The following is a 64,497-nucleotide window of genomic DNA, read 5'->3' as shown; positions in this document are numbered from 1 at the left end:
AATTGGAGAAGAGCTTTGAAAAAAATGGCAAGTATTATTTAATCACCAGAAGTTCAATAATAATGATGATAACCATGGTACCAGATGACATTTATTGCTAGCTGACCATGTGGTAATTGTTTTACATATGTAGTCAGTTTTGTTATGACATTCTAGTTCCTAAAAATAACACTGCGTGAAATCATGCAACCACAGGACTAATGGGAAAAGTGGGGGTAGGTGCATAATACTCAAAAACTTTATCAGTGACACATAAACATAAAAGGTTATGTTTATACCATACTTAATAAAAATGGTAATAATTTTGTACATGTTGATGGTTAGGAAATACATAAATATTATAATACATAAGGCATTTGAACTTGAAAAAGGCCTGAAGTTTGCTTGTGGAGGTGGGTGTTAGAAGGGTTGTCACTTATGAATTATTATGAAGACGTAGAGGGGATTTTTTTCTGAAATTGGATGGGTGATGATAACACCAGATATGGATGGGTGTGGCTGTAGCACACACGGTATGTAGAGGTAGGTGATAGATGTTTGAGGTGCATGTATGTTTTGTGTGTGCCTGTAAAGTTCAGTTTAGCTGGGTCCAGTTTTCTACTTTCACATATTTCTCATGGATGAATTGTGAAATCAAAAGTACAATTTGCATTACACTCAAGTCATTCCCTATTATATCAATTGTGTTGGTGTATTTATTTATTTATTGTGGTACTGGAGATTAAACCCAAGGGCACTTTACCACTGAACCATGTCTCCAGCCCTTTGTATTTTGAGTCAGGGACTTATTAAGTTGACCAGGCTGGCCTTGAACTTGAGATCCTCCTGCCTCAGCCTCCTGAATAGTTGGGATTACAGGTGTGCATCATCACACTCAGGGAAACCCCTTCTTAAAACAAGTGTCATAACAGAACTGACTCTATTCTCATTTAGTTATCCAAACAACCCATGAACATGTGTTATTATTTCCATTTAACGTAAGGGTTCAGAAGCAATTCAGTTTGAAACCCAAATCTAGTAGGCTGATGTCAACATGAAGGTAAGTTCTAGACTGTTGGGGGTTCTGAATGCAAACAAATGCTCCAGATAGAGTGCATACCAGTTTTCTCTGGTTTCCCTGCCCAGTTGGCAGTCCCTGTCCTGGAACCCATGTCTGTACCCTTCTGGGCTGGGGCCATCCCACTCATGTTAAGCAGCACATCCTCTGAGCCTGTGGTGTAAGGCTTCTTATTTCTCAGCATTTTAGATTCCTGCTGTTCTGTCACCATGGCTGCAAGTGAAGCCTCATCTTTCACACAAACACCTCAGGTCTGTCTGTACCTCATGGTTTGGCTGCTTCCTGGGTTCAGCCTTTCTTTCCAGAAGCTGAGATGTCACTTATGGCTGAAGGCTTGTAGAGATTGAACACTTCTTGTCTGTGTGAAAAAGTGAGGTAGGGGCATGGATGCCATTCAGCTGGGCCAACGACTGTCCCTTCAAACTTTCAGACCCTGCTAGTGCTCTGAAAGCTCACCTGTTAGTCCAGGTATCTGTCTTTAGATGTTCTCTCACCAGGTGGGCACTCCTCCAGGTTGAGGGCTCAGTCTTAGGACTCTAAAAAATCTGTTCATTGACCTCAGGGTCCAACAGCTTACAGCAGTCATTGGTGTGTGTTGGGGGATTATTCTGCCTCCTGCACAGGGGAAGGCTTTGCTGAGGAGTATGGTCAGGCTGTGCTCAGGTTTCCCCCAAGTCTTATTTTTTGAGTGCCTATTGTGTCCTAAGATGCTACTGACCAGCTGTGAGCTGATCAGCCTTTCTCTGCCCTCTGGGCTTCTGAGTCCAATAATGACATCACAGTCTATTTCTGTAATGTTGCACTATCAGTTATTAAAACAATCCAATTTCATTCATGCCCAGTCTTGTTTGTTTTAAACATCACATTCAATTCAGAGCTGTCCCCACCAATCTTTGGGGTAGGCTGGCCTGGTAGGACCAGTCTTTTGCTTTGGGACTCCCTTGTTGACTGAAGTTTACTCAGGCTCCTGAGTCTCTTTTTGGCTCAGTCTTACCCTTAAGCCCAGTTTTAGCTAAGAGTCCTGCTAAACCAGTTTGAGAATTCCCTAGCCTAGATATCCAAACCAGGTAACTCACCCTTCACTCTTGATACCTAACCAAGTTCCTCTTGGTAATTTTATACTTTAGAAAGTCACCCTGAAAATTGGTTATAAATCCTCACTTGTCCCTGTTATGTTCAAGGTTGGGTTCAATCTCTCACCTCTATCTCAAAGGTTTGGAATAAAGTCTTCCTTGCCTGTTTAACTCTGGTGCAATTTTTCTTTGTTAAGTGGTTGGTCTGCCCTCCCATCAACATCCCCTGACTCTTCCACACTTCCACACTAGAGAGGAGGAGGGCAAAAGAGACCTCTCGTTTTGGGACTGTCCCTGGAAAGACACAAGGTAGTCTGCGGTACTCTGAGAAGCAGACACCAAGACCGGAGTGACACATTTCTCAAGACCCTTGAGAAAGTGAGGAAGGAGCTGGAGAAGGTGGAAAGCTGTCTCCTGGGTCTGACCTTGAGTGAAGGAGAAATAAAGGAATGGAAGGTTGGACTGAAGTGTCTGAGTTCTAAGATGAATTCAGCAAGGTCACTGGGGAGTCCTCTAGCCAGAGTTCTTCACCTGAGGATTCCTGAATGATTCTAGGAGGAGACTAAAATTACTACCCCTGCCACGCTCAGCCATTGGGTGGGAGCAGCAGGAAGCCTGGCTTTGGTGGAGTTCCAGTCCAAACCCAAGACCCCAGAACTGGCAGGCTGATGCTATAAGTCCTGGCTGAGTCTGAAGCCCTGAGAACCAGGAGTGCTGTTTGAGGGCAAGAGAAGATGGGTGTCTCTGCAGCTTGAGCAGAGACAGCAAACTGCCCTCCTCAAGCCACTTTATGTTCTTTTCAGACCCTCAACAGATTGCTGATGCCCACTTGTATTGGTGAAGGTGATTATTACTCAGTTTACTGATTCAAATGCCGCCTCTCCTGGAGCACCCTCATAGACACACTCAGAAATAATGCTTTCCCAGCTCTTTGGACACTCCTTAACCATCACACAAGTCAGACGCAGCTCCTCTTCATAGAGCCAGTCCTCCCTTTGTGTTGCCTGGGGAATGAGGGGGGAGTGTTGGTTTCATTGCTAGTCCTGATCCAGTGGTGCCTCTCTGCACATCTGCTGGGGCTCTGTGGCTGGTTCCAGAGACTCTGATGGTTCTCTGAATTTAGAATGTGAATTTGATGGGTCATTGTTATGGTTCTACATCTCACCTCAATAATTTAATGGTTCACCTTGACATACCCTGTTTATGGGAACCACAGTTAAGTTCCAGAGAGAAAATCCAAGACAGTGATAGAACCTAAGAGCAATGATCAGAGAAGGGGACTTTCAGTCTCCATTTCTCCAGGTAGAGATGATGCCTCCTGGGAGTCAGGGTCTGGAGAAATTTGTAGAAGTTGTCTTTAATTTTAGACCAGACCCATGGCTGAGTCATTCTCAGAACTGATACTGTACTTTGCATGAACATCATGTAGGGAAGCCTTCTTCTCTAGAAGTTCAGCTTCAGGGTACATAAAAATCACCCAGAAATTTTGTTAAAAATGCAGATTTCAGGGACTGCTCTAGAGTTACAATTCAACTGATCTGGATGGGGCTCAAGAATCTGTATTTTAAACAAGCACATGGGGGATTCTGCTGCAGTCTTTCACTGAAACCCAGGTCGCAGTCTCTATATAAGTATCTTCTATGACCATAGCATCAGGTCCAGTGAGAGAGGGGTGGGGCTCAGTGAGGGTGCTAGAGGTAGAGAGATGCCCATCCCCTCACCAAAGGGGATCACCATTATCACAACCATGGGAAAATATCTGTCCCAGAAAGACACAGGATCTTATAGGAAAATGAAAGGGAATCAGTAGAGGGGAGAGAATAGAGAAGTATACATAAAACATGAAGCTTGAAAGGAATAGTTTGAGATGAAAATGGATGATATGGGCATGAATAACAGGGGCATCCTATAATAAGGATGACATCCAGAGAAAAGATGAGCATCTCTCAGGAAACAGAAGGAATCTGGTGAGAAGGAAAACCAGACACTGAAAGAATCAAAAAATTAAATTAAAATTAAAATATAGCTAGAGCATATTTCTTCAAACCAAAGCAAATTATATGAGACTGCAGAAATCTACCACCAACCTAGGAAAAAAAAAGCTGTTGGAAGGAGCTGATGCTCACACCCATGGGTGAAGTGTTCCTTATCGCTAATGATGTTAAAGGCAGAATCAACTAGTAACTCCAGTAGAAAGACTAAAGACCGAGTTGAAAAATTGGCTCCCTCCAGTGGAATAATAACACCAAACCGCCCATTTGAAAAAAACTAATAAAAACAAACTGCTCTATAATCACCTCCACACGAACACATACAAATGAGTGATTAAACAGACACAAGTGAGCTCATCTTAGGAAAGGCACAGGTGCTTTATAAGAAAGATGGTCTAGAAAATTTGCTCCAATGATTGAACTGAGGGAATTTTTACTGAGTCCCCCTGCAAGACATTGCATTAGGAAAAAAAAATTAAGACTATCAAAGGAGTCTTTATGACTTTGTTCTAGAATACTGATTACTAGGTTTTATGAGAACTTATTGCTAATAAGGAATCTGAAGAAACATTCCAGGGAAAATGGACAGTGGGGGTCCAGGTGAAACCCACCTATGCCACTTGAAGTGTAACAGTGTAATATGATGGAAAATATTTTTAACTTTTTCAACTGTAGTATTTTACACTAAGGAAAAAGAGTTTATAAAACCTGGAAAGGTCAAAACTCTTGCAGATACAAACAGCAATAACCTATTACAAGGACTCAGCAATGAAACGATTATTATCTAAGATTTTTAACTCAAGAACTTTGTTATTGCCAGCCAGTACTGAGTGGGATGGTTTTGTTGCAGGGCTTGAAACCAGATCAAACTAGTTTAAGCCAAAAACGGGGTATTTATTAAAAAGATACAAGGGTGTCTTTTAGAGTCAAAGAACACGCAAAGAACAGCAAAAGCTCTCTTGTCCGTTTCTCTGTGTGTCTTTTTTGTTTATTTTTGGTAGTACTAGGGATTGAACCCAGGGTCTTGCACATACTAGGTAAGTGCTCTACCAAAAATACCACATCTCAGCCTTCCTTTCTTATCTCTTGCCTCTGCTTTCAATGTTTCTCTGTGCATCTCTCTTTCTTTTCTTTCTGTTGGGTTGCTGATCTTTTCTTTATAGAGTCGTGATGGCTTTTTGTTTAGCTTTATTCTCTTCCCTAAATTTTCCCATCACTGCCTAGAATGTGAAAATCTAGGCTCTTTAAATGTGTTCCCTTAGCCAGGCAGCAGGATGTTAAGCTTTGTCAGTAGATGGTGCAAGAGAAGCCCTGCAGGAGGGAAAGACTTGCTTCTCTTTTGTGCTTGCTTGGCAAGCTCTTTGTGTTCCCTTGGCAGGCTCCTGCAGTGCATGCTGCACCTCAAGGTCTGGCTCCTGCCTCTTGGGCACCTTCAGCACCAGGTTCTGACAGCACACTCAGCTCCTCCAGCATACAGTGCCTGCTGCTCTCAGAAGTTGGCAGCACCAAAGGGCCAGTGGTTTCTCTTGCCAACAGCCCTTTCTTGACCCCAACCTCTCAGTACCCAGGTGGCCTTACAGTGGAGTGCCTCCAGTGAGACATCTACCTGTGAATAGAGGATGGGTTTCCTGTAAGTTCCACTGATGTGGTGCCATAATGACTTTCCCATCCAGTGGACTGAGGCCCATCAGGGATGGATCTTAGTCCTGGGTCGGGCGCAGCTCTTCCGTGGTACTCTATCACAGCCCTAGGGTTAGTGGCTACTTCTTATTTCAGTCATTCCTCTATTCTTGAGCATTCTCTTCACTTATTAGTAGCCAATCCCTTGTGTTATGGTTTGGGTGTGAGTTGTTCCCTAAAAGCTCAAGTGTGAGACAATATAAGAAGGTTTAGAGAATAAATGGTTGGATTATTAGAGCCTTAGCCCAATCAGTGAATTAATCCCCTGATGGGGTTAACTGAATGGTAACTAACTGAAGGTGGGCAGAGTGTGGCTGGAGGAGGTGGGCATTGGGGACATGCCTTTGGGATACATATTTTGAATCTGGCGAGTGGAGTCTCTTTCTGCTTCTTGATCATCATGTGAGCAACTTCCCTCTATCACACTTTCCCCCTTTGATGACCTCCCTCACCTTGAGCCCTGAGGAATGGAGTTGCCTATAGACTGAGACCTCTGAAACCTTGAGCCCTCAAATAAACTGTTCCTCCCCTAAAATTGTTTTCCCCCTACTACAGAATACTGCTCCTTAAACATAAAAGCAGCATATGGGAAACTGATTTATGCTTATAACCTAAGTTTAATGAACATGGGCCATTAATGGTGCTAAAGTAATACTGATAGTATAGCCTCCTACTGATTACTGTTTTTCCAAATGACTTTCTTTGTCTATTCAGTACTGGAGATTGAGCCCAGGGACACTCTACCACTGAACTATATTCCCAGCCCCTCACCCTTTTATTTACATTTAAAAAAATTTGGAGACAAGGTCTCGCTAAGTTGCTCAGGCTAGTCTTGAACTTGTGATTCTCCTGTTTTGATGAAACAAAAATGTTGGTTCTTGAAAATAAATAAATATAATTGATAAAGCCTTAGCTTAGCTAATGAAGAAAAAGAGACAGAAAACTCAAATTACTAAAATTAATGATGAACAAAGAAATATTACCACAGACACAACTGAAGTACATTTGATAATCAGAAACTGTTTTGAAAATTTATACTCTAACAAAATAGAAAATCTTGAAGACATGGACATATTTTAAGAGACCTATGACCTTCCCAAATTGAATCAGGAGGATATAAAAAATGTGAACAAATCAATTTTCAGCAATTAAATTAAAGATGTCATTTAAAGCCTAATGACAAAGAAAAGTCCAAGAAAAGATGGATTCTCAGCTGAGTTCTACCAGACCTTCAAAGAAGAACTAACACTAATCCTCCTTAAATTATTCCATAAAATAGAAGAGGAGGGAACCTTTCCGAGCTCATTCTATGAAAACTAATATCAATCTGATACCAAAACCAGAAAAAGACACAGCAAGGAAAGAAGACTTCAGACCAATATCCTGATGAACATAGATGCAAAAATTCTTAATAAACACTGGCAAATCACATACAAAAACATATTAAAAAGAGTGCATCATGATCAAGTGAGGTTCATCCCAGGGATGCAAGGTTGGTTCAACATATGGAAGTCTATAAAATTAATTCATCACATCAATGGACTTAAAGACAAGAATCACATGAGTATCTCAACAGATGCAGAAAAAGCATTTGACATAATACAGCATCCATTCATATTTAAAACACTAGAATAGCTAGAGACAGTAGAAAGATACCTCAACACTATAAAAACTATTCATGTTAAACCCACTGCCAACATCATCCTAAACAGAGAACAATTGAAAGATTCCCTCTAAAAAGTGGAACACGACAAGGATACCCCCTTTCACCACTTCTATTAAACATAGTCCTTGAAACTTCAGCCAGAGCAATTAGAGAGAAGAAAGAAATTAAAGGAATATGGAAAGGAAAATTTTGCTGGTGACATGATTCTATATTTAAAAGACCCCAAAACCTCCACCTGAAAGCTTCTAAGTGAATTCAGCAAAGTAGCAGGATAGAAAATTCATACCCATAAATCAATTGCATTCTTGTACAATTGATAGTCATGAATCAATTAGGAAAACTATCTCATTTACAAAAACCTCAAAAAAGATTTAGGAATCAATCTAACAAAAGATCTGAAAGACCTCTACAATGAAAACTATAAAACACTAAAGAAATAAATTGAAGAAGACCTTAGAATATTGAAAGATTTCTCATGTTCTTGGATGGGCAGAATTAATATTGTCAAAATGGCTATATTACCAAAAGCACTATACAGATTTAATGTAATTCCTAATAAAATTCCAATGATATTCTTCACAGAAACAGGAAAGTAAGTCAATAAATTCATTTGGAAACAGAGAGGCACAGAATACCCAAGGGAGAAGAGTGAAGGAGGAGGCATCACAATAGCAGACTTTAAATTATACTGAAGCTATGGTAAACGAAAACAGCATAGTATTGGCACCAAAGAAACACAAAGACCAATGTAACAGAATAGAAGATAGGGAGACAAACCACCAAAAATACAGTTATCTCACACTAGACAAAGTCACCATAAATGTATACTGGAGAAAAGATAGCCTCTTCAACAAATAGTCCTGGGAAAACTGGAAGTCCATATGTAGCAAAATAAAATCAAACTTTTATTTCTCACCTTGTGCAAAACTCAACTCAAAGTGGATCTGGGATCTAGGCATTAGACTAGAGACTGTGCACCTTCTAGAAAAAAAAGTAGGCCCAACTCTCTATTGTGTTGACTTAGGAACCAAATTTTTCAACAAGACTCCTAAAGTGCAATATGTAAAATAAAAAATCAATGTATGAGATTTTATCAAACTAAAAACTTCTTCACTGCAAAGAAAATAGTCAAGAACATGAAGAGAGAGCCTACAGAATGGGAGAAAAATTTTGCCACCTACACCTTAGGTAGAGCATTAAATCTAGGATATATAAAGAACACAAAAACTTAACACATACACACACACATTCACACACACACACACACACACAAACAGCAACACCCAAATGCCCTGATCAATAAATGTGCAAAGGAACAGAACAGACACTTCACAGAAGAAGAAATATAATCAGACAACAAATACACAAAAGACTGTTCAACATCTCTAGTAAGTAGAGAAATTCAAATTAAAACTACACTGAGATTTCATCTTACTCCCATCAGCATAGCAATTATAAAGAATATAAATATCAATAAATATTGATGAGGATTTGGTGGAAAAGTTACACTCATACATTGGTGGTAGGACTGAAAATTCGTGCAACCACTCTGGAGAGCAATATGGAGATTCTCAGAAAATTTAGAATGGAACCACCATTTGACCCAGTTATCCCACTCCTTAGCATATATCCAGAGGAGTATACATCAATATTTATGGCAGCTCAATTCACAGTAGCTAAACATTGAACCAATCTGTGCCCTTCAACAGATGAATGGATAAAGAAAATGTGGTATATATACACCATGGAATATTATTCAGCCATAAAAAGAATGAAATTATGGCATTTTTCCATTGAATGAATGGAATTGGAGACTATCATGCTAAGTGAAATAAGCCAATCCCCAAAAAACAAATGCTAATATTCTCTCTGATATGTGGATGCTAACACAATAAGGAAGTGGAGGGAAGAATAGAAGTTCATTGGATTAGATAAAGGGAATGAAGGTAAGGGAGGGGGATGGGAATAGGAAAGACAGTAGCATGGATTGATAATTATTTTCCTGTGTTCACCCGACCAGCGTAACTCCACATCAGGTACAACCATGAGAATGGGAAGTTATACTCCACGTGTGTATAATATGTGAAAATACAATCTAGTGTCATGTATTTCTAAAAAGAACAAATAAAAAAATGAAAACACATCTCCAAACTGATGACTGCTCAGGATTCTGCCTAACCTTTGCAGCTACAAACAGTAGTTCTTATTTTTAATTTCCCCTTTGTTATGAGGGAGGGCCTGAATCTTCAAAACAAAGTAAGAATTGCATTAAATAGCACTGGATGGTCCTGCATGATTTTCCTCTGTTCTCCTACATCCATTCTTCCCTGCTCCCCATCAGGCTCTGCGCCCAGAGAAGTTGATCCATGTGGACTACACAATGGGCTGCCTTATGCTCTGGCTTCTGATTGGGTCAATGGAGAGCTACAGAAGAGATCCGATAAGGAAAGAGTGAGGTGAGTTTATTCCTCAACTGCTAATTCCAGATTGATTCCTCTTTTAGTAAACTTAGAGATCCTGTGGAGCATCTGGCTTGGCATATTACTCCCTCTGTCCCTGTCCATCTCTATTTTCCCTCCTCTGCCCTATGGGGCCTGGTGCGCAAAGACCTTCTTGCTGAGCCTCAGGGTTTTACACTATCACAGATGGTTTTCTTATATTTCTCTATGTTCTTCATTTATTATATGGCATCTTTATTTGGTCAGTGTACCTTCATTTCATGTTGTCATGAATTATGGCAGCAATTTATTATACCAGCACTATATTAATTAATTAAATGAGAATAATTATTATTTTAAGGTGTAGAGACCTTTTAGAAAAAACCCTTATGATCTTAAGAGACAGTCTGTTTGAATCAAATATGAAGGAAGCACAAAAGTATATTACCAGATTGCTGAAAGATTTTAAGGATGGATAAATCATGTTCAGTCCAGTTATCTCTAATCATTATCAGACTATGCATGAGAGACAATCTTATCATTCATCCGTTCCAAGTTTGCCCTTGTTTACTGGATGCACTTTAGGTGACCAAGATTGTGAAGATATAGTTACATGTGAACATAGCTCCTGCCCCAGGAGGCTTGCAAGCTTAGTAGGCAGGATTATACCTAGTCATATTATCAAGCACATTAATCAAATAAAAATTGACAGGCAAATGGTGATCTGAAGTCTTCAAAGCATGAGCTGAGGTGATCACACCCTGTGGCACAGGCAGGACTGATATTAGGATACCAATATGTATATATAAAAGCCGAGGCTCACACTTTTCCAACTTTACTCTGCTAGTCAGTTGTATAGGTGAAACATGAACCCCATAGCGGTGCTGCTGCTCTGCCAAAAGGAACATAAATGTGGTCAAAGTGATGATTTTCATAAATTGTTTTATCAAATGTCACAAGATTTCTGAAACTAGGAATTTAAGGCTGCAAAGTTCCAAGGCAGAACTTCTCTATAGAAGAAGATACTGGAGGTGGAATTCCAAGTTCCTCCCAGTGGTGAGCACTGTATGCAGTGTATGACCTCACATTGGTTATGAAGAGCTTCTTCTGTGAAAGAGTTTCTTCAGAGCAGCCTTCATGTCTTGGTTTCTCAGACTGTAGATGAAAGGATTTAACATCGGGGTCACTGTCATGTACATCACAGCAAGCACAGCATCCTTTAGGCTATAACTGGTCAGAGGTCGGAAATACATGCCCATGACTGTCCCATAGTACAAGGAAACAACTGTGAGGTGAGACCCACAGGTGGAGAAGGCTTTGCGTACACCCTTCGTAGATGGAACACGGAGGACCGTGGAAAAGACACGAACATAGGAGACAACGATGCACAGTAATGGCACAGAGAAAACAGCAACCCCTAGGTACATCATCTTCACGTTCAAGTGTATGTCAGAACAGGACAGCTTGAGCAAGGGGGAAATGTCACAGTAGAAGTTGGCCACTTCCTTGCTGCCACAGAAGGACAGACCAGCTGTGAGCAGAGTGTGAGGAAGGGCATTGGCGTTTCCAGTCACCCAGGATACAACCACCAGCAGGATGCAAGACCTTGGACTCATGATGGTTGTATAATGAAGAGGGCGGCTGATGGCCACAGCTCGATCATATGCCATGGCCGCCAGCATGTAGCTGTCTGTGTTGGCTAAAGCTATCATGAAATACATCTGTGTCAGGCATCCCCCAAAGGAGATGGCTTTGCTGCCCAGGAGATGATTGGCCAGCATCTTAGGGATGGTTACAGAGGAGAAGAAGGTGTCAACAAAGGAGAGGTTGGCCAGGAGGAAATACATGGGGTTGTGGAGGTGACTGTCAGAGAGAATAGCGAGGATGATGAGTAAGTTTCCCACGACTGTGATGGGGTAAATGAACAGGAAGAGGATGAAGAAGAAATCCTCCTGTTCCTGCTGACCTGTGACTCCCAAGAGGATGAACTCCATGGTAGAAGACTGGTTTTCTTCTTTCATGGTTCCTTCAACATGAAAGACAAGAAGAGTCCAGAATTATTAGTGCCATTACTGTGCATTATGATCTTCTGTATGCAGCACTTCTCACTCCAGTGATCTGCTTTCTCAATGCCTGCCTTCATAAAATCCAGAGATATTCAAACTTTGAAGAAACATTTCTGTTGGTCTCTGGGACTAATTGACATTCACCCCAGACACTCATGTCTGAGAAGTGAGCAACGTGTGAATCAGAAGTGCTCATCCTCCCCTATCAGCACACCCTAAACTCTCAAGACTCAATCATTTCATAATTAAATCTCATATTCCATGGTCTAGAGTCTATATTAGACCTTATGGAAAAATCAAAATATGTGCCAAATACAGTTCATTCATTCATTCATTCATTCAGTGGATAAGGCATAGTCCCTGCTCTCAAGGACCTGATAATTTAATGGAGAAGCCAGAATCACACACTGATTTTATTATATATGATAAGGAACAGACGGCCTTTGGACTTTTGGACTAATTTCTCCAGGCCATGGATCAGTTAGTAGATAGATGGGCCTGGAAATGTGGAATTGTTCTATGACCAAACAAAGAGTGATCCCAGACCCCATAAGGTAATGGGTCTGTATGGGGCATTGGGAGATTGTAAATCACAAGGATCACTGGGTTTAGATTCCACCAAAATAAACCAGTGAATTTTCTCCCTTGGTGTCTCATTTTGGAAATAGACTTTTGCTGTTGTTACAGAGTGTGTGAGAATTACAGACCACCATGCTTATTGAGCAACATTGAAAGGGAAAAAAATACTTTAGTGAGCAAGACAGGCAAGCGACTGGGAGCAGGCTAGTGCCTCAAAGAACTCCCAGCACTTGAATTGTGGAAGCACAGCATTTATAAAAAAAAAACCACCAAAACCACAAGGATGTAGGTGAGAAAAGACTTTGTTGAGACAGATATTTTGATTACATGAGAGAATTGTTTTGATTATACATTTCAGAGTCATTTTTGTTATATATGAGGGCTATAGTCAGGGCCGTGGGAAGGTCCTACTCTACTGTCAACATACATACAGCTGTCAGGAGGCTGAAAAGAAAACATTTTAAGCAAACATAAAATGGAGTCAGGTCAGAACAAAATGGTATTATTTTGATTCTTTTGTATTTCACCACTTCCTTTAAGATGTTTTATATCTGACAAGCCCTCAAATATACAGAATCACTATGCTTTTCTCTTCAGACTTCTTTCTGTTCTTAGTTATTTTGCATTGTGACTCATGCAACTCCACAGTACCTACAAAAACTGTTTAATAAGCTCACAAGTCTAGTTTGGCAGGCCTGGTCTCCTCTTCCCATATTTTCATGTCCAATCATCTGGACAACATGTCTCGCCACCCCACTTGATATATATTTAGTCTAAGAAGAATGCAAGATTTTGGAAAGTGGAATATCATATATTGTTTATTTTTAACTTCTCCAGAATGATAATGGATAAGTGTTGTTCATTGCAAATACCAATAAGCTTTCCCTCCATATTGCTTGAGTGAATACTGGTTTATTGTATTCCCTACATGTAGGATACTCACAAGAAAAATCTCCCAATTTAGCTCTTATCAGTGCCTTGGTTATTTTGATTCTTGTTTTACTATAATGTCTATGTCATTCTGCCTTTATACTTCATGTCTCAGTGCTTTGGCTCACACCATCTTACTCTTCTAACTGAAATATCATTAGTTCTCCCTTCACTGCTCCATTGCAGGTTCCTCTTTGTCCCACCTTGCATTTTAAGACTACTAACTATGACAGTTGGCAAGCTGCTTGTCCAAATCCATACTATTCTCTTCTCTTTGAACATTCAACTAGACTACATTTCCCAGATTCCCTTCTGTTGAGATTTGGTCATATGAGTGGGTTCTAGCCAATCCACTTATGTGAACCAGTGCTGGGCTTCCTCTACTCTCTGTTGTGCCAAATGTATTCAGATGTGGAGGATGCTGGATGGGATGATGAAGTCCCGTGAAGGGTGATGAGCCTGAATCCCTAGTTCTCCATGTCCAGGAGAGATACGCACCACCAAGAACACCCACATGGACGGTTACTTAGGAAAGATATAATCTCTTATTTTCTTAAAGCCACTTTACATTGTACAATCAATTAGTTGCAGTAATCTGGGTTTTCATAAATAATTCACCAATTTTTCTGAAGGGGCTTCCACTTAAAAATTAATTAAATCTGTAAATAATTTAATCAGCACTTCTCAGTGTTTCTTATAGTAATATGTGAATTATATGCTAGGCATGAGCAATGAAGGTCTATTTATCTCTGTCATATCTAGTCAGGATGTACATTATCATCTCTACATCTAAAGCACTTTGGGATTGTCTTTTAAGATATCTTTCCTTATCTTCATCTAGAATTCCTATGCTTCTGATTTCAAAGGGTTCTATAAACCTGGAGTCTCAGAGACTATATTTATCTTATATGATACAGCAATGTAAGATTTTAGAGGTTGGGCTCTAAGCAACATGGCACACAAAGCTGATATTAACAGGTTCCATTATTAATAAAATACATAGAAAGTTTAGAAAAATGTGAGCAAGAACCCCCCACCAAAAACATAGCCAAATGTAAAAGAAAGAGATGGGCATACCTGGTTGAGAGGCAAAAATAAAATTTAGAACAAGAAATGAAAGGCATAGTCAATGCTGTAGTGGCCCCTTGGGGTTTGTGATAAGGAATTAAGTGGGTCCTCAGGGCTGGGACTTGGGATGTTTGTACCATTTGGTTGAGTAGATGTGGCCACAGAGCCACATAAAACATGGAGATTAGTAGTCTGTATAAAATGCTTGAAGATTAGCCTATTTGTAAAAGGAACACTAGAAAGAATTTGCTGTCATGATTGTAAACAAAAGATATTATTCTAATTGGGGGGCAAGGGATAAATGGAGGAACTGTGATTGGGCAAAGGGGAGCAAAAATAGGGGAGGGGTCATGGGGGCAGGAAAGATGGTAGAATGAGATAGACATCGTTACCCTAGGTACATGTGTGACTGCACATATGGTGTGATGCTACATCATGTACAACTAGAGAAATGAAAAGTTGTGCTGCAGTTATGTACAATGAATCAAAATGCATTGTGCTGTCATATATACCTAATTAGAACAAATAAATTAATTTTAAAAAGATTATTCATAGAAAAATGTGATCATCTACAAATAAATCCATGGAATCTATGGATGAACAAAGAGATTTCAATAATTTTCTTAGTTATAAACCATTATGTAGAAAAATTGATGCTATATTTATGTAAATTAGAAAATATTATTTCAAAAAGATTCTACATTAAAAATAGTTGTAGAAAATTTTGAGGCCTCTAGAAATAATTCTAACGAACGAGGTCCAAAACAGTTTTTAATCTCAATAAATTTTCATAAACTTTAATGAAAGAAAAAAAAAAGAAATTTGGGGCTATAGAGAATGTTCATGGAAAGTCTCACTGTATAAACCTCAGTTCTTTTCCAGGTAATCTCTGAATTCAATGAAATCCCAGTGCAAATACCATAGGGTTTCCTTTACACGTAAAATTTAACAAACTGTTCCAAACTAAAACAATTTGTGGAAGGACTACAAGGAAGAAGGAATCAACAAACCATGAGCCCACATGTAGGAAAGATGAAATTCATACACCTTCCACCCAATAATTATATTTCTAACTAGCCCTAGAGAAACTCAAGCACATGGCCTCAAGAAGACATGCATGAGATGCGTCTTATCATATAGGAAAATTAGAAATGGCCCATTCAGTGAGGGATGGATAAGGAAATCGTGCTATGTTCTTATTAATGAATTCCTTTCAACTGTTTTTAAAAAACAAATTCACATAGATAAATCAGACACAAATAATGTAGTGAGAAAAAGCAAGTTGCTGGAACATATATGGCACATCAGAAAATACATGTACATGTTAATCTAAAGTAATATACCTAGAATGTAGCAGGAATATAAGTCCTGAATGGAAGTATCTTACCAATGGTAGAAGAGTGGTCATCTCTGGAGTGGGAATCAGAAAGAAGATTTTGGATGGGAATAAGAACATTTCAAGTGTACCTGTAATATTTATTTTAAAAAATTGGAGGAAATATGAAATGTTCTCTTTATTCTATACAAGTTTTTGTTATGTTATTCTCTGTGCTACTCTGGTATTTTAGCAATATCATAACTAATACATTCAATTCTAAATAGAGATTTCAAATGTTTGGTGATAATTTGGTTTAGAGTGTAGCCATGATGCTGCTAGTGGATCAAGTCCGTTTTTTTTCCTGTACTAGAGATTGAACCAACAAGGGGCATTCCACCACGGAGCTACATTCCCAGGCTTTTTAATATTTTAAAATTTTGAGATAGTATCTCATTAAGTTGCCAACTCCAGACTGAAACTTGCAATCTCCTGCCTCAATCTTCAGAGTCACTGGGATTGCAGGTGTACAGTATCATGCCTGGCTTAAGCACATGTTTCACTAAATGTAGGAGATGGAGAGAGGTTTCCTTTTGAATGAGCTAAGAACAAAAAAGGGGGTACATTGGGAAGGAGATCCAGGATTCATACATCAAGCTATGTAAGGGAGAAAAAAACAGCAGTATTTTCAGTATCTACATTACTACCAACTCTTTCATTAACTGGCAAACATATTTTAGCCTCTTCCGTCATTCAATGAATCATCCTCAGTCCTATAACTCTTTCTAACTCCCACTCCTTTTCTTATCTCTGTTCTTCCTTTATGAATTGGTCTTGCCTATAGAGATGTCTATCTGTTGGAATAAAAATATAATACACAAATATGTTTCTGTCCATTTCTTTAAAATCACTCATGTCTACGCATCAATACATAGATGAAGTCCAAACTCCTTATGGAGATAACCTCAAGTACCAAAAAATTCAGACAGTGGAGGAAAACTCCAGGAAAAAAAAAAATTGTTGTATATCTTTCTCAGAGCTGAGGGAACAGAAAAGGACAGGGATGGGGGAAGATATCAGCCTGGAAAACAAGTTGATTTTATTTTGTGGAGGATTTTCATCTCATGCAAGGTCTTTATGCTTTATTCATTAAGTACTAAGAATTAGAGGGTGTTTGTGGGTTTCACTAACCATTTTTGGTTTGTTCAGTGTAAACATGTGTTTGAATGAATATATTAATTTATCAGTGAAGTTGGAAACACTTTGACTGACAATCCAGTGTAAGGACAGCCTTAAAGTGTTAAGAAATATAAAAAGGTGGGGGGTGAGGTTAAGAATGTAAGAAAGAGAGGCACCAGATAGAAGAAGTGGTTGTAATAAGTGCAGGAGTAAAGAAACAGGGAAAGAAGATCTGAGCACAGGATGGTCTTCAGGATGGAAAGCCAAAGAGTATGATATTCGAGTGTGGTCACAGGGAGAGAGGATTTCTGTGGAAACCATGGAGAAAGAGATGTAATGACCCTTATGCTACCAGGGAGAGGAGCCAGAGGTGTATCCACATGAATGCTAGAGGCAGCCAGGGCTTTTGAGTTCAATGGAAGGAAGTCAAAGTCTCAAACACTGCTGACACTAATATCCACTTCCTGGGACATGTTTGTGCTCTGAGAAGTCAGTGACATGAGTGTAATAGTGCTGAGGACAATTGTTTAGGGACAAAGAGGCCAAGTGCTTCCCTTGTTTTGGGGGGCAACAGAGATGGTCAAGGAGGCATCCTTCATGTGCTTTAGATTCTCACCTGTGCTTTGACAAGGAGACACCACCACCTTGTGAAGGGCCCTTTCCGAGATGCTGCTGAGTGTGGGAGTGGATGGCGTCTCCTCTCTAAGGCCATGCAGGTGTGTGAGTATGCATGCACACAGCACAAGCCACACAGACTATGACTTCAGGAGACAGATAGGACCTAAGATCTAGATAACCTGTCTTGCCTACCTCATCCTGATCCTGTGTTTATGGACAGGAGCCCTGGAGAAGTGAGGTCAGTGGGGAGGATACCATCTCTGTTGTATATCACATCTTGGGAACTTTAGGATCTGGACTCAGGGTGAGGTTTGTACCCTGGTTTAACTACTGCAACTCAATGTGACTTTTGGCCATTTACTTCACCTGGTAAATAATATCTTATAAAATGGCATAATAATTCAACTTACCTTGTGGGGGCTTTTCAAGGGTCAAGGAAAGGAATGCTTGTGATGAAGATGCTGGCGATTACTGCTTAATGTTGGTGTTATAAACCATCTGTAATGTCCTCAGCCCTCACCTGTGGAGTCAGCTTGGATGTTGTCAAGAAATGTCCTTGCCAGATAGGACTGTCACTGCTTTTCCACAGTGGGAAGTTTGCAGGCATCTGGTAACCATCAGCTAGTCTTCCTTTTGGAGTTCAAGCTGGCCTGGGTCTCTGTGAGCGAGGTAGAGAAGACAGGTCCAGGATGGTTTGGAAAGAGGCACTCTTAGTTGACCTATGGAATAGATGGGATGGCAGGAACTGTTCATAATGGAGCATGAGAATGAGAGATCTAGTTTCCAATTCAAAAAAGCTGGGTAGGCCTTAGGAGAAAGGTGGTTAGGAATGAGCCATCAGGTTATAAGTCTCCTAAACCATGACTCTCTTGTGTCTTCATTCAGGTCAAAGAGTAATTGTTGGGACTCATTGACACTCCTCGAGTGGGTCCCTGAGGGGATATAGTGGCTCCCAACAGTAATCTTCCCCAGAAAGTAGGATGGGTAAAAAGACTTCTTGGAGACTGTGTCTCTAGGGTCTGAGCTGTGGGCTGACCTATTCCACCTTCTTTGTGATCTCTCCTCTGTTGTTTAGCTTACTCTTGAAACCCCCTCTTGGGAGTTGCAAGGACTATGGTTCAGTTGAGCTTCTGGTATTTCTTCCTTCCTATTCTGTTAAGTGTGACAAAGAAAAAGAATTGTACTTCATTTTTTTCCATTGGATTTGACTTGGAGAGTTTTAGGGTGCAAGGTATACTCTCTTTAATATAGCATGCAGAGAGTTGGTCTCCACATTATCTAGGTACTTAAGAGATGAAAAGGATCTAGATGTCATGTAGTCCACTTTATGCATATGTCATCTTTAGAATAGCTCTGAATAGTGGTTATTGTCCCATGATTTAGCACTTCCTATGGTAGTGAGCCACTATCTTCTGTAGAGGGTAATGGTGATTATAAGCCTTGAAAGCATGACTGTTGACTCTGCAATTTAGTAAATATAACTGACCTTAAGCCATTATTTATGGAAATAATAATGATAATGAGAACAACATTGTCATAATAATGATTGAATGCATTAGTAGCTGGAAAAATTCTTTTTTATTTCAAAAAATTTATATTTAGAATACAAAGTTATTCAATATATACAATATAGACACATTCTTCATACAAAGAAAATTATTCAAAAGCCTAAGACCAAAAATCTTGAAAACAAATGAGTCTTAGTTTTTGTTCTTAGAATGTTCTGGGTGCAAGATACCTTGTATAATTATCTAATCTACAACTTCACCTGTAAGCTAAAACTGCTTCTGTGAGAAAGAAGTTCCTTTTAAAAATCTGTTATTTTTAGATATACATGACACTAGAGTGTATTTTGACATATCATACATACATGGAGAATAACTTCTCATTCTTGTAGTTGTACACGACGTTAAGTTACACTGTTCATATATGAACATAGGAAAGTTATGTCTGGTTCATTCTACTGTCTTTTGTATTCCCATCCCACCTCCTTTACCTTCATTCCCCTTTGTCTAATCCAATGAACTTCTATTCTTCCCTCCCCTCTCCTTGTAACAGAGAGAGCATTCAGCTTTTGTTTTTTTTGGCATTGCCTTATTTTACTTAGCACGATAGTCTCCAGTTCCATCCATTCATCAGCAAATGCCATAATTTTATTCACTTTATGGACAAGTAATATTCCATTGGGTATATGTACCACATTTCCTTTATTCATTCCTATGTTGAGGGGTACGTAAGCTGGTTCCATAGTTTAGCTATTGTGAATTGTGTTGCTATAAACATTGATGTAGTAAGCTGTTTTTAAGTCCTTTGGGTATAGGCCAACAAGTGGGATAACTGTGCCAAATGGTGGTTCCATTCCAAATTTTCTGTGGAATCTGCTTTGCAGAGTGGTTTCACCAATTTCTAGTCCCACCAACAATGTATGAGTCTTTCACCTCTTTTTTCAGATTTATTCTAAAATATTTTATGTTACTTTTTTTGGCTATTGTAAATGGGATAGTTTTCTTAATTTCTCTTTCATATGATCTATCACTGATATACAGGCATGCAATTAATATATCAGGGTGAATTTTATATCCTGATACTTTGCTGAATTCATTTATGAGTTCTAGAAATTTTCTGGTGCAGTTTTTTTTGGGTCTTCTAAATGTAGAATCAAGTTGTCAGCAAATACGGATAGTTGGAGTTCTTCTTTTCCTATTTGTATCCCCTTAATTTCTTTCTTTTCTCTAATTGCTCTAGTTAGAGTTTCAAGGACTATGTTGAATAGAAGTGGTGAATGTGGGCATTCTTGTCTTGCTTCAGTTTTTAGAGGGAATGCTTTCTTCATTTAGGATGATGTTGGCTTTGGGTTTAACATATATGGCTTTTATAATGTTGAGGTGTGTTCATACTATCCTAAGTTTTTCTAGTGTTTTGAACATGAATGGATATTCTATTTTGTCCAATGCATTTTCTGTGTCTATTGAGATAATCATGTGATTCTTGTCTTTAAGTCTGTTGATGTGAAGAATTATATCTATTGATTTCTGTATGCTGAACCAACATTACATCCCTGGGATGAATCCCACTTGATCATGAGACTACACTATCTTTTTAAAATGTTTTGAATGCAATTTGCCAGTATTTTATTAAGAATTTTTGCATCTATGTTCATTGGGGATATTGGTCTGAAGTTTTAGTTTCTTGTTGTGTCTTTGTCTGGTTTTGGTATTAAGAATGAGTTTGGAAGGGTTCTTCCTTTTCTATTTCAAGGAATATTTTAAGGAGGGTTAGTATTAGTTCTTCTTTGAATGTCTGGTAACCATGGCTGAGAATCTGTCTTCTCTTGGTCTTTTATTTGTTAGTAGGTTTTTGATGGCATCTTTAATATCATTGCTTGAAATTGATCTTTTAAAATTTTACATATCCTCCTGCTTCAATTTGGGTAGGTTATGTATCTCTAGAAATTTGTTGATGTCTTAAAGATTTTCTCTTTTATTAGAGTGTAAAACTTCAAATTAGTTTCTGATTATCATTTGTATTTCAATAGTGCCCATTGTGACATTTCCTTTTAATTACAAATTTTAGTAATTTGAATTTTCTCTTTTTCTTCATTAGCTTGGCTAAGGGTTTATCAATTTTATTTTTTGTTTTGTTGATTTTTAAAATTTTATTTATTTCAATTTCATTGATTTCAGCTCTGATTTTAATTATTTCCTGTATTGTACTGCTTTTGGTGTTGATTTGTTCTTTGTCTAGGGCTTTGAGATATAATGTTAGGTTATTTATTTGGTGACTTACTATTCTTTTAATGAATGAGCTCAATGCGATGAACTCTCCCCTTAGAACTGCCTTTATAATGTCCTAGAGATTTTGATATGTTGTATTGCTATTCTCATTTACCTCTAAGTATTTTTTTTATTTCATCCCTGATTTCCTGTGCTATCCATTGATCATTCAATAGCATATCATGTAGTCTCTAGGTATTAGAGTAGCTTCTATTTTTTATTTTATTGTTTATTTCTAATTTCTTTCCATTATGATATGACAGAATGCAAGGTGTTATCTCTCCTTCTTCTTCTTTTTTTGCTAAGAGTTACCTAATATCATGGTCTATTTTAGAGAAGGATCTATGTGCTGCTGAGAAGAAAGTATATTCAGTCATTGATGGAAGAAATATTCATATATGTCTGTTAAGTCTAAATTATTAATTGTAGTTTTTTAGTTCTATAGCTTTTTAATTTAATTTTTATTTGGAGGATATATCCAGTGGTGAAAGAACTGTGTTAAAGTCACCCAGTATTATTGTATTGTGGTCTATTTGATTCTTGAAATTGAGAAGAATTTTTTTGATGTACATAAGTGCTCCATTGTTTGGGGCATAAATATTTATGATTGTTATGTCTTGCTGATGTATATTTCCTTAAACAGTATGAAATGTCCTTCTTTGTCCCTGCTGATTAACGTTGGCTTGAAGTCCATTTTATCTGATATGTGCATAGAAACTCCTGCTTGTTATGAGATCCATGTATATGACATGTTTTTTCCCCCCTATACTTTTATCTTCATTCTGTGGATGTCTTTGCCTATGAGGTAAATCTCGTTTGTTGGGTCTTGTTTTTTAATCCAATCTGCCAGTCTATGTCTATGTCCTTTGATTGATGAGTTTAGGCCATTTTCATTCAATGTTATTATTGAGAAATGATTTTTTTAAATATTTCTTTTTTTAGTTGTAGTTGGAAACAAAAATTATATTTTATTTATTTATATGTGGTGCTGAGGATTGAACCCAGAGCCTCGCATGTGCTAGGCGAGCACTCTACTGCTGAGCTACAACCCCAGCCTGAGAAATGATTTTTATTCCCTGTCATTTTGATTTATTTTTGGTTTTTAATTTGAAGTAGTTTCTCCTTTGGTTGACTATTCATCTAGTGTTGTTTTTTCTTTTGCTTTTTTTTCCCTTTTATTTTTCCTTTCTTTTCATGAAAATTTTTATTGAGTATATTTTATAGAACAGACTTTCTAGTTGAGAATTCTTTTAATTTTTGTTTATCATTCAGTTTTTATTTCATTATAATTCTGAAGCTTCATTATACAAAATACATGTATGAAGATGTGAATTTAGTGTCAACATACCTTATATATAATCAGAGATGATAAATTATGGTATAATGGTACATTAAGAATTGTAATACAAAAATTAATTAATTAATTAATTTAAAAATATGAAACATAAATGGGAAATTATGAGCTAATATTTGAAGATAGCTTTGATTTTGTGAAAATTCAACTTATTTATATAAGCTAACTAGACTTACATGCTTGAACAGTTAGTTTTCCTGTTGATAAGCTCATTGCTGAAAAACAAAATGGGACAAAGAATGATAATTTGATATTCTCTTGGTTGGTCTCAATGACCAGGAATTATTAGAGGATATTGACAATATATGGATTCTAGATAGGAGATTAGCTATCTGATTTAGCAATATATGTGTGCATTTTTGTTGAGTTTTATAGGCAACCTCTAACTAAGTACATAATATATCAAGGAGTGTGTAAGAAAAAAATGGTGGATGATTAAAATTCACAAATAGTTTCTATTAATACAGAACTGTGGCTTTCCAGTAGTGCAGAGTAAAGTTCTTTTGTACTACACTTCAGATGACATGAACAAGCAAGTAAGTAGATGGGTCCCAGGCCTCAAATCTTACCTCAAGCAGACCAGGTTGACTTTTGTCCCTATTACTTAAAATGTCACATAAGCCTTTCTTTTAGGTTAAGGGTTTAGGCTGAAAAAAACTTTGAAAATTCCTACATAAAAATTATATTTAAAATACTTCTAAAACAATTCTTAAATGATCAAAATGCTTTATTTTTTTAAAAAGAATAAACTATTGTGTATTCTTATCTAAAAAAATAATTTCTGAAGCTTAATTTTCCTGGGTATAGTATTCCTGGCTGGCATTTATTTTCTTTCAGAGCTTTTATATATTATTCCAAGACCTGATTGCTTTGGGGTTGTGGGTTGAGAAATCAGCTGAGATCTGGATTAGTTTTCCTCTAAGCATGACCTGTCATTTTTCTCTGGCAGCCTTTAACACTTTATCTTTATTTTGTATTTAGGTATTTTCATAATAATGTGCTTTGGTGTAGGTCTGTTATAGTTTTGCATATTTGGTGTCCTGTAAGCTTCCTATATTTGATGTTCTACTTCATTATTTAGGTTTGGGAAATTTTCTGATATTTTATTGAAAAGATTGTGCTTTGATTTCTATCTCTGAGCCTTTTTCTATTCCAATAAATTTTAAATTTGATCTTTTCATGTTATCCCATATTTCTGTTTATGATCTCTTAAAATCTTTTATGTCACCTTTATTTTCAGGATTGTAAATTTCATCTTCATTACCTGAAACTTTGTCTTCCAATTGGTCTAGTGTGATGGTAATGCTTTCCATTGAATTTTTATTTGGTTTATTGATTTCTTCATTTTGAAAATCTATGCTTGCTTGTTTTTCAGAATCTATTTATTGAAATGATCTTTTGCTTCCTGTATTTTTTCTCTGATTTCACTCCTTACATTGTCCTTTACTTCATGGATCAGTTTAAATATGTACATTCTTAACTCCTTATCTAACATTTCTTTCTCTGGGGTTTTGATGGATTCTATTGGTTTTTTGGGGGGATGATTTGTTCTCTTGGTTTTTCATGTTGTTTGTATATCTACTCATCTAACAGTATGGATCTGAAGCAATAGAGTTTCTATCTTATGGACTTATAGTGTCGCTGAGGTTTCCAGTAATTAACAGTTTGGGGTGAAACAAATAACAATCAATGCAAAAAATAAACAGCATTAAACCAAATAGTTTCTGCTTTGATGTTTACAATGTTAATTGCCATAATAAACAGGAACAATGTAATTAGTTATTGCACAATAAAACAATAAGTTTGCAAAAGAGTTTATAATTTCAAATGGTGGACTGGGAGAGAAGAGGCAAGTTATAGGATGTGATGATTATGTGGGAGGAGGAGAGAAGATAGAACTAAAAAATTAGAGGAGGATTGAAAAAGAGAACAATAGAGATTTGCTGTTAGCAGAGGAAAAGAGAGAAAGAGAATCAAGGCAAACAGATAAATGAGGGAAAAAAATATATATAAAGTGAAAATTTTAAAAATAAAAAACATGGAATGCTTCATGAATTTGCAAGACATCTTGGGCAGTGGCCATGCTAATCTTCTCTGTATCGTTCCAATTTTAGTGTATTTGCTGCCAAAGTGAGCACTGGAAGAAATTTTTGATATGGTATTTGGCACAGAGTTAACTGGCATTTTACCACCTCTAAACCAACACCATAACATTACCCTTATGGAGTATTCACTTCCTGTTTTACTATATGTATACATGTGTTTTACCACATCTTGTATCAGACTCTACATGGTAGATGTAAAATTCTTACATGCTCTAAGTCTTTTTGCTTGCTTCTAAAAAGCCAATACTTGGGGTATGTGAGTTGAAGTACAGGAAGTTGGGTTCATTCAAGGGCCATCCCTGTGAAGATGGAGGGGCTGTCATCCTCAAACATCCTCTTAGGGAACTCAGGTACTTGAAAGGGATTATGCCATATACCCTGTTTTGATCATTACAAAATAGGGAGGAAAGGAGGTGTGTGGGATGGTGCAGGAAGGCTACCTACTGAATGGGGTATTTGTCATCCAGGGGCTGTGTTTCTTTTATTTTCTTTCAGAATATCCCTGGGATAACAATTAACTTTCATCTCATAGGCCATCTCTAGAATTCTTTTGATAGACACATTAATCCTTGCATGTTAAACAGTATTCCATTTATAACTATAGAACAGAATTAGAAAGTCCTTGGCTCATACTTTGATATTATCTGAAGACCATCAACTGTCCCAGACTCTGAAAAACTAAAGGAAGATTACTGATGAGGTGATCTTGGGACCAGTATTTATATCTTTTTCCTGTAATAATTGAGTCCAACCATTAGCATATCATTCATTCAAAGGTGATTTTTTAAATAATTTCCAACACGTGGCAAAAGCAAAAACAAAAAATAACTTTACAAGGTGTGAATTGTAAAGTAGATCTAACCTCAAATAGAGTTAGTTAAGACACAGTTCTTGCCATTGTCCCTGTTACAAAATGTTGGAGATTGAAGCCTGGGGTGGTCTACCACTGAGTTACAGCCTCATATCTTATTTACATTTTATGTTGAGACAGGGTTTTGCTAAGTTGTCAGGATGGCCTCAAATTTTTGTCCTCCTGCCTCAGACTTCTAGGTTGCTGATGTTGTTACAGGTGCCACCATGCACAACCAATATTTTTGTATTTTATTGATAAGAATGATTTTTTCCCAGAAAAATGTTAATGCCAAAGAATAACACATTATTTAAAAAGAAATAGGAGTTAAAAGTGCCTTGAGATTTTTCCTGAAAACACCCATGCCAGAAGAAAATCTTACAACTCAACATTCTATACCCAGCCAGGTTATTTCTTATGTTTGCAAAATTAAATGAAAATACTGAAAATATTCTTAATAGCATTTTCTTGACATAGCTTTAAACAATGTATATTTTACCTCTCAATAATTTAACAAAGACCATGTATTTGAAGACTGGGAGAATTTGAAACTTCTAGTGAAAGGTGAAGAAGAGTGGCTAGTGCCAAAAGAAGATAAAGAATGTATTAACAGAATGAAAATGTCCATAAAAGAAAGGTCCAAAAACCTCTTGATGTGCCCATCATGTAACCTGTCATTCAAGATGCCTTCAATGGAAAGGTGCAGAAGACTAAAGTTCACATTCCTGGCAGCAGCATGAGCTGTGCATTAGCTGCCTGCTTTAGAGAAAGACTGTTGTTGGAAATGCTATGTTCATCTTGATTTTTCTTTCATTTTCACCTGAGATGAAAGATGCATTATGCCATAGACCCTGTTTTGATCATTACAAAATGAATGGTAGCATCAAAACATCATACATTCCCCCATAAATATATTTAACAATCATGTGTCATTTAAAAACAAATCTAATAAATAAAGACAGTTACATTCCATAGGACATAAATGTAATATTTGAAACCCAAGTACCTTGAAAACAAAATTTTTTAACCAAGGAGATTAAACAAAAATACATAATCTGACAACTGAACAAGATGTTTACAGCTTAAAACTGTCACTTAGGTCTTTATCCTAGACAAGGGAGTAAAATGGAGTATTTTGTTTAATTTCTTAATTTGACATTTGAATACAGTGGATCAAATGAACCACACTTAAAAGCTGATTTCCAGCTCAGAAATCTGTCTTCACTCTGTAGCTACACAAACCAATATTTTTATTTACAATTTCCCTTTTGTTAATAGTGCCTGTTTCTTTGAAGGAAAATTCCGGGTTATAAGGGTGAGGGTTTAAAGTTTCAGCCCCATTCCAGTTCTCAATCCTGCTAGGATTGAGAACTTACCTTGCTTAGGTAAGGGTACTGGTGGGAAGGAAGTGGGACTCTGCAATGAGGAGTGGGATATATGGGCACTGGCATTCAGTGCTGACCACCATTTTGTTGATATCACTCCAGAATTGCCTTGTAAGGATTTTGTCTGCTGTTTTCTTATACTGAGATTCAGGGTGTGCACATTTTGCCAGGAATACCACAGAATCAGTGCATCGTATCAGAAGCCCCATGATTTGTTCTAATACATGCATGTTGACTCTTTAATCACTTAAAACAGGTGATATTTACAGAAGTGTGTCCTGAGCAGACACTAATTTTCCTTTGTCATAAATAAATATCCTGCAACAACTGTTACTGTGATGTTTGCTCAGTATTGCTTTTTTTTTTCCTAATGCCATCCTGGCTTCAAAATTTATGAGTTGAAATTCTATCCCTAGGAAGAACTTTTCTTTCTTGTTGGTTTGCTTATTTATTTATTCATTCATTTGCCCATCCATTCATTAATCTATTTATGTCAGTATGATATACTTACTTTTATTTTATTATTTTGGTTATAATTAATTACATCATTTATTTTGTTACCCCATTGTCCAAACTTGACCAACAAGAACCCCTGAATTTGGCTTCTCTGTCTCTTGGCATATTTCCATTGAGCCTTGTGTCTCACTCTTGGTCCCCTCCCCAATGTCCAACCATGATTAGCATGACCTTCTTATAAAGACTGTGATAAAAAAAATCCATGTTGAAATGATAATGAAAATGACTTCATACATTTTTTGCTATCTGAATAGTTATTCCCTTTCCACAAGAGTTCCACATGATGAAATACTAACAGAGCACATTTCTGACTTCATTTGAAGAAAATAATTTCAAATGTTGTGGACCAAAGGATATTTTTTTTCTTTTTTAATGGATGGAACGGGCCCTTTAGTTCAGTATAAGAAACATACTTCTACCTGTTATTTATTTGTAGTTTTTATTGGAGGAAGCCCAATGCCACTGGACCTTATCTTTCCCCCTTCTAAGAAATTGCTCCTGAGGGAATGTGTGGGGCATGGGACAATTATGAAGCTCCAGCCTCCCAGAGGACACTAGAGAGCTCACACTGATTCTACCTGGGTTGTAAATACATGGATAAGTCCTCTTATAGCCCAGGACTGAGACTCTGGCTATTCCAGAGGTCCTGATATTAATGAAAGGAACCCCCCCATCTGCAATCCAGCTGCAGTTGGGGTGCAGGAAAGTTCCACTGCACCAGAGGAGGCAAGCAAGCTTGTTATCATACTCTTTGTTCCAGACAGTCTCAGAGTGCTGACAGCTTTTTCATGTTAAGTCCCTGACTTAGAGGACTGAAGAGGAGGCACCAGGTCATTGTAATTGTGGCTGAGATGGGCACAGGCAGTGGGGTGAGGCTCACAACTAGGGTGGGACATGAGAGGGCCCCTGTTCACCACAGCAAAGCTAGTGTGTCCTAGGTCTTGTGGGGATTGTGTAAATGAAGCTTGCTCTTCACCTCTAGAAAGCCCAAGTCAAATAGAGAAGACAAGATTTCATCATTTGATAATGAAAGTACAATGAAGTCTTGACAATTGCACAGTTTGGCAGGAAAAATTGACGTAAGCTTGAAAGTCTTTCCAGCTAAAAGATAAGAGATGCTCCAGGCAGTCTTGGAGTGAGCAGATTTTTGGGTGAGGGGGGTACAGAAAAAAATGATGGGTGAGAGCAGATGGAGGAGGATCCCCCTCAGGCTGGTGTGGCCTGGGAATTCTTCTCAAACAAGCCAACCCCAGGTGCTGGAGGACTGACTGGTGAAGTCTTTGGATTTCCTACTCTCATCTCAGATGAAACACTTAGAAAGGTAGGTGCTCCAGGAAAGGGGACCTGTACTTTGGCTGAGAAGCTCCTTCCTATGGGACTGATCCTATCTATTATGTGTGGGAGGGAACAGAGAATGTCTGTTAATCTCTTACTGGGTTTTAAGTGCTTTAAGGCAAGCCTATTGTTGGTTCATTGGACCTGATTGCAGACAGGACAGTTTTTAAAAAAATTTTTTTTGCAGGGCTGGGAATTGAACCCAGGGCCTTTTGCATGTGAGGCAAGCACTCTAGTAACTGAACTATATCCCCAGCCTGACAGGGCAGAGTTTTAAACTTCTTGGAATACAGAGGTAGTCGACAGCACTCTCCAGAAACCTCCACACAAACTTAGGGAAAGCATCTTTCCCTTCACTTCCATGTGCCTCCCTCTGAACACAGAATGGAGGAGCTGAGTGATGTGTATCCAGTGTTCATGTATTCCATTACTTGGGGCATTGTATGTATCTTGAAGATCTCTTTTGTGCCAGGCATTACCTTAAACACTGGGGAATCACTGTGGTGAATGAGACACACAGGGGCATGACTTAAGAAGCTTGCATCTGGTGGTATAGCTGGACTTACCAATTACAGTGGTGATATTGTGGTAAATTATAGTGGTGTTAAAAATAGGGGCAGGAAATATGTATGTCAGGATACCCAGCAAGGTGTAGAAAGCCCATGAGCCTCCTTTGAGATGTTTATGTTGTGACCTGATGCTTCCCAATGTTCTCTACCTGTCTTATCTTGTTTAAGCTTCATTTTGTAGCAAGAAGAAGCCATTTATTGTATCCACTTACAGGTGAGGAATTGATGTTCAGAGATCTTGCATAATTCACACAGCTTTTTAGTGTAAAATCAAGATTCAAACCCTATTTCTTCTTGATACAAAATGAAGGGTAAACAAGATAAGAAGGTAGAGCACTTTGGGAATCATCTGGACAGTAAACTCTCAATACATGCGGTTTAGTATTTGATGACTGTGTATCTTTGAAATTAAAAAAAATCTCAGGATGTTTAAATGTATAAATCTTTTTATCCTTCAAAAATTATGTGCAGAGTTCACAGAACCATTTAGTGTGTGACCCTTCCATTTTAGTAAAAATTGCTTCTGGTTCTAATGTTTTACTTCCTTTGGGGTTTTGAAATTCTCAGAGTAAATCTTGGATCTCTATTCCCTTTAACTATGATTTATTTTCTTATTATTTCAATTTATTTGTCTCCTTCATTTGAATTGTTGGGAAGAGTCTTACATTTGTATTTTACAAAGCAGATAGTCCTTTCTGGAGTATCCATACAGATATCATCTGCACCTGGTACAAGTTTTCAAAATTCACATATTTATGCCAAGAAAATTTAAAGTAAATTATAATTATTGTGACTTTAGACCCCAAAATATTTATCCTGCATCTTAATAAACAAAGAAAAAATGAGAGAGAAAAACCCTCAGTCCTTTTAAACCCGAAATAACATTTTTGTAACAATCTAATTAATAACTCTTTATTATTGTCTATCACTAGTCCATATTCAACTTTTTCCAGTTATCCCCCAAATTATCCTTTCAAGTTGGTTTGTCAAAATAGGAATCCTATCCAGGACCATGCATTGGGGCTCATTGTTAAAATTCCCTCTGTAGTTTTTTTAGTCTATGACAGTTCATTTTTCATAGCAGTGACTGCATGAAGAGATAGATCCTATCTCCTCTTTCTCCTAATCAAGTTAACTGACTGCAGCATCACCTGGAACTTGTTTTCTCAAATTTTCAGGTCCAAGCCCAGGCCATTCAACACAAAGCCGTGTTGACCCCTGTGCCCATGGTGACATGGGCTGTCGGATCCTTCTGCTCATTTCCTCCTAGTGGAAATAGCTTGTTCCTTGGGATCCTGTATTCCTATAACTAGAAGTTCATTTCTAGCAGTCTGATTACATCTAAGTTACACAATTTTGGCTAAAATACATCATATGATGTTGTGTGCCATGATTGACCAATGCTAAGAACTCCTACTGGATTTTAGGAATAACTGGATAAAACTCTGTTTCTCTCTGTGACCAGGTGGTACTCAGTGTGATGTTAGTTTGGTATCCTACAAATAACTGTTTCTATCAGCTGTTAATTGAATGGTGTTAGCACCATTTTATAATCTTTTTTAAAAAAATATTTATTTTTTAGTTTTAGGTGGACACAATATCTTTATTTTTTATTTTTATGTGGTTATGAGGATCGAACCCAGTGCCTCATGCATGCTAGGTGAGCGCTCTACCACTGAGCCACAACCCTAGCCCCTATTTTATAATCTTATATATATTTCTTGAATTGATCCTTTAATTAGAGTTTGAGAGTTTTCTCTCATATGTCTTGAATACCTGTTTTGAAGTTTTTCCCCCTAGGTATTTCCCTCCCCCTCCCTTTTGGTCTTATTTGATATGAGTTCTTCTCTTTCATCACATGGCATGCACCATCACACCTGGCCAGACTATATTTTGTCAGCAGTTGTCTTCTTTTTTACCTGAAAGAGGATTATACACCCCAATCTTTGACTGAATGTGATGTGTGCCCTTTCCAGGCAAACTCTTTAAAAGTTATTGTGTTTCTATTAAGTTGTCTTGCTTTTTTCTTCTTTTACCGAAGAAAGGCATCCCAAAGAAGGGCTGATTCTTCAGCTTGGATCCCTGAATGAAGAGGGTACAAGAAACAGTTAATCATGGTGTACACAACTGAAGTTCATATGTAATGTAAATGAGCAAACAAATCCTTCTCTTTTTAAGCTCCTGAAATTTCTGAGTATTTTCTATCACAGTTTTAATAAGAGAAAAATGATAAATACAATCACTTATTTTCCATTGTGGAATGTAGGTGGCTTAGATTTTCTATCCCTTCCAGGGTTATCTTTGATGTATTGGCTTTTTCATAGTTTTATTTCATCTAGTATTATACATTTATTTGCATGGAATTAAGCAAAGAAGTCTTGTGATTTAAAAAAACATTAATGTCTCCCTGACATTTCTCCATTCCTCCCCCACCTTGCCCTCCTCTTCCTCTTCCCCCTTTTCCTCCTCCTCTTCTTCTTTTGAGATACAGACAGAGGTTTATTTAGGAAAGTAGAGACACATTCAAAGAACCAGGGAGGGAGGAGAGGAGGAAAAGAGGAAGGACTGGGGATCGAGGTAGAGCAAATTATATTCCATGCATGTAGGATTATGTCAAAATGAACCTGGCTATTATGTATAACTATAATGCACTGATAAAAACATTTTGAAGATTTTAAATGTTCTCACCATGGAGAAATGATAAATATTTGCAGTAATGGATATGTTAATTTAACTGTTAAATTTTTATCTGAAATTTTTTTCTTAAAATAAATCAATAAAAGAGAGAAATCAATTGATAATCAAAGGGAGAGAGAACACAAGTACACAAAATAAGAAATGATGTGGGGGGCACTGTTTTTCCCTCTGAAGATGGCCCATATTCTACCTTGAATATGCCTCTACTTTCCGAAATAAACCTCTGTCTGCATCTTAAAAGAAGAAGAAGACTTCTTTGCTTATTTCCATGCAAATAAATGTTCCCCTTTCTCTATTCTATGAGTCTTTCTGCTATTTATTTATTTATTTATTGTTTTTTTTAATTGGTGCTTTTTAGACATACATAAGGTAAAATTCCCCATGATCTATTTATGCACATAGCATAATTAGGTCAATTTCAATGCGCAGTTTTTCTCTTTTCATGTCCCTTCTCCCTCCCCCCTTACCAAATCCCCTCTTTTAGCTATGGTGAAATGTGTAGGACATTAGTAACTATAGATCCCTAGAATTTATTCCTCCTACCTAACTGTAACTTTCATTCTGTGATGTACATACATATGGAAACATCACATTATACCCCATAAATATGTACAATTATTACTTGTCACTTAAGAATAAATGAAACTTAAAAAATTAATGATGTAATAAAACCTAACAGTTTTATTGAGGTTTAACCCCCATACCATACCCATGCGACACAATCCTCCCATACCAAGTACATAGCCAATGGCTTTTAGTGTATTTATGGAGTGGCAGAACAATCACCATAACTGAATGCAGAGACTTTTCATCACCCCAAAGAAACCCCTCACTCTTCAGCCATCTCCCTCACTTGCCCACCTTTCCTAGGCCCTGGCAATCAATCTACTTTCTGTCTGTAGATTCACCTGTTCTGGACACTCATGTAATGCAGTCATACAGTATGGCCCTTTGTGACTGGCTTCTTTCACATGGCATAATGTTTTGAAGGTCCACACAGGATGTAACATGCATCATTCCTCTCTGTTGCCAAATATTATTCCATTGTATGGATAGGCCACAGTTTTTTCAGCCATTCCCCAGTTGTTGGGCATTTGGGTTGTCTTCAATTTTTGTCTATTATGAATAATGGGGTTAGTAACATTTGTGGCAAGTTTTTGTGTGGATGTACATTTTCATGTCTCTTGGATACTCCTTGGGGGTCAAATTGCTGGGTCACAGGGTAACCCTACACTTAGCCTTTGAGCCAAACTATTTTCCAAAGAGATTGAGCAATTTTGCAGTCCCATCAGCAGTGTATGAGGGATCCAATTTCTGCACATCCTTGTTAACACTTGTTATCTGGCTAGCCATCCTGGAGGGTGTGGAGTTGTACCTCACTATGGATATGTCTGGCTTTCCCCCCTTCTTTGTCTCTTTTTTGTTTGGTGTGAAACAATTTTATTTTATAATTGTCTACAAAAACCACAGCCACTGTTTTCTTCATATGAAAACATTAATTCAGGTACCCATTGAAGATGATTATATTCACTCACTTAAAGAAAAATGTGCCCCATTATATGGGATCAGAAAGCTTGGAAAAACTTGTGTTTGAACCAATTCCTTAAATATATCGTTGTTAGTTGCCTTATTATTATTGAATTGTAATTGCTTTTTGTATAGTCTAGACTTAAATCCCTCATCAGATAAATGATTGGTAAAAATTTTCTCCCACATTCTATGAGCTATTTTCTCCCTTTATTCATAGTGTCCATTGAAGCAGAAATGTTTTAAAATCCATCATGGGCATTTTATCCGCTTTTTATTTTATGATGTGTGCTTTTAGTGTTATAGCTAAGAAACCATAGCCTTATTTGAGTTCATGAAGATCTATGCCTGTATTTTCTCCTATTAGGTTTACCTCTTAGTTCTTATGCTGAGGCCTTTGATCCATTTTTAATTAATTTGTATATGATCTGAGGCAGGGATTCAAATCCATTCTTTTGAAAGTGGATATCCAGTTATCCCAAAACCATTTGTTGGTGGGTGGCACTGGTAGTCCAGTGGTGAGCATAGCTGTCTTCCAAGACCATTTGTTGAAAAGAACTTAGAGTGGGTTTTCTTACTTTATTTTCTGATTTCTAATTCAATTTTGGCTTAATTTTTTTCTCACTGCTTTCCTTCAATTTATTTTTGTTGTCCTGTTTTGAATTAGATACTTATTTCATGTATTTTATTCTTTATATTCACCTATGTAAGCACTTAAGGCAGTGAGTTCTCATTTGATTACCATGTTAATAATATAACATAGCTTCTGATTTTTGGCATTATTATTGTTGTTATTGTTTTCTAAAATTTCTGCCATTCCTATCTTTAAAAATTATTTTATTTTGGGGGGCTGGGGTTGTGACTCAGTGGTAGAGCACTGGCCTCACATGTGTGAGACACTGTGTTCGATTCTCATATAAATAAATGAATAAAATAAAGGTCCATCAACAACTAAAAAATATTTTAAAAAATTATTTTATATTTTTAATTAGCACATAATTGTACAGATTTACTTGGTACCATGTGACAATTCAACACATGTAGAATTGTGCTGACCAGAGGCTAGGCAGAGTAGGGGTGGTGATGAATGGAGGTAGGTTGGATAAGAGGAGGCAAAATACAGTTAAATAGGAGGAATAAGTTCCAGTGTTCTATAGCACATAGGGTGACTGTAGTTGGCAACAATCTGTTATGCATTTATGAAAGTTAGATTTTTAGAATATCTAATTCTTTTGAATCCAAGAGTTATTTAATAAAGGTATTTAAACACTTTTCCAGATTGAAAGGTCACTTTATTCTTTTATTTTTTTATTAATTATTGTAATTAGTTTTTATTTCATTTTCATCAGAGATCATTAGTTGAATTATTGCTACTTTTTGGAATTTATTTGATTTTTTTCTCTGTGACCTTTTTCTATGTTCATAGGCACTTGAAAGTAAAGTGTGTTCAATGCTGTGATTGAAGCAGTGATATGCACACTCATACACACATTCATACACATACTTTATTATTTTGTTTAGTATTCTTTAGCCTGAACTTTTAATCATTGATCTTACTTTGAACAGCACAAGTTTACTTAAATCTCTTTTTATTGATATGTTTCTATGTTTTCCTGTATCTTCTTTAGTTTCCTCTTCAGGAAAATTTTGCTGTTTGACTTGGTGCTCAAATATCATAGGTATTGTATTTTTAGTAATTGAGAATGAAATTACTAGTAAAAATTTCATTTTTACTAGGCAGCCAGCATATCATTTAATCCTTTTTGTTCTGAGTTCTGCCGTGCTTGATATGGGGATCATGTCCTTTTGTTTACATTTGCCTACTATGCTTTTGTGCATCATTTCATTCCAGTCCATTCCAAATTACTTTATTTTAGCTATTTGCTGATCTCATGAAAGAGAAAATACATTTCCTTCCAGGTGAGTCCTGAAAGGTTTGCCTAATAAACATAGCTAAGACACATTCTCCAACCTAGTCTTTTTTAATAACAAAAGAATTTTTTTTATCACCATCTGACCATTCTACTCCAGATCTCTCAGTTAGTTCCACACATGGGAGGGGAAGGGGATTTTCCTGTATTGGCCCTGACATCTCTACCTGCTCAAATAATTTTAGGGACTCCTTATAACTTCTAAGATTTCAGATTCTTTGCTTTCAATTCAGAACTTTTCCAGAGTTGATATTCAGTTTGTTCCCTTTCCCGCTTTATCTCAGTCAATTATCTCTCCATCTCATGCTCAAAGCACCTGCTTCCTGTGCTGGGCCTGTTCAGGGTTTCTTTCCTCCTGGCCTTTGTACAAGAGTTTGTTCATGAGGTGGCACATGCTTGTAATCCCAGTGACTTGGGAGATTGAGGCAGGAAGATCACAAATTCAAAGCCAGCCTCAGCAATGGCGAGGTGCTAATACCCTGTCCTAAATAAAATACAGAATAGGACTGGGGATGTGGCCCAGTGGTAGAGTGCCCCTGAGCTCAATCCCCAGTACCCCCACTCCCCCATTAAAAAAAGAAAAAAAGAGTTTGTTTCACTATGCTGTCCACACCCTTCTGGTAAAACTCTCAACTACATTTCTGTCCCAGAAGCCTTCTGATTCTGCCTTGTTCTGTTTGTATAGCAAATTGTGTGTGTGTGTGTGTGTGTGTGTGTGTGTGTGTGTGAGCATGCATGTGTGTACAACCAGTTTTGAGATTCTGGAGCTAGAGATTATGATTTCTTCTTCGCTGTTTCACTGACACCTTTGAGTGCCTAATGGGTCTTTATTAAATAGTTTGATTATTAACTACTGGTTTCTGGAAGAATGGATAATAAGAAATTTTGTCTTCAGAATATTAACTTTGGACACGCTGGAACAGAACAGGTCCAACCTGAGGGCTAAGAGTGGTTTGAATGGATAGGGGACTTTGAATCAAAAACATTTTTTTCCTTATTTATTTATTCTAATTTGTTATACGTGATGGCAGAATGCAATTCATTTCAGATCACACATATAGAGTACATTTTTTCAAATCATTGATTGTACACAAAATATTTTCACACCATTCATGTCTTTATACATGTACTTAGGGTAATGATGTCTAACTCATTTCACCATCATTTCTACCCTCTTGCCCCCTTTTTTCCCCTCCCTCCCCTTTCTCTATCTAAAGTTTCTCCATTCCTCCCATGCTCTTCTGCTATCACCATTATGCGTCTGCATCCTCATATCAAGGAAAACATTTGGCCTTTGTTTTTTGGGATTGGCTTGCTTCACTTCATCTTCATCCATTTATTTTTTATTAATTAATGTTTTATTAATTCACTTCCAACTTCATCCATTTACCTGCAAATGCCATGATTTTATTCTCTTTTAATGTTGAGTAATGTTCCATTGTGTATATATACCAAATTTCCCTATCCATTCATCTACTGAAGGACATCTGGGTTGGTTCCATAATTTAACCATTGTGAATTGTGCTGCTATAAACATTAATATGGCTGTGTCCCTGTAGTATGCTGTTTTTAAGTCCTTTGGGTATAAACTGAGGAGTGGTATAGCTGGGTCAAATAGTGGTTCCAATCCAAGTTTTCCAAGGAATCTCCATACTGCTTTCCATATTGGCTGCACCAATTTGCAGTCTCACCAGCAGTGTATGAGTGTGCCTTTTCCCCCACTCCTCACCAACACTTACTGTTGTTTGTATTCTTGATAGTTGCCATTCTGGCTGGAGTAAGATGAAATCTTAGAGTAGTTTTGATTTGCATTTATCTAATTGCTGGCAATGATGAACATTTTTTCATATATTTATTGACTGATTGTATATCCTCTTCTGAGAAGTGTCTGTTCAGTTCCTTGGCCCATTTATTGACTGGGTTATTTGTTTTTTTGGTGTTAAGGTTTTTGAGTGCTTTATATATCCTAGAGATTAGTGCTTTATCTGATGTGCTTGTGGTAAAGATTTGCTTCCATTCTGTAGGCTCTCTATTCACCTCACTGATTGTTTCTTTTGCTGAGAAGCTTTTTAGTTTGAATCTATCCCATTTATTGATTCTTGGTTTTGATTCTTTTGCTATAGGAGTCTTATTAAGAAAGTTGGGGCCTAATTCGAGATGATGGAGATAAGACATTAATACAGGCAGTTATGTCCATCCCATCAGATTGAAAATCCTTACAGGTTTAGGATCACTATGTTATTTACCCAACACTACCAGGTCCAAAGATGGTACTCTATATCTGTAGAATGAATCAATGAGTGGGTACTGTTTGTTTTTTGACTCTTCTGAGAGTACCACTAAAGAGAAAGTACAATCAAATAAAACTGGATCAGATAAAAATGTAGTGAAATCAACTTCAAGTATCTTAAATTGTGTCCCCCATACTTTCTAGCATAAGTATTTAGTAGGATTTAAAAAACTTTACTGTGTTCATAGTAGGTGGTCAATACATTGGCAAATACATTATTATTTTTCCTTCTTCACTAGAGTTCCAGAGGATGGCATGCTCACCAATCATCTGAAGTGAAATATTTTTACAGAGCTTTAATGGAGCTTATTCAAGACCTTTCTCTCTGACCTCTGGGATCATGGTAGGAGGGAATCAGACCAACAGCTTTGAGTTCACCCTCTGGGGACTCTCTGAGCGGCCCGAGCAGCAGCACATCCTCTTCCTGCTGTTCCTGTGGATGTATGTGATCACCGTGGCTGGAAACCTGCTCATTGTCTTGGCCATTGGTGCTGACACACGTCTCCACACCCCCATGTACTTCTTCCTCGCCATCCTATCATGTGCAGACATCCTGTTCACCTCCACCACTGTGCCTAAAGCCCTGGTGAACATCCACACCAAAAGGAGGTCCATCTCCTATGCAGGATGCCTGACCCAGCTCTACTTCTTCTTGACTTTTGGGGACATGGACATCTTTCTCCTGGCCACAATGGCCTATGACCGCTTTGTGGCTATTTGCCACCCTCTCCACTATGCAGTGATCATGAGCTTCCAGCGCTGCATGTTCATGGTGACTGCCTGCTGGACCCTCACAAACTTTGTGGCTATGACCCACACTTTCCTCATATTCCGGCTCTCCTTCTGCTCTAAGAAGACTATTCCTGACTTCTTCTGTGACCTGGGACCCCTAATGAAGGTCTCTTGCTCTGATACCCAGGTCAATGAACTTGTACTTCTCTTCTTGGGGGGTGCAGTTATTTTGATCCCCTTTTTGCTCATCCTGGTCTCTTATATCCGGATTGTGTCAGCTATCCTTAGAGTTCCCTCTGCCCAGGGAAGGCTCAAGGCTTTCTCTACCTGTGGTTCACACCTCTCTGTGGTTGCCCTGTTCTTTGGGACAGTGATCAGGGCTTATTTGTGCCCCTCATCCTCTTCTTCTAACTCTGTGGTGGAGGACACAGCAGCTGCGGTCATGTACACAGTAGTGACTCCCCTGCTGAACCCCTTCATTTATAGCCTGCGGAACAAGGACATGAAGGGGGCTCTGGTCAGACTTCTCAGGGGCAAAGTCTCCTTCTTGAGGGGCCAGTGACTTCTGCAGGGAAACTGAAGGTGTTCCTCTATACCCTCCGTGGAGTGCCCTCCAGAAGTTTCTACCTCAGGAGTTTCATTACTGAGTCCCTCATGGACCTTCTCAATGTTCCCCTCCCTTATTCCCCACTGTGAGTTTGATATTGTGGAAAATCAAGATTTGGATTTGTGCTTTAAAGTTCGTCTTTTATGAGTTGCTTATTTGCTCATTTATTTTATAGTTATGTACCACAGAATGATATTTCAGTCAATAACAGACTGTATGCATGACATTGGCCCCATAAGATTATAATAGAGCTGAAAAGTCCACATTATCTAGGGTCCTTGTGTCCTAACACCAGAGCACAGTGCATTCCTAGTGCACTGCCAACTGTATAAGAGCATAGCATACTTAACAGCGACAATGAAAGACTAGGTTACGGTTAATATATTTACTGTATAATAATTTTCTCATTTTTTTTACAGTGTACTCCTTCTACTTAAAAAAATTTACTATAAAACTATATGTTGTGTTTTGCGGGTGGCAGCCTTGCCTGTCTTGCTTACCGACTCTTGACTGTATTAGGGGGCCTATTGAAGCTGGGTGCAGTGGCATATGCCTGTAATCTCAGCAACTCAGAGGGTAACCCTGTTCCAACCAATACGGGTGAGGCAATCAGTGGTAGTGCCATGGTTCAGGGGTCAAGCAATGCTTTCAGAAAAAAGGAGATAGTCTGGGGAGGGGTACAGGTTGCAATCTAATGTCTTCTGTCAATACAATCCATGTCTTCTGTCATTCACATCCATTTGTAGTTTTCCATTTTATCCAGATTTCTCCCCATGATATGGGGCCTCTATTTGTTATTGTTGTTGTTATTTTGAATTTAGCCTTAGTCCTTTCCAAATAGGGTGGGAATAAATCCATAATTAAGAATTCCCTTCAAGGTGTTGACCAGTTATGAGTTGGAAAGATTTGAGTAGAAATATAGTGAAAGAAGATACAGTCCGCAATACTGTAGTTGTTTCAAGGATACAATTGAAGGTCATCTCCACTCTTCACAACCCATTCTAAATTTCCCTTACCTAGGCTGTCACTTTGGCAAATCTGGTATAATGTCTTTGGTCTTCATCCATATAAGTGTGAGTTCTTAGTTATCCTGTTCTTTTTGTATTATAATGATTAAATTTTCTCATATTTATTACTATTCATGAAAGTACTAAGATATCCAAGTGAATGTCCCAAGTTTAAGACATATTACTTCCTGTCCTAATTGTATAGTAGCAACCACAAATCTTCATGAAAATCAATATCAACTATCCTGGCTAGAAAAGTAACACGTAACATCTATCTTTTCCTGTAGATCTACTTCCTGAGAAAGAAAAAATGGTCAGAGGGTATTCACGTTTTCTATTTTAATGAATTCCTTAAAGGGAGGCAATATTTATATATTTTGTTTGAACTGTTAAAATGATGAAAACATTAGAATGTGATAAGTTTTTATATAATATAAATGCCCGAAGAAACCACTTAAGCTATACAAAATGGTATACTCAAAACCACTAAAGATAAATCAAACATTTGAGTAACTCACAAGAAGATAAGAAAAAGAAATCAGAAAATAAAAATAGAGAAGACAAATACAAACAGAAAATAAATTGGCAAATGTTAAGTCTGGACATTCCAACAATGGAATTAACTATAAATACACAAATTAAATGACAAAGATTGACAGAGGAGGTTCGAAATGAACATCATCCAACTGTATGCTGTCCACAAGAAGCTCTCTTCAAATTTTAAAGTGTAACATCTTAGTCAGATGTAAAGTAATAAGATTGAAAAAGACATGCAAATGTTAATGAAAAGAAAGAGAAGTGGATATATCGATTTCATATAAGGTAGCTTTTTAGAACAAAGAAAATCACCAGAGACAGAGAGGGATATTTCATAATAATTAAAAGTCAATCCATTAAAGAGACATAGCAATCTGAAATGTGTCCTCATTCAACTGAGAAGCAAAGTATGTGGGGAAAAAACTGACAGTACTGAAATGATTCCCAGACAAATCCACAATTATAGTTTGAGAATTCGAGATCCCCCTTTCAACAATTGATTGAACTACTAGACAACAGTGAGCAACAGGCTCTATCTGACATTTATTGACCACTCCTTTTGATAATAGCAGAATAAGCATTACTCTCAAGTGCCACAGAACATACACCAATATACACCATATCCTGGGTATAAAACAAGCCTCAACAAATTTAACATAATTGAAATCATACAGAACAGCTCTCTGAACACAATGAAATCCAACTAGAAACTAATAACATAAAGATAAGAGGAAAATTTCCAGGCACTTGAAAGCCAAATATCACGCTCCAAATAATCCACAAAGAAGTTACAAGTGTAATAAAACTGCATTGAACTGAATTAAAAGGAAAATACAACATAACCAAAATTTGTAGGACATAGCTAAAATGATGACGAGAGAGAAATTCATGGCACTAAATAAATGCACTAGAGAAGAAGAAAGTCTTAATTTGTAATTTCTAGTTTTTCACCATTTTCAACATGCTGAAATGACTTTTCTTATACATTTTTCTTCAGGCACATGAATGTAGGTTTTCCAGGGTGCATAGCTAAGAATAGATTATTGGGAGGAAGACCATATGCACCTCACCTCTCTTACTAATGGATGCTGGTTTAGCTATCAATTTAGCCTCAGTCCTTTCCAAAAAGGGTGGGAATACATCCGTAATTAAGAATTCCCTTCAAGGTGTTGATCAGTTATGAGTTGGAAAGATTTGAGTAGAAATATAGTGAAACAAGAAACAATCCCCAATAATACAAAGCACTTCCACTGGCTGGTTTACCCATCTCCACTTCCTCCACCCCAAATGTTGTGATTGTTGGCTGATAATGGCTCATAATTTCTCCTTTTGATCAGAGAGGTTATACAGCCTTCCCAGCTTCCACTGCTCTGGAGGTAGAAGGCAGGCTGACTGACACAGGTGTCCAAGGTTGGCTTCTTGACTGGGTAGAACTGACACTACAGGAACAATTCATGTTCCAGAGACCCACTTAAGACTAGGGTGAAGTTGATGTACTGAGCCTGCATCTTGCTTATCTCCATCTTTTCTTGAAGTGCTTTTCAATACCCACTTTCTCCATTCCCATGAGTTGCTTTGCTTCTAGGGAATGTGACCCAAGATGACTAATATTGCTGAAGTTGTTCCAAAATGGTTGCACCAATATACATATTTGAGCTGAAGCTCAAAGGCTGAGAAACAGAAAGCCATTTAGTGTGGAGGAAGGAGCTTCATGGCAAGGGGATAAGCAAAATCAAAACCCCCAAGACAAGAAAGAACTTGTGAATCCAGAGGACTGAAATAAACCCAATATGGCTGAAGTATTGGGAACAAAGAAAAGAGAATGATAATGGTTGAGATAGAAGATATGTGTAGGAGCAAGACCAGATAAAGTCTCGGAGGCTGTTTTCATGTTTTGCCTAAGTGTGATGTTAAGTGTGAAGTCATGATTTAAGCAGTGAAGAAGTTAAATTTAAACTTTAAGAAAATGAGTCTGTGTGTAAAGAGTGGATTGGAAAGAGATAAAAACAAGGAGAAGGATCACACAGTAAGGAAGTGGACAATAAAAATTAGTATTCTATGAAAAGAGTAAAAAAACAGTAAGATCTATAGCACAATACTATTTATGCATGTAAAACACACAAATGCATGGTGATATGTGTTCTTCAAGGATCCATGCATATATTAAATCGGCTGCCCCATGTGGAGGGAGAGAAAGGGAATGAAGATCTGAGCAAATAAAAGTCAATAAAACCAGAGATGTCTTATAAGAATGGATGGTGTGCATGAGCTGAGGTAAAGGATTTATTCTACTCTGCACCTAAGAAAACAAAAAGCAGCTACCCACCATCTCCCCACCCACATATTTACTCTTCTCATGGAGACCCATGTGTGTCATTGAGAAAGAGCAGAGAGTAATAGTGCTTTGCTGTTGAGGGACTCCAGGACCAGGTTCTCCAAGAGACCTTGAAAATAATCCAAACTTTTACTCACTAAGTGGGTTTTACTGGGTTGCATAGACTTTCCCTAGGGATTATTCAGCATCTGAGTTAAGGAACCTGGAGGAAGCAGAACCTCCCTGGAGCCTCATTAGGGGAGGAAACAGATAGGAGCACCGAGGCAGGCGGAAGACTGATGGTGATGGGATGTTCCTAATGCAATGTCTCAGCCTCATTTCTTCTTTCCCTGGATGATTCCATGGAGCCTGATCCTGAGACATCTTGTTATTTCCCCTTTGTTCAAGTTTATGTCCCAGTCCCACTAGACCTAGAAACCAAGTTTCCACCATGTCTGATTAAAGCTCTGTGCTTGCAGCACACAGGGCAGGGAAAAACCCTGTTGGGTGTCAGTAAAAGTCTGTGGATAGAAAGCAATTGCTTCAATGCTTGTTGAGGACAAGAACTATACTATTTCCCTGACTTTCTTTTTTAAGTGTCCACAGAAGCATTGGGCATATTCCTCAAAAGTATTTGTCAAATATATTTGTTTTTTGTTATTTATGTTGGCTCTTTTGTTTCTCTGTCTAGCCTTTAGAGAGAGTCCTGGTGGCTGGAAAGTATGTTTGGGGAGGAGAGCATGTCAGCTCTATTCAATGACATGCTGCTCTGAGGGGCTTTAGGGCCTCTTCTTAGACACCATACAAGAATCTCCAGAACCCAAATACATTTATTGAGCAAAATTCCTTGGATTCTGTGTAGTCTCTTTGTGATTAACCTCTGAGCTGAGAAGCATAGGGGAGTGAACCCTTCCTAGAATCTTAACCAATGAACCTCTCAATAGATACACTAATGTCCGTGGGGTCCCAAATCCTAGGCTGAGCCCTGGGGACACCGGAAGGAATGAAAGGGTCTTGCCCAGGAGAAATCTCAGATCTTAGTTCAGTGGGAAACAGACATAAATAAAAATCGTGTCTAATCCCAATAATGGAGATCAACATATTGGTATATTTGGTTTAAATATTTTTCTGTCCATGAAGAAAGTTTTGTTTCTTGTCAACATCTCATAAGAAATTTCCTATGCCCAAACATGCTACATTTCATCTCACCTGTTATAGGTATCACCAGGAGGCTCAAGCATTGCCCCCATTGGTGAGCATTTGGCCTTTTCCCTTAAGAAAAATTACAAATAATTCTGTGATGGACATCTTCACTTATAAAGCTAATTCCATTTTGGATGATTTGTTAGGTTACCTATCCCAAGGAGTATAAATGATAGTGTCAAACTATATACATAGCAGGATTTCAATATCTTAGTTTTTTAAATTATAAAATTGGTGGTTCAATACATACACTTGCAGGTTTTTCTAATAATATTCAAGTGCACATATATCAATTTTACAAATAGGATCACATAAGCTTGTATTTTTTTATTTGAAATTTCATCATGGAAAAAATTTTCACATCACTGTCTTAAGATATACCTCATTCTGTTTTTTTACAGTACTAATGCCTATTGCCTGGGTCCATTCATTCACTTGGGATAGCCTAATAGTGATATTTTATCATTTAATTTTCCCTTATTGAAGGAAAAATAATAATAAAATGTTGATTAGTAACAAAAGATAAAAGAAGGCAAAGAACACTAAATGCAAAGAGTAGCTGAAAACATTAAAAGAGAATAAAATTATGGCATTTGCCGATAAATGGATGGAGTTGGAGAATATCCTGCTAAGCAAAGTAAGCCAATCCCCCCAAACCAAAGGCTGAATGTTCTCTCTGATAAGTGGATGCTGATCTATAATGGAGGGTGGGGTGGGGAGAATGGAGGAACTTTGATTGGGCCAAGGGGAGGGCAGGAAGGGCAGGTGGGATGGGGGTAGGAAAGATTGTGAAATGAGATGAATATCATTACCCTAGGTACATGTATGACTGCACATTGGTGTGACTCTACATCATGTACAACCAGAGAAATGAAAAGTTGTGCTCCGTTTGTACAACATCAATTGAAGTGCATTCTGCTGTCATGTATAACTAATTAGAATAAATTAAAAAAAAAAACAAGAGCTGAAGACTACTCCCCAGAAAAGCTTTACTACAGAGCAGAGGAAGATCAACATTCACTGCTTCTGATGGAGTTTCCTGCCAAAATTTTTAGGATTTGCCTGATCTCTGAATACACCGTCTACTTCCCGGGTTACAGTACTTCAGTGACTTCTCATGGTAATCAGAACAGAGCGACTCCCCTGGCTTAATCTGTCCCTCCTTACCCACTTACCTTTTGCATCACTCACAGCTTTGCTTACAAAACCCAGGGCTGCCTTCCCACCAGTCCTCCACACACAGGGTTCATTTCCCACTTGAGCAACATCACAAATGTTATTCCCCCTCCCTAGAAGGATCTTCTCCTGGATTAAATTTCTCCTTCTCAGAGACATTTTTGCTTGTTTGTTTGGTGCTGGGGATTGAACCCAGGGCTTCTGGCATGCTAAACAGTATGTTCTACCATTGAGCCGCCCCCCAGCCCCTCTTAGTCTTTCTGACTCGCCAACGTAAGAACTTGCCTGCTCCTCTCCCCCACTGCTCTCTCTCTCAGGTTATTGTTTCCTTGGGGCCCTCATCAGTTTGCAGGTATTTTATTTCCTCACCTGTTTGCTTTTAGAGGGCCTCTCTCATCCTGGTCTGCAAGCTCTCAGGGGAGGCACTGTGTCCACCTTCTTCATGGTGGTATCTCCAGTGCTTAGGCCAATGTCTCTTGTCAACAAACAATACACAAATAAATCAGGAGGAGGGAGGAGGGTGGTAAGACAGAGTCTTGGGCATAAATAGGACTGAGGTTGTTTTGGTGAGAGGTGTTTGGAGTCAGGGCTACCCCCAGAAGAGGGGTGCTTGTGGTGAAGATCAAATCCAAGAATCTCAGAGCAGGAGGGAGGCCAAGTGCTGAGGTTTCCACTTATCCATGGTTTTGTCTTCTGTAGTTTGTTAGCCATAGTCAACTAGGGACCAAAAATATTAAGTTGAATTTTCTAGAAATAAGCAATTCATACATTTTAAATAACTTTTATATTTTTAAATTTTTATAACCTTTATATAGTATTGTTATAATTGTTTTATTGTGAGGATTGTTACTCTCTTGCTGTGCTTGACTTACAAATTAGACTTTTCATTAGTATGCATTCAGAGGAAAAAGCATAGCATACATAGGGTTTGGATCTATCTGCAGTTTCAGGCACTCGCTGGAGGTCTTGCAACATATCCCCCATGGATGAGGGGTGACTACTATATGCAAATAACTCTGTGGGATGTCTGGGTGGTGGCACCAATGACAATCTGCCCATCTCATAATGTGGCCAGCAGAAGGTTTGTTACTGCTAGCACTGAAAAGTGGGAGAAGCCCAGATGTTTAACAATAATCATGGCCCATCTACTAGTGGACTTAGGCCCAGCCTGAGACCATTCGTCCTCCCCTGCAGCATGAAGGATTCCTAACTGAGATACTGCTTGACAGCTACCGCGGATGAGACTGGAGGCTCTTTGCTTGAGATCCCATTAAAGAGGAGGCAGAAAGGAGAGGTGGCAGGCGTTGTCTGGACAGGAATGCTGAGGCCAGCTCCTCTATGGAGGGGGTATGGGGTGGATGGTTTGAACCTAGAATCCTCTCAGCTATGAGACAGTGGTTAGGGCAGAGGGAGGGTGGGCTGAGGGCTCTGTGGTTTGGGAGACTCAAGCTCATCCTACCACCAGAAAAAGGAAAAGGGAAGGAGACAGAGGGGGAGGAGGAGAGAGAATCTGGCAAACTCCTTGTAAACAAGGTTCATTTCCCAAGGCTCTGGCTCATAGAAATTAACATTGGGGCAATTACGTTCATCTGAAGAAGCTGTCTTGGGATTGCTTCCCCGAGGCCTCCCCAAAACTGATAAATAGGCCTGGCACAGTCCTGACTCAGCCCCTTCCTTCCTGAACTGGGGCTCAAGCCTCAGCTCTCAGGTCCCTGACCCTGTGGGGACACCCACAATCTGTCTTCTGTCTCCTCCTGTATGGGGACCAAAGGTCCAGGTGCCAGGGTCCCTGCTTTTCACCTTTACCTAGGAAGCCCTGAGTCCCCCAGCCCTGCTTCAGGTTTCCTATGTCCTGACTGCGACCTTCACTGGATGGAGGAGGAAGGTGGAGGCAGCAGAGCCAGGGGAGTCTGAGAGCAGCGCAGTGCCTCAGGTAAGGCTGGAGGTCTCAGGTGTCCCCTCTCTCTCTTCCCCTTTTTATCTTTCCTTGTCTCCAGTCTTTCACAAACATACCCACATACTTCAAAACATCTCCTTATAATCTGAACCCTTGTATTCAAAGGCAATATAATGATCTCTCTGATCATCCTAACACTCTACAGTTTCCATAGTGCAGTCATACACCCTGTTGCTTGTGGTTCTCAAACCCATAAGAAAGAATTATGGGTGCAAGAAGGCAGCTCAGAGAGGTTGAGTAACCCCTCAAGATTACACAGCTAGTGAGCCATGAAGAAGGTACAAAGTTCAGACACACTTTGGACACCAAGCTTGGAGCCCTTTTTTGTATTACTCCCACATTGTCTCCCCTCTCTTCTGAGCCCACAGGAGAGGGATTTGTGTATCCCATGCCATCTGATCACTCCAGTGTTCAGACTAACTGACTCTTTAAAACTCAGAGCATGTTTCCCAAAGTGTAGGATCAGAAGCACGAGGTGCTTGGTTAAAAGGACTTGGTTTTGAGATGAATTGATTATGTCTCAAGGAAGGGGACCTACTGACATTTTTTTTTTTCTTTTTTGAGATGGGGGTCTAGTATGTTGCCCAGGCTGGCTGGCTGTTAACTTGTGATCCTCCCACCTCAGCTTCCTGTGTAGCTGGGATGCAGGCAGGTGCCACTGCACCTGCCGTGAACATCCTTTTTAAAATCAACATTGCAGGTGGGGCTGTGGCTGTGGCTCAGTGGCAGAGCACTCTCCTAACATGTGTCAGGCACTGGGTTCGATCCTCAACACCACATAAAAAAATAAATAAACAAAATAAAGGTTAAAAAATCAACATTGCAGGTGATTGTGGTGCCCATTAAAGCACGAGGGGTGCTTGCCTTATTTTGCAGTCTAGGAGGCAGAGCTATGGATACTCTGGGCATCCCCTGCCTTTCCCTCACCCTCCTGCTTCCTGCCATCCTCCTGTTGAGGGTGGTTCTGCAGGCCCAGAACTCCAGGCAACAGACCAGCTGGGTGGTGGACTGGGCAGGCAAAAGATGGAGCAGATTTTGGCTCTATCACTTCCTAGTTCAGTGACTTTGGGAAACTCATCAGCCTTCTAAGTCTCCATCCCTCATCTGTAAACTAGGACAACAGGACCAAATAGTGTTTCTATCAAGGTAAAATCTTAATATATGTGAACTCGTAACACCTTGTCCAGCCACGTGATTGGGAAAGGATAGTTGTTTGCTCTAAAAGCAGTTACATATGTTAAGCTAGAGTTGGGACCGAAAGTTCTGACTCAGAATCTCCTTCCCCCGACACTGGGTATCTAGGAATTCAACTCAGTAAACTGAAGTAATAAATCCGTTTATTTGTTAAATGCTGGGCCTGTCCCCATCCCATCTCCCAACCTGGAGCTCCAAATTACTTCAGTATCAGTGGTAACTCGCAGTCCCCACATCTGCATTTGCTTATTTTGTTACTTCAGATGAATGACATTCCAGATGGAATTTGCAGAGCAGGTGGCACACGTTCCTGACACTTTGGCTGCATTTTTATCTGTCTGGTCACTAATCAATTTAGGCTCTTGGGCTCTTGACTCTTCCCCATTTGTTCATCTCAAATGCATGCAATGCCTAGTGTTGTATCCAGCCCAATGTAGCCCTGATTCATGGGTCCTGACACTGCCCCGTTCCTGTGTGCGGGCCTGAGGAAATAGTCATGAGAATGATGCTGTTTCTGCTCTCAGTGTTATAGAAAACGACACTTAAGCATAACGTGGACTGGGCAATCCTAAAAGAACACAAAGACCAAGAGATTGTGCAGAAACTGGAGTGGTAACCCTGGGGCGGGAGGGATGCCTGAGCAGGAGCTGTGATGGGTCTTACCCCAGAGGCAACGCAAGAGCAGAGTGGAGAAAGTGCAGGAACAGCCGATGCTCAGGATGCAGACAAGGCATTTTATGCACTCTAGAAAAATGCAAGGCATTGCCAGCCTAGGCGGTGCCTGACCTCAGAGGCAGAGAATGCACTGTGGGTGAGGCATCCTGAGTCCTTGTCCATCTGCTACTAACTTGGGGTCTCCTGGAGGAAATGGAGAGCTTGGCTTTGAAGGCAGAGATGTGACAGATTGGTTATTTACAAAGCACATCAGGTGCAGCATGGACGATGAGCACCTTGTGTGTCTTGCTTTCATCTTCTCAGTGACACGCAGGGCAGGTATCATCAGCAACACACAAAGGCAAGCTGCATGTTTTCTAGTGTGTGTGTGTGTGTGTGTGTGTGTGTGTGTGTGTAAGAGTAATCTGGAGTTCTAACATAACAGTTATTGTGAACACCTTTCTATACAGACAAGTGAGAAAATTAACATCATCATTTATGATAATTCCAGAGTGTTCCATTGACTTAATGGATTATGTAATACGAAAACAGTCCTATACAGATATAAGTAATAACATAGAATTCACTCATGTAAAGGGTACATTTCAAAGATCTTACTATATCATATAATTTTGCAACCATCATCCAGAATCTCATTTTTGAGAATTTTCATCATTCCCCAAAGAAACTCTCCTCCCACAGCAATCACTCCCCTCCCCTACCCCCAGCTGCTGGCAGCCATTAGTTTCTGACTCTATGAATTTGACTTTCATAATCTTTTTAACCAGATCAGTTATGTTAAATGTTTATGCTGTTTCTACATATTCACTATTATTCACAAGGCTCTAATAATCATTAAATACATACATGTCTTACATTTTATCTGGTTGTATTATGATAAAGCTCTGGAACTAGAATACACTTGATCAAAAACATATCTTTTTCTATTTGTTTTCAAAGTTGCAGAAGGACAATGCTGAATGTACATTTTTCTCCTTTTTTTCTTTGTGTGGAAAAATGCTCAATAATTGATGCTGGAGAAAATAATTTTCAAGGATAACTCTGTGTGTGTGTGTAAGTGGATTTTTAGCATATTTCTTGATCTTCAAGAAATAAAATTAAACTTTCTAAAAACTGGAGGGCTAAGAATAAGTAGTCTGACATTTGCTTTGGTGCCCAACACTCTCATTACTTTTTGCATAAAAGCAGGAAATTGATGGATCTCAAGTATCTTCCATAATTGTCAAGTGTAGCATATGACTACTCTACAGGCTTCTTTGAAAGGTGCCTGCCCAATAATTGTAATTTAGCTCCTAATAGTTTATTTTTTATATTTCCTTGCAGTATTATTTTATGGCAAAAGTTTTGCATCTATCTTTTTTTAATAATAAATTTTAATGTGTACTTGTTTACAACATGGTGCCATAGAATCCCTTTGGATAGTAACATGACTACTTTGGTGAAGCAAATTAATATATCTGTCATTTCAAATGAGTTCATTTTAAAACTCCATTGTATTTATGTTGACTTACCAATAAAGAAGGCTATGCAAATGAAGACATTTTGCTGATCAAACTGGCAAGGAGGAAAGAGCCTCACATTTCCCATTTCATTCATTTGAGAAGTACAAGTTAAAACTATTTTCCTGGAGGACTCTGATAATATGTATGAAAATGAAAAGTGAACCACCCTATGATTATGTATAGAAATACAAAACATATGCACAGAGGTATTCATTGATGTAGCCTCTGTAATAGGAAAAATAAGAAATGATCTAACTATATCATCAGAATACTGATTAAAAATATATGATAAAGGTGCTGGGGTAGTGGCTTAGTGACAGAGCGTTTGCCTAGCATGTTTGAAGCCCTGGGTTCAATCCTCAGCACCACATAAAACAATAAATAAGATAAAGGTATTGTGTCCAACTACAACTAAATATATATATATATATATATATATATCTTATATATTCTATATATATGTGCCATATATATATATATTAGAATAGTAAGCAACCATCAAAAATGAATGGCAATACTGCCTTAGAGAATATTCTGTGGCACACTGAAAATGACTTAATGAAAAAAATCTGAAAAACTATTTACCAAGTTAACAGAATTTGTAGTGATTTTTACTTTCTTTACTTTTTTTGTGTTGCTTGAATTTTCCAAAATGACAATATCTTTTGTTTATAATCAAAGGATCACAATATGGCAAAAAGCAATTTTTATTTGTAAAAAAATCCACGGAATATCTTCAAAATATACATCTTAAGATACTGAAGAAATTTCAACATATTTCAAATAATAGAAATTGACAAAAAGCCATAGAAGTTTACTGTGAAAGCTAATGCAGACATCATAATAAAAAGCAACCATGCATACTAAGAGGTTGTGGACCAATCTTACTTACAAATATAAGTGTAAAAGCCTACATAAAATATTAACAACTTGATTTTAGTAGTTTATGCCAGGAAGACAAGTAGGGTTTAATATTGGGAAGCTATTAACTGTGATAGGCACACGAAAAAAGCATATGTTTAAAATTACAGCAGCTATTCTTGAGTATTAAACTTCTACTGGTAAAATACAAATAGAAGGACAATTGCTAAATATATATAGCTCCTTCTCCTTGAAGTCTTTTAAGACTCTTTATTGAACTTAGAATAAAAATTTTAAAGCTGTGACCTGGCCTCACTTGACCTCACAGCCTCATCTCTCACTGCACTCCTTGTCATTCCAGTCACAATGGCCCACATTGGGTTCCTTAACACAAGAAGCCCTTTCTTACCTTAGGGCCTCTGCACCATGGCTTTGCTTAAGACTTCCTAAGACTGGCTTCTTTCTTGTGTTCATTCTGGGGATTCAACCCAAGCTGCATTCCCAGCCCTTTTCATTTTTTATTTTAAGACAAGGTCTTGCCGAGATGCTGAGGGTCTAAGTTGCTGAGGCTGGCTTTGAACTTGAAATCCTCCTGCCTCAGACTCCTGAGTCATTGCGATTACAGAAGTGTGCTACTGTGTCTGGCTGGTTTCTTCCCTTTTTGCTCTTCTCAATAAAAAGACATTAAAATATAAAAAGTTCCAATCTATTGCCACATGGTGGAATTAAAGTACTTTATATATTTTCTTTTTTTTTTAACTTTTAGAATTTACATTTTACCTGTATTAGGTTTCCAAAAGAAAAAAGATCATGATAAACTGTTTTAATCTTTAATACATTTTAAAAGTTTTTGGTAAGACATGAAATATTGACCAAATGGTTTGCCCTAAATAAGTGTTTAGTGGTCCCAATGCCATTTATTGAATAATGTAAACTTTACTTGCAGATTTAAGGTAGTATTTTTCAGTCCTCCACATTTCTCATGTCCTTGGCTCTGTTTCTCAAGTTTGTCCAGCTCTATTGATCCACTCAATCTTGCACCAGCACAGGTGTGCCTCCTTGTTACCCTTTTCCACATTTTCCTAGATTATTTTCATGTGTATTTCTAGATGAAACTGAATTTTGTTTTCCAAAAATCCTGTTATGATTTGACTTCAAATAGATGAAGTTTTAGATTAATTCAAATGAATATGAACTTTTGAATGTGAACACATTTCATCCTTTTCTCTAGAATCTTAGACCTCTAGAAACCATTCAGTTCAAGTTTCTAGAATCTCTCTGGAAACTATTCAATATTTAAAATTTTATTTTAGGTCTTTCTGGAGAATTTGGAGGTACTGCTTAATCATAATACTGGTGATAATGATAATTATAAGCTGGTGATAATGTGGATGATAGTATTGTAACCTGGCTATTGTTTACATATATATGTATATAAATCATATATATCAAATATACATATAAAATATACACACACTTAATAGGCATATTTATTGAGTGCTCACAACATGCCAACTTTTTTGTTATTTAATTTCATCATTGCTACAATACCTTTTTTTGCTACTTCTTGCACTTGAAGGAATTGAGTCTTTTTTCTTTTTCTTTTTTATTGTTGCATATTAATTATACTGAATAATGGATTTCACGGTGGCATACTCACATGTGCATGTACCATAATTTGATCAGTGTACATGGGTCTCAATTTACAGGTATTAGCCTCCCCTTGCTCTCCTACCCTCCTTTTCCCTGACCTCCATACTGTCTTGTTGGTCTTCTTCTATTCTCATGGGACTCCCATTCCCCTACCACCTTTTCTCTTTAGCTTCCACATATGAGAGAAAATGTATGACTCCTGTCTTTCTGAGTCTGGCTTATTTTTCTTAACATAATGCTCTCCAGTTCCATCTGTTTTCCTACAAATGACAAGTTTGTTCTGCTTCATGGCTGAACAAACTCAATTGTGTAAATATGCCATGTTTTCTGATTCACCTGTTGACAGACACCGTGGCTGGGTTGAAGGAACGGAGTGAATCTTAAAGGGCTCAAGCAACCTGCCTGAGGGTCCACAGCTGGTCAGCAGCGGTGCTGGGACTTGAATTCCAGAATTCTGCTTGCACGGTCACTGTGGTACAGGACTTCCTGGGAACACCATTAGTTTTAAGTCTATTTGTTTTGTGATTGGCTACTTTACTGATGTCCTTTTTAAATTTCTAATAAAGTTTCAGTTGATAGTCTTAACTTTCTCAGAGATATCATCACATCAGCAAATAATGATAATATTTCCTCTTCTTTTCATATACTTTTTCTTCTTTTCCCTTTGTCCATTTGTACAATATCCATTTCTTATAATGCATACACCTGGTTTCAAATATAACTTTATCACCTATTTAATATCTTAACATACTAATTTTTAAACACATTAAATTATTATATTGTAGGACAAGAATTAAAATAAGAAATAGATATCATTTCTGTAACATCAAATATGATAGATTAGAAGTTGCTAGAATGATTATCCCATAAAGATTTTCTAAGTTATGTTTTTGTGCCTATTATTACTTTGTTGATAACCTAAAATTATCGCAAAATTTTTACTGCTGAGAAAACAGTGGATTTTGTTTATGTTTGTGTCTGTATCCATCTGAGAGCATTTGGTAAGCATTTCTTGATGTTCCTATTGCAGAGAATTGGGAGAATGGATGGAGGCAACCAGAGTGGGGACTCTGAGTTCCTACTCATGGGGCTCTCAGAAATTCCCGAGCAGCAGCAGATCCTGTTCTGGATGTTCCTGTCCATGTACCTGGTGGCTGTGGTGGGGAATGTGCTCATCATCCTGGCCATTGGCTCTGACTCCCGCCTGCACACTCCCATGTACTTCTTCCTGGCCAACCTCTCCCTCACTGACCTCTTCTTTGTCACCAACACAATCCCCAAGATGCTGGTGAATCTTCAGTCCCAGAACAAAGCCATCTCCTACACAGGGTGTCTGACACAGCTCTACTTCCTGGTCTCCCTGGTGGCCCTGGACAACCTCATCCTGGCCGCGATGGCATATGACCGCTATGTGGCCATCTGCCACCCCCTCCACTATGTCACAGCCATGAGTCCTCAGCTCTGTATCCTTCTGCTCATCTTGTGTTGGGCCCTATCTATCCTCTATGGCCTCATTCACACTCTCCTCATGACCAGAGTGACCTTCTGTGGATCCCGCAAGATCCATTACATCTTCTGTGAGATGTACGTCCTGCTGAGACTTGCGTGTTCCAACACCCAGATCAACCACATGGTGCTGATTGCCACAGGCTGCTTCATCTTCCTCACCCCGCTAGGGTTCATGATCATGTCGTATGTCCGCATTGTCAGAGCCATCCTCAGAATACCCTCAGCCACTGGGAAGTACAAAACCTTCTCTACCTGTGCCTCCCATTTGGCTGTGGTCTCCCTCTTCTATGGGACACTTGGCATGGTGTATCTGCAGCCCCTGCATACCTACTCCATGAAGGATTCAGTAGCCACAGTGATGTATGCTGTGGTGACCCCCATGATGAACCCTTTTATCTACAGCCTGAGGAACAAGGACATGCATGGGGCTTTGGGAAGATTCCTCCTAGGGAAAGCCTTTCAGAGGTCAACTTGAGCGTTACTTGAAGTGGGAACTGGGAGTATCCTCTACCACATATAAGACCTGTAGAGGGAGATAGGTGACTAGATATATATAAGTGACTAGAACATAGACCCTGCTCAGAATAAGTTTATCAATTTGTGGTGAAGACAGGGCCTCTCTGTGTAACCTGATGTCCTCCCCTGCACCACTCTCAACAATAAATATGGTCAGGCTAATACCTGTAAATTGAGACCCATATACATCAGTGAGCAGCTGTGAGGGTTAAATAAGATAATGTTCAGAAGTGTCTGGAAGGGTGCCTGGCCCATAATAATCACTGTTGTTTTTAAACAGAGATAGCTGGGCAAAAGCAGTAAGAAGAAAACATTTTATTATTTTTCTTAAGCAAAAATCAACTCTAGTTTAGAAATATTAGAAGTACAAATGAATTGAAAATAGTTTGTATTTCTTCTATCCAAAGACAACTCTTGCTTGACTTTGGTATAAATTCTAGACTTTGATCTTTGTTAAACACACTTTTCCCCCTAGAATGAAACTTGCTTTTTACTTAATAAAAAATAAATTTTTATGATAACATTCAGCTATATTATTATTTAATGCCTGTACAGTATTTTAATGTTCAATTTAATGAATATGTCACAATTCATTTAACATACTTCCTATTATCCAATATGTAGTAACAGGTTTTCCCTGTTGTTTGCAACATAATGATAAATGGCTCTGTGGTCCATCTTTGTTCACTTATGTCTTATTTCCTTAGGGGAAACTGGTGAAGTGGAATTGCTGGGTCAAAGTTGTTTTTTGTTTTAATTTTCTAGGTCTTTAAAAATTTCCCCAATTGGCCTCCACAAAGTTTGTACAAGTCTACACTTTCTCTAAGGGTGAGTAGGGACGTTTCCATCTGGCCTCTTTGTTCCTCACATGTAGCCTGGGTCCCTGACATTGCCCCCTGTAACCCCCCATGGGACCAGGCCAACAACCAGAAATAGGTCCATTCCCAGCATTGAGGGAAAATCAAGACTGAACTACAGGACAGTTGGTCAGTGATGCTTTCAGAGAAAGATCTTAAAAGAAGGAAATGTAAAAATCGATTATATAAATACAGTTATTAGTCATGCCCAACCACAGAGCCAAGAGACCATTGGGGAAAACATTCAGGTTGCCAGCACCAATTCCAAGAATTACTCCACAAGGCCATTCCCATGAAACAACCAGCTATGACTTTGACTAGTTTCACTATAACTTAAGATGAAACTCCCTGCTATGATTTTCGAACTAGTTTTGCTTCGTAGCTGCAGCCACTTGCCAATAGGGGCCCACCAGCTTCTGCAAAATTCCGTAAGTGCCAATAAGCTTCCTCTCAAAACAGTTTATAGTTTTCTTCTTTCTGGATAGACCCTAGACTTCCTTTGTCATGCACTTGAGGCTATCCTTGTCTATGTGTGCATGACCCAGACTGCAATCCTAATTTTTATATTATTCCCAAACAAAAACATTTATATCTAGAAATTCATCCCTATGTTTAACTTGACCTTGACACATGGAATCCTATCTATGTCTCTCCTTCAGAAATAACCATGATCCTGAATTTTGTGTTTGTCACTTTCTTCTCCTCTTTGTAGTTTTATTACACATATTTCCTAAAATATGTGCATTACTTATGTTTACAGTGTTTTGGAATTTAATGTAAATATTGCCACGTTATATTCTTTTAAAACAGGTTTATGGAGGTAAAATTTACATATAACATAATTCACATAAAACATAAAACATAATATTTGATGAGTTTGGGCAAATATACATCTAGTAAAATCTACCACAACCAAACTGCAGAATATTTTTCTTCTCTTGAGTTTCCTACTTCTTCTTTCACACGGATCCCTCCCTCATCACAAGACCCAGTCAGCCACAGATCTGCTTATTTCACTATAGATTAGTTTGTACTTTCTAGAATTTAAGATTAATGGAGTCATTTATGCCTGACTTCTTTCATCAGCCTAATGGTTTAACATGTATGCATGCATTCCTCTCTGTTATTGACTGATGCTCCATTTGTGTCCCATCACCCACTGATGGGCATTTGGATGGTGGGTAGGCAGCTTCCAAAATGGCTCCCAGTGATTCCTGCTTCTGTATTTATGTCTCTGTACAATCTCTTCCTTTGCATGGGGGCCAAATTTAGGGACATTCTTCTACAAAAAGAATATAGCAAAAGTGAAGAGATATGTCTTCAGAGATGAGTTATGAAAGACTATAATTTACATCTCTTTGCTCTTTGGCCCTCTGTCTCCTTGATCTGAGGAAAGAAGCACCCATATTTTTGAGAGGCCCCAGCAGCAAGGAAATGAAAGCAGCCTCCAGCTGATAGCCAGCGAGGCCCCAGGACCCTCAGTCCAATAACTGGTGAGTAATAGAATTTCACCAAGGACCATGTGAATGAGCACAGACACTTCCACTTCCCCAGTCCAGCCCTGGGAGGGCTAGATCTCAGGATGAGAGAAATCAGATCCAGTATCTTTGATGAAAATTTAGCACCCAATTGAGATTTTGTAAAGTTAAAAATCCACATCAGGTTTCAAAGTCAGCATGAAAAATAAGAATGTAAGATATCTCACTTATAATTTCTTAATCTTTATTGCATGTTGAAATGGTGATATTTCTAGATTATGGGGTTAAATAAGATATAGTGCTAAAATAAATTCCAATCGCTTCTTTTTACACTTATTAAAGTGACTCTAGAAAAATTTAAATTATGTATATTGTTTGGAATTCTATACGTGGTTAAATTTCTGATGGATGACACTGATTAGGATTATAGATTTTTTTCCTCTGGAAATAACTTGTTTCTACTTCCAGTTGGTAGTAAGAATAGGGGTAGATTGTCTTCATCCAATCTATAATGGAGCTGATTAAAGATGCATTTCAGGCTGAGTGAGGATTGGTTATTTCCTGTTATGACTCATTACTAGAATGTAGCATGTTGGAAATCCCAAATGACCTTCTAGAATGTTTACTGTATTTTGTAACTTGTCAGACTCCTAACTCAGAGGTTTTTTTTTTTGTCTCTAGCCCTACCTGCTAAAAAACTCTGCTCACTTCTTGTTCTCTCAGCTGCACCTTCTGTTCTCTCAGCCTTGCATTGGATGCAGCAATTGCTGTTCAAGGGAAAGCTGTCTAATTGTTAATTGCATCTCTTTGGGATTCCTTTCTTTCCTGATATTGGCCCATTGAGTCATATTTCATAGCTTTTTGATGCCTCTTAGACTTTCAAGAGTAAGGCCATTTCTTTGCTTGACTAAGAACAAGAGTCTAGAGTGGTCCTTTTGAACCAAGTACTCTGAAGGAATTAACCCAATGCTCTAAAATATCCATTCTCTAATGGATTTACTTCTGTCTTATGCATCTAGAACTGCAATAACAGAGCATATAATACAGTAGAACCCTCATGAGTGAGATTAGTGGCCTTATAAAAGTGATCCCAAGAGCTCTCTCATCCCTTGCACGATATAAGGATGCAGTTGGAAGAAAGCCTTATCTAAACCAAGAAGTGGGGTCTCACCAGACACCAAAAACTACAGATAATTTGACTTTGGATTTCTCAGTCACCAGTCTATGATATTCTGTTATAGCAGTCAGGATGGACTAGGTTCATAAGTAGACTGGATGAAGCCAAGGGAAAAAATCCATGAACTTGAAGATGTGTTACTAGAATCTTCTCAAATTGAAAAACAAAGAGGAAAAAAAAGAATGAGAAATGTGGAACAGAATCTACAAGAATTATGGTTTAAGTTCAAAAGATGTCACATGGTACACTGGCAGTATCATAAGGAGAAGAAAGAGTAAAAGGAACAGAGGAAATGTATGAAATAATAGTGGCTGAGAATTTTACAAAATTAATGACAGACACCAAACTACAGATCTAGGAAACTCAGAGAACACTGAACAGGAAAAATAACAAATAATCTTCACAGAGAACTGCAGAAAAAGCAAAAGCAAAGAGAAAATCTTGAAAGAATCTGGAGGAGAAAAAACTCATCTAACGAGGAAAAAGGAAATGAACAATGTTTATCTGAGGGTACAAATTTTCATTTAGGAGGAATCAGTTCTAGAATTCTATTGTGCAATGTGGTGACTGCAGTTAATGATGGTGTATTATGTACTTAAAATGGACACTTCACAGAAGAAATACAATCGATCAACAAATGTATAAAAAATGTTCAACATCTTTAGCAATTAGAGAAATGCAAATCAAAGCTGCTCTAAGATTTCATCAGTGTATCTCCACATCATGTACAACCACAAGAATGGGAAATTATGATCCATGTATGTATAATAGGTCAAAATACATTTTATGTCATGTATAACTAAAAAGAAAAGTAAATAAAAATCGCATTATTCAGAGTTAACTTTTCTTAAAAATTTTGTGTTTATTCTTCCAGAGACTTTATTCATAAGAATTGTGCATGTATAATATGCACATTTCATATCAATAGAATTACACTTTCCTGTGATGTTTTGTTTTCTTACATAAAGAGAGTGGGATAACTGGGTCAAATGATGGTTCCATTCCAAATTTTCTGAGGAATCTCCATACTGCTTTCCAGAGTGGTTGTACCACTTTGTAGTCCCACCAGCAATGTACCAATTTACCTTTCCCCCCACATCCTCACCAATATTTATTGTTACTTGTATTCTTGATAATTGCCATTCTGACTGGAATGAGATAGAATCTCAGTGCAGCTTTAATTTGCATTTCTCTAATTACTACAGATACTGAATTTTTTTCATATATTTGTTGACTATTCATATTTCTTCTTCTGTGAAGTATCTGTTCAGTGTTTTTGCCCATTTGTTGATTCTGTTATTTGAGGGTTTTTTTTTTTTTTTTTAAAGAAAGAGTAGGGGAGAGAGAGAGAGAGAATTTTTTAATATTTATTTTTTAGTTCTCGGCTGACACAACATCTTTGTTTGTATGTGGTGCTGAGGATCGAACCCGGGCCGCACGCATGCCAGGCGAGCGCATGCCAGGCTAGCGCGCTACCGCTTGAGCCACATCCCCAGCCCTATTTGAGGGTTTTGGTGTTAAATTTTTTGAGTTCTTTTTGTATCCTGGAACTTAATCCTCTGCAAATTCTGTATCTGAGGTACAGGTGGCAAAGATTTTCTCCGAGTCTGTAGGCTTTCTCTTCACATTCTTTGTTGTGAAGAAGCTTTTTAGTTTGATACAATCCCCAATTATTGATTCTTGATTTTAATTCTTATGGTTTAGAAGTCTTGTTGAGGAATTTTCTAAGCTGACATGATGGAGAGTTGGGCCTATTTTTTCTTCTAGTAGGTGCAGGGTCTCTGGTACAATGTCTAGGTCCTGAATCCACTTTGTGTTGAGTTTTGTGCAGGGTGAGAGAAAGGGATATAATTTCATTTTATGAATATGGATTTCAAGTTTTTCCAGCACCATTTGTTGAAGAGGGTATACTTTCTCCAATGTATATTTATGGGGTTTTAGTCTAGGATGAGATAACTGTATTTATGGGGTTTGTCTCTGTGTATTCTTAATAATGGGAATTTCAGCACAGTGATGGATTACTTGGATTTTGGGGGGTGAATGTTTCTTTTATTGGAGCATTTTATAATTATGCATAGTAGTTGGGTTTATTTTGACAAAATCATATATGCGTGGAATTTGATTTACTGAGTTTCAATCCCTGTTTCTGCTCCCTTCCCTCCCCCCTCCCCCATTCTCCTTCCTCTACTGATTTTCCCTTCAATCTTTATTTATTTTTGATTGACGTTTTCTCTTTTGTGTGATTTCCCCCTCCCCACACATGTTTTTATTGGTTTATTATAGTTGTGTATACATTGATGGAATTTGTTGTTACATATTTGTACATGTGCACAACATAACAATATAATTTGGCCAATATCACTCCCCAGCACTCCCCCATTCCTCCCCTCCCCCAACCCCTGGTCTCTTTCCTCTATTCTACTGATTTTTATTTTCTAATTGATGAATGCTATTGAGTAATGTTTCCACAAACAGGTATGACTTTATGAATAATATTAAAATAAGTATGTTTACATTTGGGGTACAGAGAGAGAAATCCCAAAAGAAATAGAACTTCTGCACTTGTCAGGAAACCCTTCGGTCTTGGAGGATGGGCAGGAGATGGGCAAGGGGTGAATTTTCAGAAGTAGCCACTGCCAAGGCCCTGGGAACCTTTTGGGGGTCAGATATAAGATTAGGTGGGGGGAGTCTTAAGTGCTCCTGGGGTACATGGAGTGCTATAAAGTGTGGTGGGTAATGCTGTCAAAATATTTTTTTTTTGATGTGAAGTGTCTGGGGGAAAGTTCAGTCAGATGATAACACTCAGATGTCACTTAACATAAAGACTGTGGAGAGACAATCTTGTCCCACTCCCTTGTACAGGAGGGAATGAGCCCAGCATGGTCAGGAACCTTCCAGGACCGTAGAGCAGAGGATGAGCCAGGATGCTGTGAGTACAACCCACATCCCCAGATTCTGTTCACAAGGATTTTTCCCTTTGAGGGAAGAATACTGTCTTCTACCCCAAAGTAACTGGAGACCCAAGAGGGTCAGGAAAGAGACACACTTCATCGTGTGCTTCACACAGAATTGTCAGATGTGGGCCCAAAGGTAGAGAGGCTGGGGGCTTTGATGGCTGATGGTCATGGAGGATGATCTCCCAGAACACGCATCCCCCCCCCCCCACCGCCCCGCGTCCGCTCCCGCATGTCACTCTCATGCTGTGTCCTTATATAATCACCCCCCAGCTAGAGGACACTGAAGAGGAGAAATACCCAAGTAACGGCATCACGATACTTCAGGAAAGCGCAACCTCTTTGTTTTTCTTGGTAAGAAAAGTGAGGCCCACCAATGACCTCAAAGCTGCTGAAGCAGGTTATTAGACGGTCACACACACTGATGGAAGGGATTCCACACAATGACTTTCCTCCTCCTCCCCCTTTCCTGCCCATTCTTCTTTTATTCTGTAGCCATTTGTTACCTTGCTGACATTCCCGAGGCATCTTGTCTGATTCCCCAAATCCCCCCATCTCTTCTCATCTCCTGTCATCTCCTCATGTCTTTCCCATAATCTCTGTCCCTCCTTCTTACCTCTTTTGCTCACCATCCCATCCACCAATCTCTTCCTTATGGCCTCTTACGTAATCTCCACTGCTCCATTCCAAACCATTCTACCTCTCACTTTCAGGTTTTTTTTTTTTTTTTTTGCATCCTCCCCATCCCTCATCTCTGAGAAGAAATCACAATGAGGCCAAGACCCAGGTGCAGCCAGGGGACAGGCACAGGGATGATACAGCAGAGAGCCAGAAGAATCATCAAGAGGGATAAATGACTCTCCCAGGGAGGCTGGAGAGAAGACAGGAATCAGGAACAATGTGCTAAAGTTTGGCTAAGCATCAGGATGAGGAAATGCTCTGGGTTGGAGCTGTGCTGGGGTATTAATAAAAAAGTTAGAAGCATCACCAAAAGTTGAATGATTAGAAATGGGATATTGAAAAAAAGAAGGATAGGTAAGGGGACGAGGAAGATGTGGTGTCTACTTGTTAAACATATTTAGGAGATGGAAGGGAATTGTAATTCAAGTACAGTAACAAAATATATTTAAAGGCAAGTTTTATTTGTACATCTTATATTAAATATTCTGTTTAGTCCATGAAAGAAAGAGAGAAAAAGATGAAGGATGGGGGTGGGTGGGTGAAGGGCAGAGGATAGGTGGAAGAAAGGAAGATACACAGCTACACAGCAATAGACATCACTATCACTTCCCCAGACATTTATTGATATGTATTTCCAATTAAAAAGTTTGGAGAGAGATAAGAAGGGAAAGTTGTCTTGGGTGTTCCACTTTGGAAATTCTAAGGACCTGGCTGGAGTTTAAATACTTACTTTTTCAAAGTCTTTATCATATGTATGAAGAAGGTGGCCTATCAATAAAGAGAAAAAGACATGGCAGTGGGTGGGCATGGAACATTCCTTTTTTGATCTTAAGATGTATTATGTGAGCCAAGCATGGGTGGCATATGCCTGTCATCCCAGCAGCTTGGGAGGCTGAGACAGGAGGATTGCGAGTTCAAAGCCAGCCTCGGCAATGGCAAGATAATAAGCAACTGAGTAAGATTGCTGCTAAATAAATAAAATGCAAAATAAGACTGGGGATGTGGCTCAGGAGTTGAGTACCCCTGAGTAATTCCCTGCTTCCTGCTCCCAAAAGATGTACCCTATGTATATTAATGTAATTTTTATTTTGTGGAGTTTTTTCCTATTTATACCCTTCCTGTTCCCTAAACATCCATGAGATTCTTATGTGATAGTGAAGAAAGGAAACCAATTTTCTTGGAGATGAAAGGCAAAGAGTTGGATGAGATCATCCCTGGCACTGGGACTGTGGTTTTTAAAGAAAATTTCCACACTCTGGTCTGGAGGGAATCTCATATCCCCACCAGAAGGAAACTTTAAAGTGACATTTTTAGGTACTTAACCTGTGAGGAACCAAATGGATGTTCCCTTGGGACACTGCTCCCCAGACATAGAGGGCTTCTAGGGCTTTAACTCTAACCAGAAAGTGGCCAAGTAAAAACAAGGTAGCCATGTGCCCAGGGGCCTTGCCTGGCAGTATCTAACTTCACAGCCCTCACACCTGCTTTTCTTTATAGCAGTTATTACTCTGTGATACACTGTATGTGTTGCTCATTTATCTTGCTGACTTTTATAGAATGTGAGTTCATGCAGGGACTTTTGTCTATTCTGCTCACCAATTTCTTCAAAGACTCTCTGGATTACAGAAGTACTTCAACAAGTACTTATTGAATGGGTAAACGAATGAATTGTGCATGGTCTTCTTGTAGGGCAAACACATAACACTAACTTCAGGCATTAGGAGATAGGAAAAATGGTTATGAACCATTTTTTTTATTGATTGTTGCCTTTATGGGAAAGTTTGCTGTCAAGAAAAGGCAGGAAAGGAGGAATCCTGTCACTTCTCATGTCAATGACCACAAATACTCGCCTCAGAGGACCCTGAACATTAGGTTTCCGAGGCCGTAGATGAGTGTGTTCAGCTTGGGGCTGATG

At 38.4% G+C, this 64,497-nt stretch overlaps 3 protein-coding genes, 1 non-coding gene and 1 pseudogene across 4 annotated transcripts; 2 read left to right on the top strand and 3 right to left on the bottom strand.

Annotated features, from left to right (window-relative positions):
* Nucleotides 1–9,897: 9,897 nt before the first annotated feature.
* LOC114080967 (olfactory receptor 1D2) lies at nt 9,898–55,460 on the top strand. The gene is made up of 2 exons (XM_071603517.1): nt 9,898–9,923; nt 54,441–55,460. The coding sequence occupies exon 2, from the start codon at nt 54,453–54,455 to the stop codon at nt 55,392–55,394; it is 942 nt and encodes a 313-aa protein (XP_071459618.1). The 5' UTR covers nt 9,898–9,923; nt 54,441–54,452; the 3' UTR covers nt 55,395–55,460.
* LOC114082066 (olfactory receptor 1A1) lies at nt 10,997–11,926 on the bottom strand. Its single transcript, XM_071603380.1, has one exon. It carries the CDS (start codon nt 11,924–11,926, stop codon nt 10,997–10,999), a length of 930 nt encoding a protein of 309 aa, XP_071459481.1.
* On the bottom strand, nt 24,820–24,925 carry LOC114080968 (U6 spliceosomal RNA). The gene has a single exon (XR_003580682.2). It is a non-coding gene; the product is annotated as a U6 spliceosomal RNA (small nuclear RNA).
* On the top strand, nt 38,333–39,286 carry LOC114080966 (olfactory receptor 1P1-like). The gene has a single exon (XM_027922542.1). It carries the CDS (start codon nt 38,333–38,335, stop codon nt 39,284–39,286), a length of 954 nt encoding a protein of 317 aa, XP_027778343.1.
* An 8,875-nt stretch (nt 55,461–64,335) lies between the features above and the next one.
* Nucleotides 64,336–64,497, bottom strand: part of LOC114080965 (olfactory receptor 3A2-like) — a 127,851-nt pseudogene continuing 127,689 nt past the window's right edge.

The sequence above is a fragment of the Marmota flaviventris genome, chromosome 17 (assembly GCF_047511675.1).
Source record: "Marmota flaviventris isolate mMarFla1 chromosome 17, mMarFla1.hap1, whole genome shotgun sequence".
Taxonomy (NCBI): Eukaryota; Metazoa; Chordata; class Mammalia; order Rodentia; family Sciuridae; genus Marmota; species Marmota flaviventris.
This window is presented reverse-complemented; position numbering and strand designations above follow the sequence as displayed.

Bases quoted from the DNA above. Each gene is read 5' to 3' on its own strand.
- LOC114080966 (XM_027922542.1), top strand. From the start codon at position 38,333: ATGGTAGGAGGGAATCAGACCAACAGCTTTGAGTTCACCCTCTGGGGA.
- LOC114082066 (XM_071603380.1), bottom strand. From the start codon at position 11,926: ATGAAAGAAGAAAACCAGTCTTCTACCATGGAGTTCATCCTCTTGGGA.
- LOC114080967 (XM_071603517.1), top strand. From the start codon at position 54,453: ATGGATGGAGGCAACCAGAGTGGGGACTCTGAGTTCCTACTCATGGGG.